General features: G+C 36.4%; 1 protein-coding gene across 1 annotated transcript; it reads left to right on the forward strand.

The window, feature by feature from the left end:
- The first annotated feature begins 19,005 nt into the window (after positions 1–19,005).
- On the forward strand, positions 19,006–46,829 carry LOC121996347 (ATP-dependent zinc metalloprotease FTSH 9, chloroplastic/mitochondrial-like). The gene is made up of 17 exons (XM_042550284.1): positions 19,006–19,839; positions 20,558–20,711; positions 23,843–23,935; positions 24,050–24,138; positions 27,654–27,777; positions 30,890–31,009; positions 34,965–35,015; positions 35,618–35,679; positions 38,611–38,668; positions 43,299–43,424; positions 43,495–43,575; positions 44,915–45,044; positions 45,240–45,388; positions 45,504–45,785; positions 45,858–45,947; positions 46,060–46,113; positions 46,363–46,829. Exons 1-17 carry the CDS (start codon positions 19,064–19,066, stop codon positions 46,498–46,500), a joined length of 2,577 nt encoding a protein of 858 aa, XP_042406218.1. The 5' UTR covers positions 19,006–19,063; the 3' UTR covers positions 46,501–46,829.
- The last annotated feature ends 25,260 nt before the right edge of the window (positions 46,830–72,089 follow it).

Consider the following 72,089-nt stretch of genomic DNA (forward strand, 5'->3'; position numbering starts at 1 on the left):
ATATCTGGCGAGAAGTCTAGCTAGGTCAACGGTCTGATCGGATAGCTGGAGTGAAATCCAGCTAGGTCAACGAGCTGATTGGATAGCTGGTGAAAAGTCAGATAGGTCGACAGGCTGATCGGATATCTGGCAGGAAGTACAGTTGGGGCTCCGGATCAGATAACTGGCAAACTGGTAAGTAAAGGTAAGTCACTGAAGGAGAGTGACTAAGTGAGAACGCATCCCGGTTAAGGGGACAGTAGACATCGGTCTAGGTTAGGACTATTTTGGATCCTTAATCTGAGACCTTGACTATCTCCTACTCTTGGAAGGACAAGAACTAATTATTACCACTTATTATAATTGTGTTAACTTTATTTTGTAGGATAGATGTTTTAGTTATTAGATTGACATATTTTGTAGGGCAAAAAGGAGCAAAAGCCTTCGAATGAACAATGTCTGAAGGCACCTTCAAGCAGTGAAGGCACCTTCCATGGCTATAGAAGGTGCCTTCCAAAGGGATAAAATTTGGCCACTTCGACAATAGGTTGCAGCAAACTTTGGGATAAAGTTTATCCCATTGGAGGCGCCTTCCGAGGCTATGGAAGGCACCCTCAATGCCCTATATAAGGCAGTCTCGAGGAAGCTTCAAAGGACAACACATATACGAGCTACTACGCATCCATTTGAGGTTCCAACTGCTCCGAGCTCCTACTACGACTCTGCTACGAAGTTGCTGTGCCTGATGACTGCTTTAAGGACTTCTGATCGCAGTCGACAGACAGACATTGACACACGAACAAGCTACTTCATTCCCTAAGTGTCGGTAGCATTTTTTGTACTTAAATTCTGCAAATGGGAAGTATAGTCTATTGCACTTCTTCGATCTTCTTTGTACTTGATTATCTCTTCTGGAGGTACCAGATGAGGCTTTTAGTGGATTATCCATCGATAGGTCCGCGGGACCTGGGTCTTGGAGTAGGAGTCGCTGAAGGCTCCAAACCAAGTAAAACCTCCTGTGTTTTCTTGTGTTTTTTTAAATTTTTGTTGCGTATACTTTGATTTCAAAATGAGAAGATGTGTTTTCAAAAACCACATGATTCACCCCCTCCCCCCCCCCCTCACATGCGTATCAATCTAACAAGTGGTATCAGAGCGGGTTTTGCTCTGAATTGGTTCAACCACCAATCAAGCCAAGGGGATTTGCTTTCTCCTTGAATTTTAGTTTTTCGTATTCAATTTGAATTGGCAATTCTTTACCTATTTAGATAATATTTTCTCGTTCGATTTTAACTCAAAGGTGGTGCAACACCACTCAAGCTCTTCGATATTTTATTATTTCTCAAACTCTGCTAATCCAAGATCAAGTCTTGGTACTCTCTTTAGTCTTGTCTTTTCAGTACTCAAATGACCCAACTTGAAGGATACAACACCGCTCGTCCTCCCCTGTTCAAAGGATACGACTTCCCCTACTGGAGGAGGCGAATGGAGGCGTATCTAAGACCGACTTTAACCAATGGTTCAACGTCACCAAAGGATACAAGGCACCCGTCGACAACTCCAGAATTCCAATAGACCCAGAAAATTAAATTTGGAAATGAAGAAGAAGGCCTAGATCGATTTCAAGGCTCTCAACATAATCTAATGCGAGCTAATGAAGGAGGAGCTGAACCGCGTCGGCCCACGCGAGAATGCAAAGGAACTATGGGAGAAGCTTATAGAACTGCACGAGGGAACCAACGACGCAAAAGTAACAAAGAGGGATTTGTTTTTAAATAAATTATTTAATGTTAAAATGTAGGAAGGTGAGATTTCTAGTTAGCTGCATGCGAGGATAAAGGATATCCTCAAAGGACTTCACACAATTGGCCACCAAATGGAGAATCAGGATCTAATAAGATATGCATTAAACTCATTTCCTCGAAATGCACTGTGGGCATCCATCATGGATGCCTATAAGATTTCGAGGAATATGTCCAAGTTAAAATTAGACGAACTTTTTTTGTGAATTGCAGCTACACAAACAGACTAACGCCAAAATCGAGAAAGGTATTTTTTTATACGTCGAAAGAAAATCTAGGACTAAGCCGAAACCTGAAGTCGAGTCTAATCCAGACTCAGATGATGAAGAATACCTGGTGAACTTGGTAAGAAAAATATTCACCAGGAGAAAGAAGAACTTCGCCAATAAGGACCTGTAGAAGATCAACTCCACCTCTAACTCTAACAACAAGAATGTGGCATACTTTGGATGCAACAAAAAGGGGCACTACAGGAACGACTACCTGAGTCTAAATAAGAAGAAAGCCCTTAAGGCGACTTGGGACGAATCGTCCGCGGAGGAATCGGATGGCGAAGAACCAAAGTACATCAACTACCTTGCACTGATGGTGTATGGACTATAATCGGAGAGTGAATCGAAATACGGGGTCCGAACCCAAGTTGAGCCATGAGTCCACACTTGTTTGCGAAGGTTCCGATGAAGTATATTTTAGTTTGAGCAAAAAGTTTTTTAAAATTATTGTATATTTAAATAAGAAATTAACTAACTTTAGAAATAATTAAATAAATAAACTAACAAAAGAAAATAAGATACTTAATGAATGATTAAAATCAAATTCAACAACTGAATTGATTCAACCTGAAATCCTGACTCAAGTTGCAAAACTTGAGGAGGATAATTCTGTAACGACCCAAATTTCCTCAATTAGAGTCCTAAAAGTAATTTAAAAATATTTAAAAATGCTATAGAAATATTCTAGGGATTTTTAGAAATTTTTAGAGTATTTTTATGTAATTTTTGGAGGTTGTTTGGTATTTTTACTAAACGAAGGAAGTTTCGACAAAAAAATATCCAAGCCGAGAATTGAACCCACGACCTTTGGCTCGGTCAAAACCCAGCTGACCAGGTGGGCAAACGAATTTTTATGTTTAGAAAAGGCAGCGAATTTATTTAAGATAGTTAACAGAATATTGGATTATAAAAGGGATAAGTTGATGTTGGATTTGTCTGTTTAGAAAAGGTAGCGAATTTATTTAAGATAGTTAACAGAATATTATAAAAGGGATAAGTTAATGTTGGATTTGTCTGTTTAGAAAAGATAGCGAATTTATTTAAGGAGTTAACAGAAATATTAAGTTATAAAAAGGGATAAGTTGATGCTCTGTTTTCCCGTGACTTAAACCATTCTCTCCTTCTCTTCTGCGTACGATGGCGGAGCTCGGGCAGAAAACGAAAGGGAGTTAGGGCATCATCTCCGGCGGCCGGCCAAGGTCCTAGAAGCCTTTTTTGTTCGGTTGTGAGTCCAAGAATCAAGATAAGTGCTTCTCACCTACAGTAGGAGTAGTTTCGAACCTTTGTTCTTTTTGAATTCGAAGCATAAGAAGCGCTTATAGTGCAGATTTTTAATTAAGCATATAATGCAGATTTTAATTAAGCTTATAATGTAGATTTTTATGTAGAGCTTATATTGCAGATTTTAATTAAGCGCTTATAGTGCAGATTTTTAATTAAGCCTATAGTGCAGATTTTAATTAAGCTTATAATGCAGATTTTTATGTAGAGCTTATATTGCAGATTTTAATTAAGCGCTTATAGTGCAGATTTTTAATTAAGCCTATAGTGCAGATTTTAATTAAACTTATAATGTAGATTTTTATGTAGAGCTTATATTGCAGATTTTAATTAAGTTTATAATGCAGATTTTATGTTTGCATAGTATGCAAAAATAGTGTAGCATAGAATGCAGAATCTTTATTAGAATAGTATGCAGAATTTTGATTAGCATAGTATGCAGATTTTTGTTTATGCATGTCAAAGTTAGAATTTGTTTAAACATTTCAGTTTTTAAAGAAGCATTCTTTTATTAGAGGTATTAACAAGTATAAGAAAGATAAAGAAAAGAAAGAAAAAGACCAAGGCCTTAAGTAGATCCCAAAGTCAAGACTTTAGGGATTTTGGCACACAAGGTACTTAAAGAAAATGCCGAGGCATTATATATTAGAAGTAATAAAAGATTACAAGTATTTTACTTTATTTAAGAGGCTAGTACCCGACTTCCGAGGTTGTCGTTAAACAAATCCAGGTGTCCAATTCCAAGGTCTTGGCCCTGGTAGACCGAGGTCTGCTCTTTTAGGATTGGTGGCTCGCTACCCCAACCTATTAGGGAACGCGGATAAGATGGTACTACGCCTGGGCCCAAGAAGAAAGTTGATTATTATTTTGAAGTATTATAAGTATAAGTTTTTGAACAAGTGAAATAAGATTCAGAAAGTGTTTAAAATTCAGCAAGATTATGCTAGCATGATTGTATAGATTTGTTTTACACGTTTAGCATTTCAGTATGTTTCTTTTGCTTGTAGATGAGCATGAGTAGTTTTCCTTTTGAGCATTCAGCTTTTAGATTTCAGTATATTCACATGCATATTCGAGTTTTGTGAGTTAGATAGCGCTTACTAAGCAATTTTGCTTATAGATGCATTTCCTCTTACTGCAGATAAAGGAAAGGAAAAGCTATAGAAAAGGAAGGCGACAAGGCGGTGCGGATGGATGTGTGATGCCTGGACTATAGAAGCCTTGGGATCTAGCATAAGAATTTATTAACAAAGAGTTGAGTAGAATGTATTAGATGAGTCATTTAGTCTTCCGCTGCTAGTTAATTGTATGTTTTGAGTTCTCCAAGAGTTTTAGGAATTACTATCAACATGTGTGCAATGTTAGTTAAGTAAAGTTAGTAGTCCAGTAGCGCTCCGCCCTCACAGTCCAGTAGTGAGGAGGGTAGGGTGTTACAAATTCCAGGTTGATAAGTGAAATATTTGAACTAAAACAATTACTAGAGAAATTTACAATAAGATCTAAGTATCTCGACATGATACTTGGATCACAAAAAGTTGTGTACACCAAGTATGGACTCAGATACAAGTCTAGCTCGACTAACAAAATCTTTATATCCTTAGTTAACTAAAGTAAAAAACCAAATTAAGACTTGGGTTCCAAAAGCGTGTCTAACCACGCAAGTAGGACTCAACCAATACTACCTACCTAAAAATAAAATACATTATCTAAAACCAAATAAACTAAATAAATCAATTAACTCAAATTCAATTACTCCCTCTAAGATAAAACCAATAAAGCCATATAAAACAAATTGAACTAAACCTAGATCAAGTAAAAACAAAATTAATCTAAACTCAAATTACAATCAAGTCTATTATAACTATAAAACAAAACGACACAAATGCAAACTTAAAATCTAAGCCCAATAATTTAGGGGGATGCTCCAAAATAGTTGGTACCTCCAAAAATAACAATTTACCCAAATGGGTAATTAGGACTAGTCTAAAATGGGACAAAAGTTAAACTTGACCTACGGTACTAGTGATGTTTTGGATGAGAGTAAGTTAGGAAAATTCTATCTATGCATGTCTAAGAAGATATGGCTTCGACCTGGTGCATTTGACTTAGTGGAACTAACTGAAACTACCCCTTATGAATCCTAACTAGTTAGACCAAGATTTTGTACTAAGTTCAGTGGATAGGACTATTTGGAAAACTCCGAAGGCATGGTTATTTTAATGATATCCAAGTGACTCACCATACCCCAGAAGTTTATTCAAAGAATACCTATTTATTGAGCTCAAAGCTAAACTTGAATCTAATACAAAGTTAAACTAAACCCTGAAATTGAACTTAATTCATCTTACAAAATCATTGGATTCCTTGATTGAAAGTATAAGATTAGGTGAGATGATTAAGGCAAAATAATTAAATTTAAATTAAATTAAATTAAATTAATTTAAATTTAAATTAAATTCATTTAAATTTAAATTTAAGTAAATAAATTAAATTAAATTAAGTTAACTTAAACAATAAGTTAAAGATTAAAATTAAATCTAAACTGTAAAATTCGAATTCAACTTAATCTATCCAATTAATAAAGAAATTCCTACCTCTTTGTAGGAAATAAAGTGGATATTGGACAGTGAGTATTTCAGACATATGATTGGAGATCATACCAAATTCACTCAACCAACATAAAAAAGCTTAGGAACAGTTACATTTGGAAACAACAGCAAACTCAAGGTAATTGGGATAGGTAATATAGAACTCAAAACTGACTTTGTTGTTAAAAGAGTGTTATTAGTTGATAACTTCAAATATAATCTACTTAACATTAGTCAACTGTGTGATTCTAAATATAAGGTTAGGTTTTTATCTTCTGAATGCTTAATCAAACACTTAGATAACCCTAAAATAAACCTAAAAGGATTTAGGAAAGACAACATCTATGTAATCAATTTAATTGTCTTTTCACTTAAGTGTCACTTGACATAAAAAGAATAAACTTGGTTATGACATAGAAGAATATCCCACACAAACTTTAGAAACTTAACAAAATTAAATGATTTAGTTAGAGGTTTACCAAAATTATCCAACTTAGAAGCAATAAACTGTAATGCTTGTCAACAAGGAAATCAAACCAAATCAACACACAAATCAACTAATCAAACTCAAACTAACTCGATACTAGAACTATTGTATTTGGACTTATTTGACTCCCATAGAATCAAATCCATAAATGGGAGTCTTTATTGTCTAGTAATAATAGATGATTACTCTAGATTCACATGGGTAAAATTCTTAAAAAATAAAGATGAAACATTTGAAGTCTTTAGTAATTTTTGCAACAAACTGAAAATGAAAAAGGCCAAAAAATTAAACGAATAAAAAGTGATAATGGAGGTGAATTTAAAAATAATAACTTTAATCTATTTTGCCTTGAAAATGATTATCATCACGAATTTTCATACCCTAGAAACCCCAATAGAATGGAATAGTGGAAAGAAAGAATAAAACTCTACTTGAAGCCTCCAGGACAATGCGAAATGAATATCAGCTTTCAAAATATTTTTGGGCATAAGCTGTTACTACAACCTACTATGTAGAAAACCGAACCATGATAAATAAAAACCATAATAAAACTTCATTTGAACATTATTATAATAAAATACCCAATATCAAATACTTTAAAGTATTCGGGTGCCAGTGTATATTTTAAACACAAGAGAACACTTAGGTAAATTTACCTCAAAAATAAAAAATGAAATTTTATAGGTTATTCATTAAATAGTAGAAGTTACCGAGTATATAGCAAAAACACTCTAAGAATATAGGAAACCATAAATGTAAAATTTGAAGAATCCAACCAAAACTTAGAACAAACCCCAATTCAAACAATTGATTTTGTTCGAGGTAATACTAGTCAATGGAGAGCAAGTGAAAACCTAAGCCATGAATATGAAGAAGAACATCAACTTCAAGAGAATGAACCTATTATAACCATAAGAGCTAACCCAAACCATTCAATTGATCAAATAATTGATGACCTAGACCTAAGAGTTCAAACTAGATCAGCTTTTAGAAATCTAAGTCAAATTACCTTAATCTCTAAAATTGAACCCAAAATGATGGAAGAATCTCTACTTGACCCAAACTGGATCATAGTTATGCAAGAAGAACTAGCCCAATTTGAAAGAAATAAAGTATGAGACTTAGTACCACTACGTGTTAATAAAAAGGTAATAGAAACAAAATGGGTATTCAGAAATAAACTAAGTGAAAATGGAGAAATTGTTAGAAACAAGGCTAGACTAATGGCTAAAGGGTTTAGTCAAGTAGAGGGACTTGACTATGATGAAACATATGTCCCAATAGCCAGACTTGAGTCCATTAGAATGATACTTAGCTATGCAACCCATAAATGATTTAAGCTTTATTAAATGGATGTTAAGTCTGCCTTTTTAAATGGGCTAATAAAAGAAGAGGTTTATGTAAGTCAACCACCCGGGTTTGAGAGTCTAGATCATCTTGATCATATCTTTAAACTTAAGAAAGTCTTGTATGGTCTTAAACAAGAACCTAGGGTCTGGTATGAGAAGTTGACCTCCTACCTAATTTCCAAAGGATTTAACCAAGGAAAAATTGATCCAACACTATTTGTAAAATTAATTAAACAAGATATCTTTATAGCCCAAGTATATGTAGATGACATAATCTTTGGTTCAACCAATTCAAAAATTTTATAAGAATTTATAAACCTAATGGAACAAGAATTTGAAATAAGCCTAGTAGGTAAACTAACTTACATTTTAGGATTACAGATTAAACAAACTAGTTAAGGAAATTATGTTTATCAACAAAAATATATCAAAGAATTACTTAAAAAAATTGAAATGGAAAATGCCAAAGAAATAAAAACACCAATGACAATTAACACAACCTTAGATAATGATCCAAATGGAAAACTCGTAGACCTAAAATATTATAGGAGTGCTATAGGCAACCTCATTTACTTAACTACAAGTCAACCTGATATTTTATTTGCAGTTAGTATGTATGCTAGATACTAAATATGTGCTAAGGAATCCCACTTAACTAATGTAAAAAAAAATTAGATATCTAAAAGGAACACCAAATGCAGGAATTTGGTGTCCAAGAACAACTAATTTTGATCTAATAGGTTACTCAGACTCAAACTATGCTGGCTGCAAAATAGATAGAAAGAGTACAAGTGGTGGATGTCAATTACTTGGACCATCACTTGTCAGCTAGTTTATTAGAAAGCAACATTGTGGTGCTTTATCTACTACTGAGGCAGAATATATAGCAATAGGAGAATATGTTGCACAATTATTATAGATGATGCACACTCTAAAAGATTTTAACTTAAACTTCAAAAATACAAAAGTACTAATTAATAATATTAGCTCAATTAACTTAACAAAAAATCCAATGTATCATTTAAGAACGAAACACATCAAAATTAGACAACACTTTATTAGGGATCATGCAGCTAAAGGCGACATTGAACTCAATTACATTGAGTCCAAGTCTAACTTAGCTGACATATTTACCAAACCTCTCTCTAAAAGTGAATTTAGCAATTTACGTCGATAACTAGGAATGTGTTCTATAGAATAGGACTATTATCTTCAAAAATAGTTTTCAAATGATTTGCAAATTCTAAGGAAAACCCCTTACCTATATCTTTCTAAAAAAAATTCCCATTTCCTTAGTTCTTTCAAAATAAATTTTAGCCTTAGTTTAGATCATATCCATAGAAAGTATGTTCCTATAGATTTAGGACTTGAGTATCTCACAAACACAATAGGTCTACCTTGATTGTGTATTCCAAACTTAGAACAACGTGAGAGGCATATGACCTTTGCCCGGACTTAAGATGTTTATATCAGTGCATCAACATAAGTCTGGGCGTAAAATACTAAACAGAACAATGATCATGCTAAGTAATACACTTTTAGTCAAACACTAACTGAATACAATCACTTAACCTGACTAACCAAGTGAACACTGCTATCCTCTGATAGTTAGTTAGTAACTAACGGTTAGACACTTAAGGATAATTTCTAGTTGATCAGATTATTTTTAAATAATATCAGGTTCAGAGGGAGAATATTTAAAAAATGACTTTCAAAATATTTTTTTTTGTGTTTACACATCCTTTGAAAAGATGTTTAAAAAAAAAACTCTTTTTCAAAATGCTTACTTTAAAAATCATTCTTAACACATTTTGAAAAATCACATGTTTTAAAAATTTTTGATACTTATCAAATCATATGTTTTGAAAAATTATTTTGAAAACTGTTTCAATTTTGTAAACTGCTTTTAAACCAACTTTAAAAGTTGTGTTTGAATAGTTTTTTCTTGCAAAACCTAGTCTTTTAACAGTTTCATTCTTGAAAGGTTTCATCCTTGAAATTTTGAAAAGTTTCATTCTTGCAAAACTTATTTTAAACTTTCCTTAAAACTTATTCATATTTTCGAGCATCTTATAAATATTTTCTAGCTCAAAATTCTTGTTCAAAGTATTTTGAAAAATTGATAGATTTTAAAAATTATTTTAAAAGTTTCTTAGCAACTATTTAAACTTTAAAGTTAGTTGTGTAAAGGTTAACTTTCAAAACCTAGTATAAATCTTCAAAAGCCTTCCTTTAAAAAAAATTTTTTGGTTAAAAAATTACAAGTGTTTTGCAAACTTCATTTTTCGATTAGTTTGAACAAGTTTTCTTTAAATTCCCCTAATAATTCTGAAAATTTTCTTGTTGTTGCCAAAATTTCACTACTTTCCCTCATTACTTAGCATTGTTTACTTTTGTTTTTTTTTATAAATGTCAAAGGAGGGTTAGAGATTAAGTTAGCAAACAAACAAAAATGATTGTTGATAAAAATCAGAATAACTTAACCCTAAAAATGATTGTCTCAAACTTTTTAGTTATCTTAAAATCATTTTTATGCTTACTTTGTATATTTTTTTTCTAAATTAACCCAGGTTGTCATTGTATCAAAAAGGAGGAGATTATTGGTGTAACGACCACCCTTCTTACTATACTACTCTCTAAGGGTGACCGTTACTTTACTATCAACTCTACTTAACCGGTATGATCGAAACCACGAAGAGTCTCTACCGAAAAATTTCGGTAGCATCTCCCCTGTACCGGTGACCATAAATTGAGATACATATATAGTATACATCAGCCACAGGTGGCTGAAACATATATCAAATACCCACGCAGTTAAATAAGTGTCAAACACCAAAATATCTACTTATTAAACAGACTCATCACAGCATGCAATCTAAAACACGAATGAACTCAAATGACATGGAGAATAAAATACAATCTCAAATGACATGAACTATAAAGTACAACTCAATTGTTTCTTATCCACTAAACACGAAAACTCAATAACTTCCCAAGTCTCTCCCATAGTCCTGGCATCACACACCATCCGCGCCACCTTGTCGCCTTCCTTTACTATATCTTTTCCTTTCTTTTATCTGCAGTAAGAGGAAATGCAAACTATAAGCAAAATTGCTTAGTAAGCGCTATCTAACTCACAAAAACTCGGATATGCATATATACAAGAAGAAACTAGAAACTGTATGCTTTTAAAAGAAAACATATATAGTTGCTCATGTTAAAAGTACTGAAACTAGGAAATAAATCTACTCATGCATATTCATTAGCAAGCACTAAAATTTGCATACTCATGATATACAAGGATAAAACTGCATGCTGGAAGATAAAGCTAATCATGCTCAATAAACTAATCAGGAAACAAATAAAACTAACACTGCATGCTTCGAATTAAAAGAAGCTAAACTTGCTGACTCTAAACATAAGTGAAGCTTGTTTCATTTGTTTCAAAACTTATACTTTAATACTTCAAAATAATAATCAACTTCTCTTGGGCCCAAGCTTAGTACTAATGCGCGCTCCCTAATAGAGACTGTGGTAGCTAGTCACAAGTCCTACGAGGGTAAAGACCTTGGTCTTACCAGGGCCAAGACCTTGGAATTGGTCATCTGGATTTGTTTAACGACAACCTTGGAAGTCGGGTACTAGCCTCTTCAAAGTAAAATATCTTAATTACTTCTTCTTTAAATGTCTTGACATTTTAACAGGCACCTTGTGTTCCAAAATCCCTAAAGTCTTGACTTTGGGATCTACTTAAGGCCTTGGCCTTTTTCTTTCTTTTCTTTATCTTTCTTATACTTGTTAATACCTCTAATAAAAGGATGTCTCATACCAAAACTGCACTAAAATGCTTATTAACATTTCACTGAAATGCTTAACAGAATTACATGGAATTACTTAATAAAACTGTACTGAAATGCTTAATAAAAATCTACTCTAAGATTTGAGTCCTGCATATAATACATATCAAAATCTGCAAGCAATACTTATAAAAATCTGCATTGCTACATTTCCTTGTGCACGCCTACTGCTACACAAGGAAACCTAGGAACTAAATGCAACTAAAAAATCTGTTCATGCTCAAATGACAGCAATAGGGAAAGCTAGAAAAATACTGCTCGTGCTCATCTACAGCAAAAGAAATTACACATACTCAACTAATAGCTAATGGGAACTACTCATGCTCACAAACAGCAAGGCAAGGAGGACTGCTCATGCTCGCATACAACAAAAAGAAAATTAATTAGCAAAGGAAATTACACATGCTCGACTAATTGCTAATGGGAACTATTCATGATCACAAGCAGCAAGGTAAGGACTACTCATGCTCGCATACAGCAAAAAGGAAATTAATCAGCAAAGGAAATTACACATGCTCAACTAATTCATGAAACCAACAGCATACACTTGATAGATAAAAATATGGAATAATAATTGCAAGTAAAAACCCACAAGAATAAAAATCTCTCCATGTTCTTCCTTTGAAAACCCACGGCAAACAAGCCCTTAACCAACAAAAACTTCACAGCATACTCGAAAAACAAGGAAACACCCAAATCAAATTCGGAACCACTCTTATCGCAGGTGAACAGCAACTTACTTCGTTCTTGGACTTACAACCGAAGAAGAAGGACTTTCTAGGGTTTCAGAAGGCTTGAGATTGTGGCCTCTTCCTCGTGCTCACGGGTTCTCCTCGACGAGAGGATCACGGTGGTGTGAAGACCTCACGGAGAAGGGTGCTCGCCAGTCGTCGGAGACGCCCTAGCTGCTTGCTGCGGTTTCGCCCGAGAGGAGCTGCGCCGTCGGGAGAGAAAAAGGAGAGGAGAGGAAATTTTAGGGCACAGGAGATTAATCTCCTTCTCCACTTAATACCTAATATTTCTGTTATTAACTATTGTTTAAGAATATTTCGCGCCTTACTCTTTCACGAAATACCTGCGAAACACTTGGTCAGCCAAATTAACTTAAGGTTCGGTTCGAGTCTGTGGTCGGGGGTTCGAATCTCGGCTTGGACATTTTTTTGTCGAAACTTCCTTCGTTTAGTAAAAATACCAAACGACCTCCAAAAATTACATAAAAATACTCTAAAAATTTCTAAAAATCCCTAGAATATTTCTATAGTATTTTTAAATATTTTTAAATTACTTTTAGGACTCTAATTGAGAAAATTTGGGTTGTTACAATTGGTGTAGTTTACACTAATAGTTTAAATCATGTTTTGATGAATGACAAATAAGTTAAGTTAGGTATAATTATGATCTAACCACTTTACCAAGTGTGCAGGAGTTAACCAAATAGGTCGACGGGCTGACCGGATATCTGGTGAGAAGTCTAGATAGGTCGACGGGCTTACCAAATATCTGGAGGGAAGTCCAGCTAGGTTAACGAGCCGACTAGATAGCTAGTGTAAAGTCCGGCTAGGTTAACGGACCGATTGGATAGCTAGTGCAAAGTCCAGATAGGTCGACGGGCCGATCGGATATCTGGCAAGAAGTTCAGTTGGGTTTGTGGACTGGACAACTGGTAAACTAGTAAGTAAAGGTAAATCACTGGAGGAGAGTGACTAAGTGAGGACATATCCCGATTAAGGGGGCAATAGGCGTCGGTCCAGGTTAGGACCATTTTGGATCCCTAATCTGAGACCTTGGATCCCTAAACTTTATTTTGCAGGGTAGATATTTTAGTTATTAGACTAACATATTTTGCAGGACAAAAATGAGCAAAAGCCTTCGAATGAATAGTGTCCGAAGGCGCCTTCGTACTGTTCATAGAAGGCGCCTTCCAATGGGATAAAACATGACCACTTTGACAATAAGCTACAACAAACTTTGGGATAAAGTTTATCCCATTTGAGGTGCCTTCCAAGACTATGGAAGGTGCCCTCAATGGCTTATATAAGGTAGTCTCGAGGAAGCTTCAAAAGATAACACATATATGAGCTCCACGCATCCATTTGAGGTTCTTACTGCTCCGAGCTCCTACTACGACTCTGCTATGAAGTTGCTATGCCTGACGACTGCTCTGAGGACTTTTGATCGTGGCTAGTAGACTGACATCGGCACACGAACAAGCTACTTCATTCCTTAAGTGTCGGTAACATTTTTTGTACTTAAATTCTGCAAATGGAAAGTGCAGTCTGTTGCACTTCTCTGATCTTCTTTGTAATTAATTCTCTCTTCCGGAGGTACCGGCAGAGGTTTATAGTAGATTACTCATTGATAGGTCTGCGGGACCTAGATCTTGGAGTAGGAGTCACCGAAGGCTCCGAACTAAGTAAAATCGCCTGTGTTTTCTTGTGTTGTTTATTTTAATTTCCGCTGCGTATACTTTGATTTGAAAACAAGAAGATGAGTTTTCAAAAATCACATGATTCACCCCTCCCCTCTCACGTGCGTATCGATCCAACAGTCTGGACTTTTGTTCAGCGTCTCAGACTTCAGGACTTCATGCTGAATGCCCGATCCACGACCTGTCCAGTTTTCTACTTGGTGTTCATGAACCCCAGGATTTTAATCTAGAGTTCTTGACTCTATGAATTCACTCAAAGTCCTTGACTCGCAAAGACTTTGCCGAATCCCCCAGACCAGGACTTCGTTGCCTAACCATAGTTAGGACTTTTCACCTATCTAGCCTTAATTAGGACTTTCCTGCACACTCAGTCATACTTGTTAGATCATAAGACAACTTAACTTTGGACCTTTTGCCATGATCAAAACTTAGGTTTGTTCATCTGGTGCTTTCTGCACCAACAGAATTGTATATTAATTCTCTCTTAACCATATCAATATATAGTACTCTTTAATGAGTTGGATTAGAAAGTCCAAATCCAACCTATTATGCCTTAACCAAAAATTAGCCTATTAACCTCTTGGTTAATTTACAACTAAATCAAGTTAGTTCATAGCTAAACCATATTGGTTCATGACTAAACCAAATAGGATCTAACTCTTTTATAAGAGATGTGGCCTATCCGCACTTTCGTTCTAACAAATATTTTCATATTTGTCTTATGTATGGTTCAATTAAACATTTATCTCTTTATCTGAGAATCCTATTTTCTAACTTATTTTACGTCTTTTAGAGACTCGTAGTATGTGTGACCCAATAGATTCTCAGTTTATCTTGACCATCTATAATTAACTATTTAATTATGGAACGATCATGAGTGACACATAGTAGTACATCATGATCTCTAATTAACTAGAAAATCATATTTGATCTTAGAACTAATTCTGAATCCTTCAACAGCTATAGTGATTCGTGCCTTGCTCCTTTCACTAGTCTTATACCTACTTAGTTCAAGACATGGTCTATGTGTCTGCTCTTACTAGGCATCACTTTACATTTAGCCCAAGTAATATTTTCTTGTTCTACAAATTTAAATTACTCGTATATGTGTACAAGAGTCCTATACTCTTAACATGTGATGCTTTGGCTAATGACTACGAGTAATAATCCTAATGAGTGGTCATAGGGTATACGTCTTCTCACAAGGAATGATGAATCCTTTGTGGGGCTATCCAAACACCTTCAGACACTTTAACTTATACCCAATTATCTCGAGTCCACATCTCCAAGAGATGTTTATTTAAGATGTCAAAGTATAAGTCTTCATGACCAAGATGACTTGTATACCTCAAGTCGAAGGAAACTTGCACTCGAGCTGCAGTAAGAACTTCACATACATATCTATATATGTAGAGAACCACATGAAGTTTTATAGCAAGTCACTCTAATGAACTAGTTACCATAACTAGTATGTGTAGGATCGAAAGAGTACGATAGGGGGGGTGAATATCGCGCTTTTAAAAATCTTTTCTTTTACTAGTTTAAATCAAAGCTATGTAGTAGAAATTAAATAACACACTTCGGTTACTTAGTTCGAAGCTTAGGTCGACTCCTACTCTAAGGCCCGTGATCCTTGATCGCACCAATGAGCAATCCACTAAAACTCTTTTCTTCGAAAACCTCGGAGAGAAGTAGATCGTACAATGAAATGAATAAGATAGTAACAACCTACTATCTTACTTTAGATTAAGTACAAAACAAGCTAAATAAATATACTGATTACTTAGATAGAAGATGCAGCTCGATCGGTACTTCTTGGATGGTACAACAACTTACTTGATGGATGCATAGAAGAGTAGTAGCACGAACATCAGCTTGCATAGAGATGAACTTTGAACAGATCAGTTTTCGTTCCCCGGCCTCGGACCTCGAACTCACTTTTATAAGAGTCATCGACGTTCAGTCTACCGATCCCCAGGTTCGGTCAACCCAACCAGCTCCCTTCTATCTTTACTGAGATCTGACGCTGATTTGATCTTCGACATTTATTGACATTAAAGTGTTTAATCAACCGATCTCATTTTTTAGTGGATCGAACAGATAATTTCTCTGTTCGTCGAGATTCGCACCTAATGCATTATTAATGAGGTGTTCGTTAGGTCAACCGATCTCCTGGTTTGGTTGACCAATCAGCTTAGTTTCCTTCTCTGCATATGACTGAACTGATTTGTGCTGAGTCATCAGAGTTTGGTCGAACGATCCTCTGGTTCAGTCGACTGATCAAGCTTTGATCACACCTTGCTTTGTTTTGGTCTGAACTGATATCTGTTCTGACGTGCTTTTGATCGACCGATCATCGAGTTCGAGTTAGCCTCGTTCAGTCGATCGATCATCGGGTTCGATTGATCGATCAAGTCGAACCTGCAAAATAGTGTTAAACAATAATCCTGCAAAAGAGATATTAGTACAGTAATAATATATCTAATGCATGAGTAATAATAATAGACAGTTCAACTGTCTTGATCTCAACTTGGAAACCTTTCCAGTTTCTTTAGTTGGATCAGTGACCTTTGGTTGTTTCTTTCAAGAACATGACCTTACTGTTGCTCCTCCAGTTACTTACCTCGACCTACCTGCCAAACGTTGATCCTCCAAATCTGTTTGGACTTTGCTTGCTTAGTGTATGATCGCCTGATCTACTAAGGCTTTTCCTACAATACTACATTAACCAATAATAATAATACAGAATACTATGGTAAACCTAAACTTAGATTTATCGAGATCCGCTGGTCCGGTCGATCAACCTTGCTTGGAGTTCACTCCTCTAAGACTTCTCGCTACATAAAGTAATTTTCCCCTAGGATTTTCACCATCTGACTTCACTCACCAGAACCTAAGGTTACCACCCCCTAGAGTTTTCTCCACCTGGTTTCACTCACCAAGACTCAGTATTCGGCTACCCAGGGATCAGGTCGTCAGACCTATCGAATCCACCTGACTTCCATGATCTACCGAGATTTTCCTTGCCTCAATATTCGGCTGCCCAGAGATCAGGTCCTCCAGGCCTATCAAATCCATCTGGCTTCCATGATCTACCGAGATTTCCCTTGCCTAGCCTGCAGCTAGGACTTTCCTTACCTAACCACAGTTAGGACTAGTCACTTGGTTGACTTCCCACCCTTGCCTAGCCACGACTAGGACTTCCCATGATCAAGCTCCATTAAATTTACTTAAGCATATTTGTCGGACATTAAAACCTTAGAAATCGATTGCACCAACAGTATCCACATTTAACTCTTGACATCCCAATGTTCTCAGCTAGTGAGAAATAACTGCTTGGTGAACTAAGTAGTATAATCCATGCTAGTCTTATCAAATTGATGATGCCTGAATACACCAATTCGACGACTAAGGAAATTCTAATACGTTCATAATTGCACAATAGAGATAATCATAAATTGTGATCCAATCATAAATTCTCTCATGCTATGAATTATATTACGAACATTTAGTAAATGAGTTTAAGACTATTCAAACATACAATATGCACTTAAATAGTAAATTTGTATTTATCAAATAAATAGTAAAATCATATGGTAATTGTCTTAGGACATCTCTCAAATTCTAACAGAAGAATCCTAGAAAAGGGTTTTCGTGGATATTTCAAAGCAACTCTCACATACATCTCTCACGCTGATTTTCTCGAGTGTTTGGAGATGTGCAGCAACATTTTCCACCACCAAGAGGCAATCCAAAGTAAGAAAAGAGCAAGCAAAGAAAGGTTCATGTTGTAAAGTCGTTTTCAATTTCTTTGTAACCTAATTTGTATATCTTATTTTTATTTCTTGTATTCGAGCTTGTACGAGATTTCTCCACCTCTGAAAAGTTTCAGAGAAGGAGTGATTTCACAGTGGATGAGATCATGAGAGATAGATCACCTTTGGATTAGTCACCTCAAGGAGGTGGAGACCAAGTAAAATCCAAATGTTAGCATTGGTGAGTTTTCGCTTTAAGATATCTATTGTAAATCATTAACACGAAGCGATCGAAGCTATTCACCCCCTCTAGCTCTCGGCGTGTCCTAACAGCTAAGGACACCTGCAATGGTGGGATTTATAGCATGAGGTTTATGCTATAAACCCTTCATTATGAACCCCACCCTCACTATATGGGTAGAGTTTATAATTTTTTCTATAAACCAATCCTAAAATCTTAGCACTAGTTTATACTTTTTTTTTTTTAAAAAAAGCTACAAAGAGGGTTTATGTTCTCTTTCTCGACGTGTGCGTGAGGGCAGCAAGCAATAAGGGTTTGTTGCCCTATTTAATATTTTTTTTATTTTTCTAAAATTTATTTATTTATATTTTTGTTAAATATTTATTTATTTGTATCAAATTATTTTTTTACATAAATAAATGTATAAAATTTAAAATACTAATATAATTATAAATATTAAATTAAAATATGAATTAATATTATATATAGTAAATGAAATTATAAATAAAGATAAATGAAAAATATAAATAAAAATAAATAAATTAACAATGAGATCATAACATAATAGTGGTTGTAAAAGTTTATGATAATAAAAAGAGATTTTAAAAAGAGTGGAGTTTCCATTTGAATTAATTGAGTCAGTTAATTTAATTTAATAGATATTTACTCATCTTAATTCGTAATTCCCTACTTTGGGCTTCTATAAAATATCTGATGGACAAGTAATTAAAATTAAAGTTTTTTTCCCAAAGGATTTTCTCTTTCTCATAGTTATGTAAAAATATAATAATGTTTGCGTCAAATGTCATAGTCGGCCTGCGAAGAGAATACAATACAAGATGATAAATTATGTATTCAACTAATTTCTGAGTGGGAGGATTATTTACCATAGTCACCGCTCAAATCGTTGCTCATTAGTTATGTGCCACAGCTACAATTTTTTTTCGCTTTCTTACAAAGAAACCACGCATTGGATCGTGTGGCGAGCAAGACATGAATCGATTCATTGCTTTGGTTGTGCTCTATGCTTCCTCCTTTTAACGTGCCCTTCTTGGCGACAAGGTTTCTTTCGCCGCCTCCTCCCTCTTATCTCCTACTCCCTTCCCTTCGTCAACTCCAAATCGTGTGGCTCTCACTCCAAACCCCCCCTCTCCCTCCGCCGCGGTGGCTCCCATCGCATCCACTTCCTCCTCCGCCGTCGTTCCTAGTTGTCGCCGTCCCCTTTCCTACCTTTCGCAGCGCTGCTATGACCACCCCGCAGGCCTCCCTTCTCTTCCGGCCCCTTCCCTCTCTCCCCCTCTCTCGCCCTCCCGAGCGGCTCCACCCCCGATCCTCCCTCCGCCGCTCCGCCGCCGTCTCGATCCGCTCTCACCGCCGCCTCGCGCATGCTCTCGCTCTCCGCGCATTGTCTCCCGAGAGTGCTGAATCGGCGCTTGAATCCACCTCCCCCTCTACAGATCGAAGCTTTGATCTTTCTCAAGAGATTGGTGGAGACAATTCGAGGAGGGAGCCAGTTGAGGCTGTTCTAGACGGAGAGGTTGAAAATGGCGCTGCTCCCGTGGAAGACCCGTCGAACGGTAAGATGAGGATCGAGAATAAATTGCCTCTTGTGGTTTTCTTGATGAGAGTCCTGGCTTCGGCCAGGAAAGGCTTCGATGCCTTGGTGATGTCGGAATGGCTGAGCTGGTGGCCCTTTTGGAGGCGGGAGCAGAGGTTGGAGCGCCTGATTGCAGATGCTGATGCGAATCCCAAGGATCCCTCCAAGCAGAGTGCCCTCCTTGCGGAGCTCAATAAGCATAGGTTCTGCTGCGGCAACCCTTTGCTACATGTCCAATCTTTTTCCCGTGAGAATTACTTTATTTGTTGTTAGGTCATCGCCCATAAAATTTTTGCTGCTAATAGAATCCTAACAGAACTTCTATGTCAAATGATGATGTTATGTTCCCAATTTGTACTTAAAAACTACCAGTCCTTTTACCCCCATAACATCACTTTGTTGTTGATCTAAATAGTTGACTGATCTGTGTAAATCAACAACATGATTTCTCCTGCTATTTTGATGTAATTCTGATTTTATGCATCGATCTTCAAACTAGACTTATTTGAGGGTGATCATATCTGCTGTCCTGATGAAATTTTCACTTGAGGAATGAATTATCTTTGCTTTGTATTCTAACATATATTACATGACACACTTCGTGATGTTATCAACACTCATCTTCTGTTATAAATATTGTGCATGGAAGGATTATGTCTATTGAGGCCCTATGTAATTTAGGACTCATTTAGCATGGTGTGCATTATTACCATTTGTACTAAGTGGCTGAGGAGACTGCTAAGTGCATATACAATCTCAGTCTTTGGATTTGTTTATTAGCTCATGCAATTTAAGGCTTCTTTAGCATCACATGCATTAGCATCATGCTATACCAAGTTGAAGAGGACAATGCAAGTACATAAACAATCCTATGATTTTCTTCTTGATCCAATGTTAAACTACCTGACATCTTTTTGGCAGTCCTGAGTCAGTCATCAAATGTTTTGAACAAAGAAGTCATGCAGTAGATAGCAGAGGAGTTGTGGAATATCTTCGAGCTCTTGTTGTAACTAATGCTCTTTTATATTATCTTCTGGATGAGAGTTCAAGGAAACCATCTAGTCTTCCTACACTGGTATGAATAACTTAACTTTTTATTTTATTTCTTAATTACATATATATACATAGTCAGAGATGAGTCTATTTGTTGCAATAAGAGTGACATTGACTAGCTAGTCAATTAGAGTTGGGTTATTTACACTAGTTGAATTAAGTAGAGCCTTATTCGTCTCGACTAATTTTATGGTTCTTAATTTCTCATTGAACTCGTTCGATCACTAAAATATCTAGATCTCTTAAATCAGTATATTTAAAACAATTAGTAAATCCTATAGTTGTAGAAGTTGAATTAATTAGAGCCTTGTTTGTCCTGGTTATTTGAAAGCAATTTTATGCTTCTTACCTTCTCATTGAACTCTATAAAGACTATATAATTAATGACAATTTACCCTATCATTCATTCAACTTTACAAAATACCTAAAAGTTGCATCCAACTTTGATATTATCAAAGGGTGCTTTGTTACACAAAATGTTCCTATGCCCTCTGCACGCCCAAGCTAAAGTGCCAAACTAATTTTTGCTTGCTTGAACAAATTGAACCATCTATGTTTTTTTTCCAAGAGACTGAACCCTTTAAGACCATCAAACACTTTTTTTGCCAATAGTTCTTGATGACCCTAAATAGCTTAGGTTTCTTCTAGATTACCATTGTCGCACTATTTGTAGTCCTCTAAATCCATCTATATTTTTTTTCTTCTTCTAGATTTGGAGCCCTTTAGAGCTATTAAACACTTTTTGATGACCCTTGGTCATCTGGTTGGCTTTAAAAGTGTCAGATTCGTATCAAATGAACACAATTATACTTCTAGTGAACCTTGAGCCCCTTTATATCTTTGTTTTTAAATTTTAATCCCTTTAATGCCATTAAATATCTTTTGGCTAAAAGTGTTTGAGGACCCTAAAGTACTCTGATTTCTTCTAAATTAACACTAAAGCACTCTTGGTAGTCCCTTAAGTTCATTTATGTTTTTTTTTAGAATTGGAGCCCTTTATGGCCATCAAACACTTTTTGTCACTTTTAAGCAAAAATAGTTGATGATTTTAAATAGCTCATATTAGTTTTAATTCTGCACCCTATCAAATACTTTTTAACAAAAGTGTTTGAGGACATTTGGTCAAAAGTGTTGGGTGTCCCTAAAGAGCTTCCAATCTGGAAAAAAATAATATGAATGAGTTCAAGAGACCACAAGGAGTGCAACAATGCAAATTTGAATTAAATTCAAACTCTTTAAGGTCATTTACACTTTTGCTTAAAAGTGGCCAAAAAGTGCTTGATGGGCTCCAAATTTAGAAAAGAAGTCAGGGGAACACTGGGAGAGCTATGATGTTAATTTGGAAGAAATTTCCTTTAGGGCCATCAAAGACTTTTAGTCAAAGGTACTTGATGACTCTAAAGAGCTCAAAGTTTGAGAACAAGAACATGAAGAGATTTAGGGGTCACTAGGACTTAACATGGTGTATTAATCTAAGATCTTTAGAGCTACCAAACACTTTTGGCCAAGGACCATTAAGCATGGCCCTAAAGGACTCTGAATCTAGAAAAAAGAATATGGATAAACTCAAAGGGCTACTGAGAGTGTTACAATACTAATTTGGAAGAAATGCAAACCCTTTAGGGCCATCAAACATGAATAGACTTAGAAGACTCAGTAGGTCACTAGGAGTGTAATTGTGCTCATTTGACATGAAGTGCTGAGACCTTTAGAACCACCAATGACTATTGGACAAGGACTATCAAATATTTTTGGCAAAAATTATTCAAAATTAAAATGAACATGGATAAAGTCAAGAGACCACTCTTTCAACAATGCAAATTTGATGAAGATCAAACCTTTTTAGGACCATCAAACACTTTTGGCTCTAAAGAGCTCAAAATTTGAAAACAAGAATATGATGAGACTAAGGGGATCACTAGTAGTATAATCGTGTTCATTTGATACAAATTTGATACTTTTATGACAACCAAACACTTTTGTCCACTTTTAGCAAAAAGTACTTGATGGTCCTAAAAGATTCTAAATCTAGAAAAAAGAATATGGCTGGACTCAAGAGATCACCACGGAGTGTTGGAGTTCTAATTTGAAAGAAATTTGAGCTCTTTTCGGCCATCAAGCACTTTTGGCCAATAGTGCTTGATGGCCCTAAAGGGTTTGAAATTTGGAAATAAGTTATAGTTGATAAGTAAAAAAAAAAACAGTTTGGTGCATGAAGCTCCCACATTGCGGGGTCTATTGTACGCAGCCTTATTTTGAATAGTCGATAAATAATAAACACATGATAATAATGAAACATTTCACACATTACATGTTAACCAAAATAAAATGATGATAAATTTTACAATGAATGAGAAAAAGAGATAAGAGAAGAGGGATAAAAACACACACAATGAATGAGAAAAAAAAGAGAAAAGAGGGCAAAAAACACACCTATGGAAAAGAAGGAAGAAAAGATACTTAAAAAAATGATAAAAATCGGTGCAGACTGCCATAGTGCCAATGTTAGTTGAAAAAAGAGTGGTAGAAGTCAGATGAGTTGGGGATGACCGGCATTACTTTCTAGGTGGAGGGCCGTATAACAAGGACTGCCTAGCAAGGTGAAATGGTTACTTACTGAAACTGCCTAGGTGTCCACTTTTTAAAACAATGCTCCTAATTTCTCTTGAATAACAATGTTTCGATTTTATCTTTTTTAGTAATTCTACACATCCATCTTGGCTTTCTCTTCTTATTACATTTTGGTTATTTATTTGATATTACCTACTTGCATAATTCTTTGAACATTAACAGGTAATTTATCTGTGTTTTAAGGTAACTGTATTTTTCTATTTTAAAATTATTAATAGAAAGCTAGAAATTCCTTAAGTGTAGTGATAACCTCTAGCAACAGTGTCTTGTCACATCCTTTTACTAAGTTCATGTAATGCCTAAGGTCTACTATGTGTTCCACACGTCTCATGATGTTCTAATGGGAATTCAGCATTGGTGGTGACTGCTTCATCATATTTTAATTGTTTGGAAATTATTAATGTATGTGATAAGGCAATGGGAGTATTCAGAGATTGCATTTTACCTATTGCTTCTAATGCAATGATCTTTGTTTCTGTATGCTATAACGGGTATCTCTGATTATAACAATTTTGTTAGTAGTTGCAAGAGTTGAAGCAACGTGCATCAGGAAATGAGGATGAGCCATTTTTGAATCCTGGAGTATCAGAGAAGCAACCGCTACATGTGGTTATGGTAAATATCCTTACAACTTATTGTTATCATTAAAACTTTATTCTTTTATCCAACGGTTTGCTAAATATCCTATACAGTGAATTTCATCTTCATGTTTGATGTTTTACTTCACAGGTTGACCCTAAAGCATCTCACAGATCATCGCGGTTTGCCCAAGAACTCCTCTCAACTATCTTATTTACCATTGCTATTGGCTTCATGTGGTGTGTATTTCATCTATTTCCCCTTTAACTTGTTCTTGATTATCTTAATCCTTAAGTTGCGTCATATTCATCTCACCTTGACCTTGTCAAAATTTCATTGCGGCTTTAGACTCGAATAACTAGTCATACAAATACATGAAGTTATTTCTTAATTTTTTTTATCGAAGTCCATAAAAGATATGTAACTTATAAATTTTTATAATCTTAAACTATTCATAATATGCTAAAAATAAGAAAATAATATAAGTTTCATGTATTAGATAAAGGTTTAATCTAATTTATAAGAACAACAATATTGTTAGTTGAGCTCAATAAAATGCTCGAGCTCTATCAATTTTTTAATAAGAAGCTTGAATAGGCTCGATAAGTAAATAAACAAACTTGAACACAACTAAGCTCGACTCAGATAAGTTTGTGTACACCTCTATATGCACATATGTGGATTAATAATGAATAATAGTTGGAAATGGCATTCACTAACTTCTAAAATCATGTAGAAATAAGATTTTTCAATAAACTTTTAAGCTCTATATATTAGCGACTCAAATTTTGTTCATTTTTTTGCACACTTGTAATAGTTCATTGAAAAGGGTGTCCTGTTTGGAGGGCCAAAATGGAGGGGAGGAGAAATGAAAGAATAAGAAAGCTATCTACTTGGATGAAACCAGAAAGAGAAGAGGACTAACAAGGGATTAATTGGCCTATCTTTTTCATCAGAATTAATACATTCAAATATGGATAGATTGGAAGGAGGAAAAAAGAAACGATGAAAGACTAATTTCTTTATCACTAAACACCAACCACCATTAGACCTTGGACCATTGACATACCATTTAATGCGGTGATAAAAGGAGGCCCCACCATTGGGTCAAAGTAGAAGACAAGTAGCGGATGTGGAAGTCAAAGTCAGAGTAGGCAAAGGCCTCGGCTCGGGAAGCAAATCGATTGAGCCGAGTGGCATGGCATTCAGTCGGCCGGGCGTGACCACCCGGTCGATCCAAATCATGTCCGAGCGGCCTCTCAGGAAAGTCCGTGGTTAAGGCCCATAGCCGAGCAACAACTCTATCGGACCGATACCCTCGAAAGGGAGGTGTGGCCGGTCGAAGAAAGAGCAGACCTCCGACAATAACAGCTGAACGGAAAGCGAGACAATAGTTTAGTGCAGTACGCCCGGACGGGGATTGTCCGCCCGAGTAGCTACCGGTCGGCCGTGTGCAGACTCGCTGACTATCTTATCACATCTTTTTGGGAGTTTGTGCCACTGATAGTAGAGCATGTCTAGCAAACAAATTGTACTTTAGAAGTTTCCAAGCTGTCACATCAGAGAGTTGCCTGACTACTCAAGGAATGGTGTCAGAGATTTTTTGACTTGTCTTTTCTTAGGACACCTAGGAAAACATGTGTATGCCTTGATATGCATGAACACCACAGTGACACTATAAAAGGGGGGTTCCTACCCACAGGAGGGGGTATGCACAACTTCGCTATTTTATATACTTGTGCTACAGTTTTATGCTATTTTACACATCGCCAAAAACTAACTTGAGCGTCGGAAGGGCAACGCCGGGAACCCTTTCCTGGCCTGGCACTAACGTTCCTTGTTTTGCAGATTGCGAAAAGTCTTCATCGAGTGAAAGAGAGCGCCACATTCCCAGCCCACCGTCTTCTTAGATTTTGGACAGAATCATATTGGTGGCGTCTGTGCGAACTTCACCTGCATCTAAAACGTGAAGATGGAAAACGCTGGACGGCTTGTCACCGTAACGCTAACACAAGAGGAGTTGGAAATGCTAATAAATGGCTGAGCTGCAAAGATGGTGCAGCAGCAGCTGGAGGCTGCGACCGACTACCAGTGCTGAACCTCGCTATGTCGACGATAGCTCAGCAAGTCGACCAAGGGGCCCGAGTCGAAGCCCTGGTTGATCGGCGGCTGACTCATCGCGCTGCGGGCGCTCCCAGGAAGCCCCGAATGCCCTGCTCCCATATCATCGGGCGTTATTCCGCACGCCCTTAGAGGAGCACGGTCGAGGGGAGAAAATGCTAGGGTTGTCTTCAGAGAATGCACCCGCTTGGGATAAGCGCAAAGGCAAGGCGCCCCGAACGGACGAGTCACCTGAGTGGATCAATGGACAGTTCTTCTAGGAGATTCTAGACGATCAACTTCTGGCCTATTTTCGTCCGTTGGCGATTGGAGAATACAATGGGTCGACCGACTCCGAAGACGACTTTGTCAAATTCGACAATATGTCTACACTCCACCTGATGGAGTTAAGTGCCGAGTCTTCCTCACCACCTAATGGAGTAAAAATAGTATGATTCTTCTTTTTTTCCTGTTTCTTCCATTCTTCTTTTTCAGTTTCTTCTTCCTTGTGGTAGAGATCACAGAAGAGGAACCACTCGCTTAAGTGCAGAGATGAGGAGTGATACAAAGAAAGGAAATGAAGAAAACAAAAAAGAAAAATTTAAACATTATCGAGACAGAACATAAGAGATATATGTAATCTGACTAGGATTTCCTGCCCAGCATCCATGTCCGCACAAGGTTTTGTTATATTATAGCATTCAAAGTGATGCAGTTCAGGACTCAAAGTTTAAACCTTTACCATATATGTATTTGTGATCTACTCTTGATCCATTTTTTATTTGTATTTTTAACATTGAACTGGTCATTATTTTTTGTAAAAACTTATAAAGGTGTCTCAGATGGTATTGTTTAAACATGTTATGAGTTGTGAATTAAATAATTCTTATTCCGCTATATTCTTCAACTTTTCTCCCACCTATTCTCCCTCCTTTCTCCTCATGCCTACTATTTCTATTCTCTTTTTTATCTAATGTTATCATCTTTCTACCTCTAATCCTCTATGTATCCTGCATCAGTTTATCTTACATCAGTTTGATATGAGAGTTTGTTCTGCATTATTTGGTATTAGATCCCAATTGATATCCATTCTGTCTTCCTTGATTTTTCATCATTACGATATCAAGTCTGCTTGCACCATTCATTCAGATCTATCGACACACTGCACGTCTCATCTTTTCTATGACACTGCCATCTCCTACACAGTAGTTTGTTCTAGACATTGCTGTTAAAAAGCTTCCTTGATTGGTGAAGGTTGCTGTCGACCACTTCTGCTCCATCATCACGGCTGCAGTTACACTTCATCTCTCACAGCCAATGCTTTCCTAGTGTGAACAAATTTCTTTAGAGTCAAGGGTCTTGGTGTTGCATCTTCTGCAATGCTCCACGATACCACTGACTTTGATTTAGAAGATCTATCTTTTCTAGTTTTTCCTGGATTAGCTTGTCGGTGATAAAGTAGTTCACGCTTCAGAAAATGATTTTTTCCTACTTGGTCCTGCTCTATGATTCTATTCTCAGAGAGAATCTTTTTCCTGTTGTTTCTTTAATTTTTCTATTTTTCTTAGATTCCCATTAGTCTGCGATATATTTTTGGATCTGTCTAGGTTATTTCTTCCATTAATTGATCTATCATTTTATTTTTAATTGTAAGGGTACTGGGTGCGGCCGCATTGCAAAAATATGTTGGGAGCTTAGGTGGTATTGGGGCATCTGGTGTTGGTTCAAGTGCCACATATGCCCCTAAAGACTTGAACAAAGAAATCATGCCAGAGAAGGTAATTCTTAGTCTTCTTCTTACTCCTTGTAAGTGCTTTCAATTTAGTGTTATTCTGTATTAATAGGTTCCAGATAACTTAAATAGTTCATGTGCCTTGTTGTTGACTTGGTCTATCATTCTTAAAACTCAAGAAAACAGTAGATGATTTCCTTTCTTGTTCTTCTTAAATAATGGTAAATAGCTGTTTTTCCTCAACTGGAGAAATCAATCCTAAATGGTTAATGTAGAATTCTATCATATTGAAGAACATGTTGAGACCTGCACATTGAACCTATCATATTTTGTTCAATTGCGAGGCAATGAAATGGCTTATGAACACTTGTTGAGTAGAAGTCATTTTTAAATTCTCTAAAAGGTTGACTTTTCAGTTTGACATATATGCCTTTCGGAGGTTTCATTATTCTTCAAAGGGCATATTTTGAATAATCTTTACTTCAAACAATTAGGTCAATCCCACATCAAATAGTTTTTAAATTGTCTTAGGCAAGGGTGAGCATTCGGTTAATTCGGTTCATAAATTAACTGAATTAACCGAAAACTAATTTAATATTGACTAATCAAATCGAATCAGTTTTACTAAAACCGAATTAACCAAGTCTAATTAAAAATTGGTTATTTCGGTTAACATCGAGTTAACCGAATTTGTTTAAAAAATAATAAAAATAATTTATACAAAATTAATATCAAATTAACTGAATTAACAGAATTAACTGAATGCTCACCTCTCTTAGCACCATTCAACCATGGTTGTCGAGATTGACCTATTCTGATACAAATCATCCAAGTTAGGATTGACATCCACAAAGGCCAATCCAATCACAAGAAATTAGTTCTCACAAAGATCATTGACAAGTTACTAAAAAAAGGTCAAAATTTGAAGAAATTACCTAGAAATGAGTTAAGTTCCATTAGAAAAGTTATATGGAGAAGATTGAAATTTGGCCAAATCGAGATAAATAAATGGATAAGTTTGATTGAGATTTCTATGAAATTAGGTTGATTCCAAAATTTTGGACTTAACAAATGTTTTGCCCAGTTCAAGCTTGAATCCTAACAAACACACGAAAGGGAGAGAGAGTCTTCTTTTATGTTTTGAATTTGAGCTTAAATTTCTCATCCTCACCATCACCTAAGTTTGTCACGAGACAAAGCTTTAGCCCTATGTAAGTAAACAACTGCAATATAAATAGAAAGTAAACAACTGCTAGCTAGACCATACCTTTCATCCGATGAGTCTCTCTTAGTCCACCGAGAGATATTACTATGATTGAGAGAAATCTTATAGATTCATTTGAGATGTGATTTAAGGTTCCAATTAAGCTCAATAATGATAATTTTTTAATTTTTTTATAATATTTATTGATAACATGCATAGGATGACACTTGTTGGAGCTAGTGACGCAGAGGACTCTTATGCGGCTCATAAGCGATTTGGGGTAACAATGAGATTGAGTGTTGTGATTCCAATGCTTCGTATAAGAGGCAAGATTCCTATGCCTATGTGACCTCACTTCTCATGGGAAAGTTTTGGTGGGACAATGAAATTTAAATTAAATATATATGATTGATAGTCTATAAAATATATGTATTGTATACTTTCATATAAGCTAGGGTTGAGCATAATTTTTTTTTCACCATCCTTGCCTTGCCTTGCATCGGTGTTATTTTTCTTTTATATCATCCATATTCCATTTACATTATGGGGCCGAGGCAGTCTCCATCAAAATGGACATAGTGAGTCTTGATTGAAGCGGGTGTAATAATAATCTCTATGAGTGGGCTTAGAATTCACATGCAGGTGCATGTGCATTTAATGTTGCTAGTCCTTGGGATGATGTTGTAGTTAATGATCTTAGTGACTTTCAAAAGAAGCGGCCATATAGAAGTGGCAAGATTTGTTCTTCAAGGACCCTACTGCTAATTGGGATGGGGAAATGAATACATACATTGAATGTAGACTCTTGTCCGTAGGTGATTCCAGATGACATACTGTAGGTGGTGTGACTGAATTGCACTTGCAGATGAAGTCAAATGGATACTAAGGTGCTGCCGATGGGATGACACTCATTGGCAAGAACACAGCATGGAAAATATCATTATTGCTTAGGGAAGTAAGAGAGTGAAGAACATGTGGATGAAAGGGGAGGCCACCCGCCTCCCCTTGGGGATAAATTCTTTTTAGAAAAAACCTAACCATAAAAGAGTGGCTCTAATACTATATAAAAATTTGGAGAAAGAGAATAGCATATTGTTTTTTTAATGAGATATACATTACATAGATATATCTGGACTCATGATAACACTCTAACTCTAGTTTGTACTAATTTTTACTAAACCTGCTACACATGAACTCACTACCTTTAACACACTATTCTCTATGTTCATTTTAGTCTAATTTCACTTTCTCCACCTTGTCTTAATCAACCTGATCCTCTGCACCTCTGATTTAGCCCATTTAACCTAACCACTCAAATATCTCAATTAGGCAGAACTTAGGGTGGTTTCTAGGACAAGTGGTCAGCCATACCTTATTCCGATCCCATTCACCTCACCTGTGCTCGGTGCACTTTGGCAGACTTTACCAACCAACCAACTACTCAACCCACTTAGGTTCTCCTTCAGGTAACTTATCTAATTGATATAGGGCAATACCACGATAGTGAGTAGACTTATTTGTTTGTTGTAATTTAACCATGAAAGGTGGATTGGTCTTTAACTGGGATGCATTTCATATCAGAATAACTGTCTGGTGATTGAGATAGTAAGATTTGGGAATTCTATTTATGCAAATTGTGATTCTGATTATGTCCAAAACTATCCTTTTAACTGTCTGGTGATTGAGATAGTAAGATTTGGGAATTCTATTTATGCAAATTGTGATTCTGATTATGTCCAAAACTATCCTTTGGTCAATGAATTTTGAGGTAGTTTAATCCAGTCCTTCGACACATTCCTTTTTAGTTTGCTACTTATGAATTTTAGTATTTAAATCTTGTTTATGCTAATTGACATATGATCAACTCTATTATCCTTCCTTGCATCTCCACTATAGTTCCTAGTATAAGTAGGTAATGAACAAATGGTTATATATTCCTTTTATTCTTGTGCAGAATGTGAAAACTTTTAAGGATGTTAAAGGTTGTGATGATGCCAAGCAGGAGCTCGAGGAAGTAGTAGAGTATCTTAAGAACCCAACAAAATTCACTCGTCTTGGGGGGAAATTACCAAAGGTAGGTGCAAAATCTTTTTTTTTGGTACTAGTGCAGATCTTGTTCATATGTTCTTTCAATATATGCTTTTAAACACAATATTGCAGCAACTTCATTCTGTTGTTCATCTGCATCTTAAAAATTTGTTTTTAAACATATCTAAGTTTTAGGTAGAATGCTATCTTAATTCCTTTTGTCTCTTCTGCAACTTTTTTTTTTGTATAATTATAAATACCATTGCATTTACTAAACCTAAATGCTATGCTGTAGAGAATGCACAGGAATGACATTTTATTGGCTTGTTTTAGTATTTGGTTGTCAAGATCTAATGGTTTATATTCCTGAAATGAAGACCGTCACCATTTGTGTAATTTAAAATCCTGAATAATTCCATACAAGGTTTTAAATCTTGATTAGGTACTAGTTTTGGTTCTAGCCTTCTTATAAGGCACACGACATGGGTCAACACATTCTCACCATACTGACTTAATTTTCTTGGTATTAATTTATAGTTTATGTATTCTTATCAACATAATATCGTTACTCTAATCAATCACTCTATCAATCCCCTTAAAAATTAAATTCTATAATTTGTTTAAATAAGGTTAGCATATTGGACTCTATAGATCCTATTCTTAGTTATCCTATCAAATTGCTTCAATCTTCCAGCAACATCATCTTATGATAACTTATGGCTATTAACTTCTCTTGACTTTTCATAAGAAATTGCATATCTTGGCATTCAAATTAATCTTACCTTCTATAATTACAAATATAAGGAAATGCTATAACTCATTTTTTTATTAGTTGTTGCAACGATTAGGACTAAAAATCTTATCTACTGCATTAGAAAGATTGGTGAAATTAGAAATATTGAGAAAAATCACAAAAATAAAATATAAAGATTTAATATAAAAGATGATCTAAACGATATTTAATCATAATAAGGATTTAAAGCCTGTCAAATCACTGAATGCTCGATTTTCTATTGATTACTTGTATAACATTTTAGAAAACTATGAATTTAGATGGATGGGGTTCTTGGTCTAGTGGTAACTCACATGCAACAACATGATTATTTTGTTGATCTCATAACAAGTCTTAGGCAGTGAGGAGCTGAATGATTAAGCTAGCATTCATGAAAGCAACAGGGATTGTTTCCTTTCCCTGTGTGGATTTACTAGTATTCTATCTAGGTTGGTAATAAGTTGGTAGATTATTTGAGTTTAACAACATCAATTTAATTTCTTCATCATATTTCATCTTTTTTCATTCATGATTTGACAGGCTTTCAATCAATTTAATCTTATTTTATAGGTGTGTTAATTTATTTTTAAGTAATTTATTCTAATCCCTATTTTTTTTTTAAAACTAGACCATTGGTTTATATGAATTGATTGATTTCTCAGGAAATATCTGTTTTTCCTTTGCCAATACTAATCCAACTCAAGCGATCTATATTGGTAACATCTGATTTGACAACTATATTCATGTTCTTAATGGCAGATTTTTGATATGAACACCTTTGTTGGATACTACTATAATTGGAAGCAAATTACCAGCTTGGAATAAATCTGTTACTACCTAATTAGCTAGTGGAATAAATCTGCTATTACCTAAATTGCCAGTTTGGAATAAATCTGTTACTACCTAATTAACTGCTGAAATAAATCTTCTATTGGCAAAATTTGCTACTGCTATAAGTAGAAATAAATAAAGGGTTTTTCTATTTTTGATTCCTTGTTTCCTTTAGTTTTTTTTTTTTCGATTGATCTTTTCCTTTTTTCCTTGAATAGTCCATGTAATTGACTTCTTATATAAGGAGTGTTATTATCAATGAAGAGAGGAAGAAAAATTGAGTAATTTGGACTCTGTATAGGATGAGTCTTTCCCCCTCCCTTCCCCATTACATGTTGCATAACCAAGTATGGATCCGGATCTCGACCTGTGACTCGATCCCGCACTCGGGACCACAATAACTTGGTATCCGAGCTGATCATGGGTGACACGGATCCAATCACATCCAAACTCGATACCTTCACGGAAAGATTGATCTTACAACAACAAGTTTTCATGGAGCAGATCATCTTATGCCAACGAGGACTAGAGGAGCAGATGACTGAGTTATCCCATACTGTTCAAGAGATAAGACAACAACCGATGCCTATTGCAAACATCCCTACTAGCATGTAGTGTGGCCCTTCCAAAGCCTCGGAGGTTAGACTTGAACCACCAATTAGTGGCACCCTGGTTCCACGGTACTTGAAGATGGAGTTCCCCACCTATTCTGGAGAAGGGGATCCATTGTGCAGATTAAAAGGTATGAAAAATTCTTTGCCAACCAAAGGACCACAAAAACCGACAAGGTTGGCCTTGCTGTCTTCCACTTGGTAGGGGAAGCCTAACTTTGATTTGATTAGATGGAACAGGAAGAACCTGATATGACTTGGAAGCAATTCAAAAACAATTGTCATATCTGCTTTGGGCCGCCTATGAGCAACAACCCATTGGGAGAGCTAGCAAATCTAAAGCAGACAAGCTCGGTAGAAGACTACTAGTGGCAGTTCCAATCCCACCTCGCCTGAACCTCGGATCTCGGACCTCCGACCACAACGACAGGTTGACTTGTTTACTGCAGGGCTAGTCAAAGATCTCCGTATTGACATTGCACTGCAGAAACCTGAAAACCTAGGCATTGCAATGAATATGGCTAGGGAATTAGAACGAAAGCAGTACTTCCATCAAGATGGGGGGCTGCTGTTCACGAATTGGGGCGGGACCACAACCAAGCTTAACACCAGCAGTGGAGGCCCTCCTTTGGTGAAGACCAAGACAACGGGGACATCAACAAGGATACTCCACCTGCTTCATTCTTCAAGTGTCTGACCCGCGCTGAAATGGAGGAACGGAGAGCCAAGGGCCACTGTTTTAATTGTGATGAGTCCTACTCCACGGGTCACAAGTGTAAATGCCTATTTTGAATTGAAGTGTCTGATGATGACAAGGAAAGTGAGGAAGAGGTGGAAGTGGATTCGGAAACTTCCCTTCATGCTATTAGTGGCATTATACCCCACTTTCGAACTTGAGGACAATCTTAGCATTGAGGAGGGGAGTGATGATATGGACGCCATTGTTGGATGCCACTATAATTGGAAGCAAATTACCAGGTTGGAATAAATCTGCTACCACTTAATTAGCTAGTGGAATAAATCTGCAACTACTTAAATTGCCAGTTTGGAATAAATCTGTTACTACCTAATTAGCTGCTGGAATAAATCTGCTACTGTCAAAATTTGCTATTGCTATAAATAGAAATAAATAAAGAGTCTTTCTATTTTTGTTTCCTTGTTTCCTTTAGCGATTGGTCTTTTCCTTTTTTCCTTGAATAGTCCATGTAATTGACTTATTATTTAAGGAGTGTTATTATCAATGAAGAGAGGAAGAAAAATTTAGTAATTTGGACACTGTCTAGGATGAGTCTTTCCCCTGAGTAATTTGGACTCTGTCTAAGACGAGTCTTTCCCCCTCCCTTCCCCATTACATGTTGCATGACCAAGTACGGATCCGGATCTCGACCTGTGACTCGATCATGACCATAACATTTTTCTAATTAATAGCATGCAAGTTATACATGCAACAAAATTTTAGGTGATCAAATAAATCTCTTTCTACAAATAATCTGTTTACTACTGAATATTATATTTTACCTTTCGCTATCTGGCCACTTGGACTAAGTTTAGTATCAAGTCAAATATAGCTTGTATCTTTCTGTGCTGGGTGGCACAAAACGAATGTTTGTATTGCCATGTACCGGCTTAGATTATTTTGTTGGAGCGACGCATGCCACTCATATTGCCAAATAAGGCATGAGCTTTAAATCTATTATACCATATATTCCCTTTGGATTTAGAATATTTTGAAGATTTCATTTATTTGTATTTTACAATATTATAAACTGTAACATGTTCTTTTGTAGGGAATTCTCTTGACTGGAGCTCCTGGCACTGGAAAGACTCTACTTGCAAAGGTGAGAATACATCTCTTGTTATTAGATTAGTTCATGTGCACTTTAGACTTTAGCTGACTAATCATATAAATATATATAGTATTTTGTTGCTCAAAGGAAAGGGGATGAAATATGAAATTCTAATAGAAAGAGTTAAGTGGCTGATTTTTAGCACATAGTTATATATATATTTCTTTAGCATTAACATTATATATTAACTTTGTTGTATAACAACTATTGCCAATCTCTTCATTTATACTCATTATAGTTAACAATTTCATTAATGTAATGGATCAAATGCTGTTATTGAGTGGGCATATTCAATCTTGTTTTGTGGATGAAAGAAGCTTATGCAGTATATGTTGACTGAAAATATCTAATGCCAAGAGTTACGAAAATGTCCTGACAACATTATCTTGAATAGGCCTGTTCAACTCGATATGCATTTGTATTTAAAATTAGTATGAAATATGCACCATATATTGACATTCCAGTTGGTTTTTTAATGTGCCAATATGTTGATATTTTATAAACTCCTGTATGTTTAAATTAACTTTCTGAACTAAAGCTTACAGATGTGCATTCTATTCCTCCGTCGTCACAGCTAAATCTGGTTTCTGCAGGCTATCGCTGGAGAAGCTGATGTGCCATTCTTCTATAAAGCAGGTTCTGAGTTTGAGGAAATGTAAGAGAAACTACATACAAAATATTTTTCCAGTCAAAGAAATAACTTTGATTTCCTTGAAAATTAGTAGGCATTAGATTATGCAGATTTACAAATGTCCAGAGCCAGACCCGACCGAATTACAGTTCAATTAATAACCTGAATTCTGGCATGATGTCTTATTCTGGATCATGTTCAGTTATGATTAGTATTTTTGACCAATGTTTTTAGTGTATTTCTTGAAATCCTAGCAGTTGTCACTAAAATTGCGAGCTTTTCACTTTTTTCTTCTGCCTAGTGGTAGTGGTAGGTGAAAGACTTGGGGAATAATAGTGAGTCAATAAATTCCACATTAGTTGTGCTTTACCCAGGTTGAAGGTGTAAAATGTAGTTCATCTTCTAAGTTCCAATAGATGTTGGAACAATATCATTTTGGTGTTGATTGATGCATTGCTTGGTACGAGATGGTGTAGGCATTTATTAGGAAGAGGGGGAGGAGGATGATGAAGAATATGAAGAGAAAGAGGAGGAAGAAGAGACAACAGGAGATTGCTTTATTTAGGCGACCCTCTTTTTCCCTAATATTTTGCTTACTTGATAAGACAAATTTAAGAATTGAGGAAAGTTTTCTATGCAGAATTATTTTTTAATGTTTATTTCATGAAAAGGATAGATTGCGTATTCTTTATGCTATTTACTTATTATGATATAATGAATGGATGGATTTATGAATCCATTCGCGAATTATTTTTGGACATTGTTTTTATCTGTCCATACCGGACGGAAAACGACTTTTCTTCCTTGTCATATCATTGCTCTCAATCACACGAGCCACAAGCGGCCGTGGATTGGTGACACTGCACGGCGGCCTTGCAATGGTGGCATTGTGCTACGACCCAACGCGACCACAAGCACCAAGTCCGCCTCACGAGCCTTGGGCAGCACAATGTGGCCGCTGGCGGCCTTGCTCAGGCGACATTACGCAAGGCGGTACCATGCGACCACCTCGCGATCCACGGGCAGCCCGCGGGCGACACTACGCGGCCTACCCAAGATAGAGGTAGCTGTGGACGACAATTTGTGGTCGACCCATTGCAGCAGCTTCGAGCGGCTGTGTCTCGTGCAGGGCGGCACTACGACCTCACGAGCCGCAAGCCACACGTGACCTCACTTGGGTCGTAGTGACTTTTGCCATTTTTTATCTTTCCATCGTTTTTCTTCCTTTCCCTTTTCCTTTCCGCATGATTCTTCTCTCCCCTTCTCTCTTTTCTTTTCTCTTCCTCTTCCTCTACTTGAAGGTTTTTTTTCCACTATAATTTCTTTCCTTAATCCACACCTCGGAGTAAACAGAGCCTAAAGAACTCTGATTACCCCTTGCTTTCTTGCCGTAGAACTTGCAGCCAAGTCTTCATTGACTCTCCTCCGTCTCTATCCCCGTCTATGGTTGCACGCTAATGAGCATTCAACCATGTCTTGAGCTGGAGCATATTTTTGATGTTACTATTTGGTGTCACTTGACATGTGAATAGATAAGTCTCTTTTCTTGATTGAAACCTAATGAGATTCTAATCTATGCTTATGGTAAAAGGCTTCAATATAGGTAGTCTATAGACTAAACAATCTTGTTATTGAAGATAGTGGATGGCTATAACTTGATATTTCACCCAAGCTAGAAATATTGTGTTTCTCATTTAGCAGGTAATTCTGGTATACTGATAGATGCGGAGTTTATGTTCGCTATTTCCTTTCTGTAATTTTATGCTTTGATCCAATAGCCATCTATATTCCTATTCCATTCTTAAGAATCTTGATTGTTGTCAAACTCTTCTTTAGTCCATTTCAAGCTTGTTTACTTGCTACCATGATTTGGAAGGTGGATTAAGATTCTATTCTATGCTGCATAGTACACGTGAGTATGTGACATAACTATTCCACCAAAGAACTGAGACGTGAGACGCGAAACAACATTGATTTCCCTTCCTCTTGTGGTACTCCATCTCAGAAATCTCAGACAATTTTTCCACTTCTCTATTTCAAGACACTTCATCTTCATCTTGTGCTCCTCTTGAGCGCGAATAGGTTTCCTCTAGCTTCTCTAGGTAAGTCGTCATTGGCTCCTCTATTACTTCATCTTTTTGATCCCTACCTCTTCTTCTTCTTGTTAATTTTTTCCTTCTACTCAGGGCTACCTATACTTATCTTGGCATGGTGCCATGGCATTAAGATTATATCATTTCGGCTTGGGACCACTACCCTAAGTGAGAACGAATTTTAAACCTTGGTTTGAAATATTATTTTATGCCAATGTACATGATCAAAACAAATTGTTCATTGGTATAGGCATGCGGATTGGCTAGCAACACGAGACCTCAGACAAATCTTCTTCCTTCACACAAAATGTCTTCAATGTGCTAGCTTCGTTAAAATTTTGACTGTGAGGCAGAATAGCTCTTCCGACTCTATCAGAAGACGATTTCATCTCTAAGATATGTTTTGTTATCCCCCAGGTTCTAGGTATCAACTCCACGTGTTTGCATGTAGCAAGACACTGACACCATCTCGTTCTGACTGGGCATTTAAACCTTGCTTGTTACCAAGCTCTAATTGTTAAGTTTTTTTAAAAGTTTATTACACGTGTGCACTCTAATCTTGTGCTTTGTGACCAGCAAAAAGACTTGTTCTGATTGATGTGTTTTTTTTTAACCAAAGTATTTTAATTTTAATTTTAATTTCTTGTAACTTCTTCTCTTGGCTACTTTTAAATATATATTATTGGTATAACCTTTTTCTATTCTCGATAGTTTTTTGGTGCAATTACAAGGAAACATGCCATTGACATTATCAAGGATTTTTATTATCCCCACAAATTATCATAAGTTAGTTTGGTTTACAAGAAGGCCATATTATGAATATCCAACTAAAAATTCTTTTGTGGCTTGCTTTTCATACCAGGTTTGTTGGAGTTGGAGCACGTCGTGTAAGGTCATTATTTCAGGCAGCTAAGAAAAAGGTGCTATTTGATAATCTGCTATTTGTTTAATATTTGTATTTATTAGTTACCTATACTTTAAACATGCTGAATAATTTATTATTTTCTATGGTTTATGATTGTGATATTTAGATTGTTTCCTTTTCTTTATTTATTTGTTTTTTTAAAAGATAAAATAAAAATACATGTCAATATCCATATTTTAAAACTCCACATATTTCTTCTATTCAGGAGCAATTAGGTGTACATATATTTCCCTGATATATGACTGATATAAATTTAAATGGTATGCTATTGATCAATAAATCAATAGACAGATTGATTCTATTAGAGTTTGAAGCCTGGAGGTGCAAGGGGAGCATGAGAGGACAAAGAAAACTCTAATAAATGTTATTAAAAGTAATTTAGATTGGAACATTACCGGTAATTTATATGCATAGAATTCAATATGACAATACCATCTATATAAAATGATCGTAATAATTGGGATAATATGGGTTAATGATCACAGGGCCACACAACCATATACAGGAAGCTCTACATATATAACTGATCCCTAATTGGGATAAAATGATTTAATGATGATGATATACTTCTTTTATTATATAAAACCATCTTGAATTAATAAGTATATTCATAAATAGAATAGAGCCACTTAGAAATATGCAGGAAAACTAATACCACACAGAGCCGACCTTGGGGTGCTCAAGGTGGGGCCGGCGCACAGTGCCCCACCTCTTGCGGGACCCAATTTTTTTTAGTAATTGTTTTATATTTTTTTAATGTAAAGGCTAACAAAATAATCCCTGTGTTCATTGATAAAAAAATTAAATTAAAAAACACTTAATTATAAATTCTAAAACATTATGGACTTTTTTTTGTAAAAGTGTTCATAAAAAGAAAAAAAGCACGCATGGAGCATACCTTATCTTTCTCCTTTAGAACTTTTCCTATTTCTATCTCCCTAAACCCTAACCTTCTAGAATCCACTTTTGATCACCACGCGCTTCCTACATTGTGATTTCCAGTGCCGTTGTCGTTGCATTGTCGTGTTGCCACATCATTACTTTTCCTATTTCATAGCATCAATTTTATTATTTTTTATATGAATATAAAAGGTCTTTTTTTTTATTTTTTTGCATTGGACCCTTCAAAGTCTACGACCGTCCTTGATATCACAAGACCTAGACTAGATGACATGATTGACTTCTTGGTAGGAGCTCATGATCCTATAAGATTGACTCATGTAATGGGTCTCACCAAATTATGGTTAGGGTTTATGATGAATAGAAGAGTGCCTTTAAGACAAAATGAGTTGTACAAATGGTTTGTCATGTCCGAACTTTTGTACACCCTAAGTTAATTCATGAGGGAGATGAACCTTTATAGGAAAGTTCTTGGTAGCCCATTTCAATGACATCTTAATATATGGCACACCCACTTCGAACATATTCAATAGTTATTGAAATCTTTTTGAATTGAGGAGTTGTATGCTTATTTGAAAAAATGCTAATTTTTAACACCTTAAGTTTTCTTCCTTGGGTTTATCGTTTTTGCACAAGGCATATCCATAAATGAAAAAGTTAGGGTAATTGATGATTGGCTAGAGCCCACTACCATCCTAAACTTTTATGACTTTTATTCATTCAAAACTTTAGTACCATTATGGCTCCCATCATAATTATCTCAAGAAAGAAGAAAGGGGAGTTCCATTGGACTAAGTTTGCCTCTATAACCTTTAGGGTGCGTTTGGTTCAAGTTATCATGTATAACCTTGGTTATGTGATTACCAGGTAATCACATAACCAAAGTTATGGGGAATAAAACATAACCAAATGTTGTTTGGTTCAACCTAGGTAATGTAACAAAAACTTGTTTGTTTGAAGGTTTTAATGAATACCCTAATTTAATATTTTACCGTATTACCCTCAGTTATAAAACCAACTATACATAATATTATTATTATTATTATTTATTTTTTAATGTTTTTTTATTTTTCTTTTTCCGGTATATTTTTTTACTTTTTTATGTGTTTTTTTTATTTTTTAATGTTTTTATATTTTTTATATTTATATTTTTTATTTTTTTACATTTTTAAAATTTTAATTTTTATTTATTTTATTTTTAAAATTTTTAAATTGTTAAATTTTTTAATTTTTATAAATATTTAATTTTTAATTTTTTAAAAAATTTATATATTTTTTAATTTTTTTAATTAATTTATTTTTTTTAAAAAATAAATTTTTAAATTTAAAATTTTTTTAAACATTTTTTTACATTTTTTAATATTTTTTTACAATTTTTCTCTTTTTTTCATGTTTTTTCTTATCAGAGGGTATTTTTGGTAAAAAAAATTCGTTAACCCCGGAATCAAGAAAAACCTTAGTTTTCTAAGGTTTTCCGATTCAGGGTTGCATGGCCCTTTTGCTGACGTGTCGAGCATGGAACATTACTCAGGAATCATCGAATACCTAAATCAAACAAGGTTTTTGTTGATAACCTTGGATGGATAACCAAGGTTATCAAGAATAACCCCGAACCAAACGCACTCAAAAGAAATTAAGGAAAAAAGGTTCATGTTGTCAAACATCTTGACTTTTTCAAACAGTTTGAGATAGCTTGTGATGGGTGCATCCTATTGTTTTCAAATCAAGAATGGCATGTTATTGCTTTCATTTCTCTTCAACCATAAATTTAAGTCAGTATATGTCCTACAGTAATTGGACTAAATGGATTTCCCTGACATGCACAATTTGAGGTTGTTAGAGTTCCCTTGAGTGAGTCTCTGGACTTGAGAAATAGTTCTAAGTTTCCCCTGTAGAGTTTAGAACACAAATTGTGGAGATAGCATTTCGCTTATTGATCAATGCAATTAAATTAAACCCAAAGCTGAAATTGTGGAGAGAAAGTTTAGTAACCAAAGGTTTTACATCAAGTAGAACCAAATAGGATAGATAAAATCAAATCCACAAAACTAATAGATGTTACAGAATTGTTAAGATGGATCGATAGAATTGTTAAGATGGGTTGATGTTGAATTATTGACTTGAATAGACATGACTCTATCCTCATTGAGTTTTACAAAATGCATGATTGAAATAGAGAAAGGTTTTTAGAGTTTTGTGTGATCCTTTTGTGCCCCTTATGGTAAAAGGAAAGTTTCATAAGATTATAGTACGATTAATTCTTTTTCATAATATTAGCTCTGTTATAACTTTGCGTTAATGGAAAAATAAGATTCATTTAGCCATCCCCAAATATTTGAGACAAGAATGAGTTGATGATGTTATTGATGATGAGATATTTAAACAACAGATAAATTCTATAGTTAGACGAGTTGATTGATTAGAGTTGAAGGCAGTAGAGAGATCAATCATAACTCTTAACTCTGATAAGGTCGACAAACATGACTTTAAAATTGATTGGCTAATCACTTATCCAAAAAGCTTGAGATATAATGAAATGGACCAATTTATATATTATTACCTTGTTACTTCCATTTATGTGTGGTGGGTATACTTCACTTGATGGACCCACCTAAACCCAATGTATGAATTGATAAGTTTTAAATTTTTAAAATTTAAAATTTAAAATTTTAATTTTATCTCTTTTACATAGGTAGCATTTAAACCTGGACAGCTGGACCTCTTGCTTTGATATCATGTTAAAGTTGATTGGGTAACTGCTTATCCCAAAAGTTTGAGCTGTTAAAGAAGGGGATCAATTTATATCTTTAGTAATTATTAATGTTAAATTTGGGATAGAGTTCAATGGAGACAGAAAATCCATGTAGGAGCTTCATATAGTTGGGATTACCACAACTTAATGATGATGATGCATAAAACACTGGACAAAATAGAAACATGGATCTTTTGAAGGTAAATTTTTTTTTTCTCTCAATTATTGTAGAAAGTTGGATCCCTACTTGTGGAAAACATAAACTATTCTGTTTCTTTGGGGTATATCATAATACAATATTCTAATTTAAACAACATTAAATATATAAGTTCTAGTTAACTGATTGAGTTCTAAATGAAATTTATCTATGCTGGAATTATGTAGATGACCAATTCCAATAACACAGTTTTGAATACTGGTCAGACTAGTGCTTACAGGATGGTACAAGAATCAGAATGTTACATGCATACCTGTCAAACCAAGGATCAGTTGGACAACAGTATTGGCTACCAGCCAATATTAAGTACTGTAATGTTTTTCTTGGTTATACTTGGCAACATGAGTTGGTATGCAACCTGTTATTTGCTAGTGTAGCAGTTAATAAGCTAACTGATACTGGGATCTGCATCAATTAAAGTACTGGATAATGTATCTGCAACTTTTACATCTTCCAAGTTCTGCAATTTCTTAATTTCCAATTGTCTTCTTTTACTCAATCATTGGTTATTATGCTCTCATTGATTGTGTTTTTTCATGTGACTCAAACTGAAAACTTGAAGATTTATTTAAAATCTCCAAAATCACTTAATTCTTTAGGTTTGCCCATGTCATTCAGACTAAGAAAATAGTCTTCTATCTTCCCAGTATTTGATTGCAACTTCATACTTCTCATAATTTACCTCCATTGATTTGTTCTATTATATGATTTGCTTTCGCTAAATGTCTCATATTTATCAATTTTCATCTTCAATAGGCACCTTGCATCATTTTCATTGATGAAATAGATGCTGTCGGTTCCACTAGAAAGCAGTGGGAGGGACATACTAAAAAAACATTACATCAGCTGCTTGTGGAAATGGATGGTTTTGAGCAGAATGAGGTAAATCAGATCAATGAAATTGCTGTTGTTTTTAAGTGATAATTATGCTACTCAACCTTGTCCTTGTCAGGGAATAATACTGATGGCTGCTACAAATTTGCCAGATATACTTGATCCAGCATTGATTAGACCTGGTAGATTTGATAGGCATGTAAGTTTTCCCATTCCTTCTGCACAGTTCATCGATGTGGTGCTATAGTCCCATTTAATATTTTTTTTAAAACTAAGAATCAACTAACAGATTAGTACTGGAATTTGGAAATGTGTTGCCCAATTCAAGTGATTCATTTCTATCTTGCTGATTATTTTTCTTATTGCTCACACGTTGATAAGATTGAAAATTTGTGAGGGATATTCAAGAAAAGGTTTACTTTACCTAATTTCTCAGGAAAGATGCATTTTTGTAAACTGGGAACATCATATGTCGGCATCAGCATACTGTGTACCCATAAATGTCTCCATTCTCTTTAACTTTAATGTTTGGTTCAGTCCAAGCATTCGCCTATGTCAACTCAAATTACCTAATGCCCATTGGAACAAGCTAGGGGGAGTGTATTTGGGAATTGATTGGTCTATGATTGAATTCTGTAAAATTTGAGTATATGGTGGAGTTTGGTAGGTTGTTTGTAATAACAGTTGTTTTAAAGGTGTTGAGACAGTTACTTCTTGCTACCCTTCAAATGGTACTATCATTTTGTAAGATTTACTATTGCAAAGCATGACTTGATATCATTGCTATCCAAAGGTTCCTGATAGCTTTCTCTAAGTGCCCAAGGCCATCAACACGAGGTGAGTGCCTAATTTTCCTTAACATCTTTTGCCTGAAGCCACTTAGTTCTTCAATCAGTCTAGGACATTGGAAGTAGTTACTTTCTTGACTTGATAGAAGCTACTGTGTTTAGTAGCTTAAGTCCACAGGCATGATGCAGCTGTTATGCACTAAATGCCCTTTCCGTGACTGGGATCCACCAGTTCTATGTCAGGACAATTCCATCGGCACGCCCCTCATGGTGGTCAAAGCATTATTCCTCCAAGATGCAAGAGAACACAAATTACGCATCTGGTTCATCATTCACAAGATATGGGTGCACACACACACACAGATAATTTATCTTAAAGGAATTGGCAAGCACTGTATGATCCAAGTAGTCAGTCTTTTAAACAATAAGGTGGACTGCTCAATCATGAAAATAAGAAAATAATGTAAGAAAGGATAACATGAAACAATGTAGTATAATATCTGTAGTATCTATTAGTTTCTACAACACTAAATTTATCTACTGCTTTTGAGATGTAATGCTTATAGTTCATATTACTTGTTGAGCAATTATGTATTTGAATATCATGTGTTCAATCATCAAAGAAAAGAAACTATTGCCTCGTGCACAAAGGTTAGGTGTATATTTTTTTTTCATACTTCATAATTCCTTCATGCCTCTAGATTCATTGCTGGGTTTGATTCTTGACAATTTTTTAATGCCCTTTTCTAGATTGTTGTTCCAAGTCCTGATGTACGGGGTCGGCAGGAGATTCTGGAGCTTTATTTGCAGGATAAGCCATTAGCTGATGATGTTAATGTAAATGCACTTGCACGTGGTACTCCTGGATTTAATGGTGCAGGTTTGTTCTAGTTATGGTTCTTACTGTGTGAAGTCTATTATGTAGTTCAAGGAATCTCCAAAAGCTTGAATTCACATATAGTTGAATTGCAATCAGTTGAACAGCAAAAATTGAGTATTTCTGTAATGCCGGTACTGATGCATCCATGTGAAACTTTTCTAAAAGAAAATTATATGCTTCTTGAATAATTTGTAGATCTTGCGAACTTGGTAAATATTGCTGCTATTAAGGCTGCAGTAGAAGGTGCTGAAAAAATAAATGCAGTACAATTGGAATTTGCTAAGGACAGGATAATCATGGGTACAGAGAGGAAAACTATGTTTATTTCTGAAGAATCAAAGAAGGTATTGACATTTTAGAGAAATATATCTTGTACAAGATATCTGATATTCTTGATAAATTCTTTTTTTGCTGTGTATCTATACAATAGTGGTTAACTGGGCTGGTATCCCCTTTCAGCTCACTGCTTACCATGAGAGTGGTCATGCAATTGTTGCACTTAATACTGGTGGCGCTCATCCCATACACAAAGCAACCATTATTCCTCGAGGTTCTGCACTTGGGATGGTGACTCAGCTCCCTTCTCAAGATGAAACATCCATTAGCAAGAAGCAACTATTAGCGCGCCTTGATGTTTGCATGGGAGGAAGGGTAGCTGAAGAACTCATCTTTGGTGAAGAGAGTATTACAACTGGTGCTAGTAATGATCTGCACACTGCTACAGAACTTGCCCATTACATGGTACTGGATCATGATATTTCAACACGTTACTAATTATAAATACCATATATTTGACAATTAGCTGCTTAGCAGGTGTCAACCTGTGGAATGAGTGATGCAATTGGCCCAGTGCACGTCAAGGAACGGCCAGGTTCCGAGATGCAATCACGAATAGACGCAGAAGTACGTTTTTAGTATTTAAAAGTGTATCTTAGTTGTTGAATGCTTGAATTTTTCTCATGATACTTTGTTTCTGTTGTTGAATACTTGATTTTTTTTTTCATAAAAAATTTAGGTTGTCAAACTCTTGCGAGAGGCTTATGAGCGTGTTAAACGGCTACTAAAAAAGGTACGTTGATCTATGGCTTGCGTTGAATCTATCATGATCCTTATTAATCTTGATGACAATGCCATGCAAATCACATAGATGCTATGATCCTACCTATCCTCAAGTCCCCAAAGTAAGAAAGTAGTGTCTGAACTCAATTAATACTTTGCTATATGAAAGCTTGGTAGTTCATATCCATTTTATATTTGATATATTCTTTAGTTTTCATCGGGATTATGTTTCTCACTTGATTTTAACAATCACTTGCAGCATGAAAATGCACTCCATGCACTAGCAAATGCACTTCTCGAATATGAAACCCTCAGTGCAGACGAGATTAAACGAGTCCTCAATCCATATCAGGAAGTTCAAATCTCTGAACAACCACAGGACTTTGCTTTGACTTGAAGGATATCAAGAGTATCATATTATTTTCTCTTTTTTATCTTTTGTCTTATTGTAGAGTATGTACAGTAATGCAAACCTAGGTCCATTCTTAGACGTGTCATCTACCATATTTATTATGATCTGCTCACAGGATATCGCCCACCTGGTCCTGTTACATGACGCATTAAATGAGTAAATAGAGGAAAAGATGGCATCATTTTTTTAGGGATAGAATCTGCAGGAGTTGTATTTCTTTCTATGTTCGCGTTGGTATTTTTTTTTTCATTTCTAAAAATCTGTATAAACCATGAGAACCTAAATAAATAACTCAGGGCTCAAGTTCTTATGCATTCTCTACGTGTCTAGACATTGCTCAGGGCACAGTTAAGACATGTTTGTGCTACCTTGCCTTTCACTCTAAAATAGTGTGTTACTCGATTTAAATCAAAAGGTTAAATTAAACAAATGAATATTCACTTTGGTTTAGTTTTTCTCCGAATCCATTTACTTCGATCTGGCTTCACTGAGAATAACGTTTTGATTCGATTTTCATTTATTTTATTGCAAATTAATTTATTTTTTGACACATGATAATGTGTATTTATTTTACTAAAAAAGGATGTTCAAAATTAATAATTATATGAACAAACTGAGGTTAATTGGTTTCGTTTCAAATTCTTATTAAGTGTCCATGTTATCAATTTTTTTCCCAATAGATTAGTGTATAATTAATGATTTTTTTTCTGGGGATAAAGTAGCAAATTTCATTGGATAATTATATTAATTAGTGTTCTTTGTTATGCTATGGCCTATAGAGAACCTACCTATCTGTAGAGATGCTGAAGCCAAGCTATAGAAGTGGAAAGCTTCCAAGTCTTAATCAAGATTAGTGAACATCTGTGTGTTTAGGATTATATATATGAACGATCTCTTCCCTTTTAATCTAAATCATTGTGTTTGGTTTAGAGAATAGACAAGGGAAAAATGATTATGCATAGGGATAGAGTAACAATAGAATATGTATTATTTTGCTTGATTAATAAGAAGGAAATTGAGAAGATATGTATTCTTATGCTTGGCTAGTAGGATTAGGGAAATTGAGAACATGTGTGCGTTTAGGATTAGGGAAGAAATAGATTTAAAAAGAATAAAGTACTTGTATAATTAAACTATTATATAATCGCACATCAATACTTAATTATTGAAATTTAATCCGAATTGAAGTTAGTTGGACATTCAAGATCACCATAAGTATGCATCTAAATTACTAAGCCATTATTTTGTCAAAAAACATTATATACATATTCAAAGAAAATTTAATATAATATTTTCCTAATGGTATATAAATAATATCAAAATATGTGCAAACAAAACTATACTATTGGACTTAGTATTCTAAGTTGCCCTAGGACTATGGTGTAACAGTAAAGGTTAAATTTTGTTATGGTGTATTTGTAGAGTTTTTTTTTCAAATGAGATTTGTAATTAAGGGATGTTGGACTTTTAGACCGCTTGTCGTAAGTACTTCCCGATTAACCCTGATAATCGATGGGAAACTTTTATGGGGTCAAATTGATCATCCCAGACTCGATTTTATCTCGCCTAATTAAGTTTTTTTTATTTAACTTCAAGTTTAAAGATGAATTTTATACATTATATCTTGTTATATATAGGTCATTCTTTTATTCTAGTTGGAGATTTCTTCTTATGAATGCTTTGATAGAGAGAGCGCAGTTTGAATGTTGGAGGCTTTAACTGAAACAAACTGGATGCAGGAAATTAGTGCATTCTTAACCAGCAATTGGCAAGGTTACAAACATTTTTACATCAAATAGGCTCTTTGAGGAAACTTGTAAATCGATTTAATGGCATGTGATCCTATCTGAAAGCTGGAGAGATGGTGGGTTGGTGCCGATGACCAAATAGTTGACTAGAACAAGACTTTTCCCTTCTTGGAGAGGTTTCCTTGCGATCCTGCATACACGCCGACGATTCGACAGAGGGTTAGTGACCAAAAATTAGGGAAGGTGGTCCCTGGGAAGAGCCTCCGACACTCAACTTAGTACGACCCTGGAGGAATGAAGAATTGCAAAGAAAAGTGTTCGCGTGAGAATAAGGTTCAGATGATGTAAATTGCGTATGCCGCCAATGGAGAGGACCCCCCTTTATGTATCACCTCTCATAACCTTCGTCTCCGTGATTATGAGGTGGCATTGTGTGTAGGAATTTGTTAGTTTATTGTGTAACGAGTATCTAAAGAATCTTTTATCTACTCACATATGTACCTCTTTTGTCGTTTATGATTTAGGCCTTTGATGAAGCCGTTGAAGGAATATGCTGTCATAAATGGCTGACTGATGAGAAATAAGATAACCTCTGAAGGAGGTCCCAAAGGAATATTCCCTGACAATTCTGACAGGTTGTTAAAATGTTGTCTGTTGTTTGTCTCCTAAATATATCTCGACTAGCTAACAAGGCTGATCTCTCTTATGTTTGTCCTTGCATTAAGCTTCTTTGGTATGTATTGAATGCTATCATAAACTTGGTCAAAGATTCATATGATACACTGAGCATGCTAGAAATCCATTTAAGCAACCCTCTGATAAACTCTGTGTACTAAAGATCCATTTGGAAGTAAGTATGCAACTAAGTTTTTTTTTTAATTTTGGCCGGCTTTATGGCCGGTCGTGCATGAAGAGCTTTATAAAGTTAACTACCTTGAACCTGCCCGGTCTTTCATCTGATAAGACATATACAGAAAGATTTATAAGGCTACAGGTTTTGAGCCCGACCGACCTGTCTTTTGGTCGGGCGTACACGGATAAATTTATGAGGTTAAGTGCTTTAGGCCTGGTTGGTCTTTCATCCTGCCAGGCATACATAGAGATTTATGAAGTTAAGTACTTTAAACTCTACCAGTCTTTCATCCGGCCGAGCGCACATAGAGATTTATGAGGCTAAGTGCTTTAGGTCCGACCGACATTTCATCTAGCCAGGCGCACATAGAGATTTATGAGGCTAAGTGCTTTAGGCCCGACTGGTAGGTATTTCATTTAGTCGGGCGCATATAGAGATTTATGAGGCTTAGTGCCTTATACCTGGTCGATCTTTCATCCGGCCGGACGCACATAGAGATTTATGAGGCTAAATGCTTTAGGCCTGACTGGTCTTTCATCCGGCCAAGCGCACATAGAGATTTATGAGGCTAAGTGCTTTAGACTAGGCCGATCTTTCATCCGGTCGGGTGTTTATAGAGCTTTATGAGGCTAAGTGCTTTAGGCCCTGTCGGTCTTTCATCCAGTCAGATGCATATAGAGATTTATGAGGCTAAGTGCTTTAGGCTCGATCGGTCTTTCATCCGGCTGGGCACACAGAGATTTATGAGGCTAAGTACTTTAGACCCGATCAGTCTTTCATCCGACCAGATGCATATAGAGATTTATAAGGCTAAGTGTTTTAGACTCGACCGATTTTTCATCCGGCTGGGCACACATAGAACTTTATGAGGCTAAGTGCTTTAGGCCTGGCTGACCTTTATTCTAGCCGATCGGCCCTCTCCCGCATGACTTGTAATTTGATCGAGCTAGACCTAAGACCATTGATACCGAGTAAACCACGAAGCTAGTTGGGAAGTACTCCTATCCTGACTTTGACTGCCATATCATCTTGACTTTGACTGCTATGTCACCTTGACTTTGATTGCCAAGACATTTCCCGGGTTATCTTATCACTATATATATCACTAACCTCTCATTCAAGTCTAGTTGAAGGAGGCGTAATCGACTGATTGAACCTAAGTCCTATTTTCACCCACTTGCCTGTTTTATTAGGGTCATCTGACTATTCGTGCTCTTCTTAGCAACCTAAGCACTTTGCGGTTTTTTCAAAAATTACGTGTTGGTAGTTGACCATTCAGAAGGAAAAAGTACCAAGGGCGAGCTAAGAGGCACTCTAGTAGCAAAATGATTTGATTGTCATGTCCATCATAAATGTCTATTTATGGGTGGCTTCCACGTGACATCATTCCTTGTTTCTCGAAGCGGCTTCTAACGCACGCTACTTCGTATGACTCAACGACACCCCTTTCCCTGTAAATCAATGACACTTCAAACACATGCCATTTTGATCAAACGACCACCCCCCCACCCCAACTATTCTTTATAAAAACCCTAAGTAGTCAATTTTCTTAGTACTTCACACTTCATCTTCTTCGATTTCTTTTCCGATGAACCTTCTTCCCCAATCTTTTCTTCTCTAACACCTTATAGTAAGTCATTCATTCTTTATATATCTTATACTTTCTTATGGCTCAAGAATCCTTTGCCTTCTGGTATACCCTCACCAGTTTGAGTTTTAATGATTCTGATAAAGATTTCCTCTATTCTAGATATGTCATTCCCAATAGTTATCATATCATCCTTCCTTCTTCGGACAATCATCCTCATCACCCTCCACCTAACCACATCATTTTCTTTTTTGACTAGTTAACAACTAGTTTACACTTTCCTATCCATCCCTTTTTGTCAGAGGTAAGTCAACACTTCCATATCCCTTTACAACAGTTTGTCTTGAACACCTTTAGGTATATGTGTGGGATGTTCATGTTGTTCTGTCTATTTGGCATCCCTCCTACTCCTTACAATCTCTATCTCTTTTCGTAAGAAATCAGAACCTACATCTTTTCTTTTCCAATCTCAACCAAAGACGGTATTCTTTGAGGACACGCCATCCTTGAACAAAGGCTTAAAATCTCATTTCTTCTTCATGAAAATACCTGAACTTGCTACCGGTCCACCGAGTGGTAATTTTTATTTCTTCCTCTCCCTGACCCTAGAAAGTTTACGCAAGATCCAATCTATGTTTTTTACCTTCCTAAGTTGATCAACCAACATTTTTGAATCCATAAGTGGTTGCATGAAAGCTTTCTATATCTGTTTGGTTTAAGCCCCATCCAAAAGAAGCTATCCTGTTCCTTTGATAATTTTCTGTAACTTAATCCTTAAGTTATTGCTAACTGAGATATTTTCTATTTTGTGTAGTGTATACTGTTTTAAAATCCCTGGCTGATGAAGAAATTGACCTATCTACATAAGAGCTTTGCAGCAAGGAGCAAGAACTGTTGGCTGAAGGAGGTCTGCCCTAGTCGTCCCTTCCGGTGGGGCCTTTGAAAGTCATGCAGCTGAATTCAGCGCAGCTGCTACTTCTGGAGAAGTGCCTTCCGATTCGGTACCAATACCCGAGGGCTCTCCTTTGGAATAGGAAGCCTCTCCAAAGCATAAACACAAAGGGTGGAAGCTTATCCTTGCCCCCTCTCTTAAGAGGCATGCATCTTCCGTGGACTCTCCCTCCATTCTTGTACCTTCCATCCCAGAAGAGTCCATTCGAGAGGAGTCTCCGTCCTCCGAATGAACTTTATCTGTTTACCCTTCCAACAGTCCCCTCTAAGGAGGTAGTTCAGCACAAGAGGTCCTCTCCTAGCTAGGCGGCTTCTCATAGCCAGCCTTTTTTGTGCCTCCTCGTGCGAAAACCATTGCTACTACACTGAATTGGATTTATCAATCATTGCTCACCTTCGCTTTACCGTCCGCCTAGGACGCGGTCTCTTCAACATTGACCCCTTCATCCACTGTTCAAATACTACTAGAGGGTTGCTTAACAAATGCCTGGGAGGATGCAGGAAATCAACTCAGCAAGCTTACTCCTATGGATCTAGTAGACGAATATTCCTATGAACAAACCAAGGTAATGTGATTTAATTTATTGTTCTGCCCCTATATTGGGATGTTTATACTGATGTTTATCTTTCAACGCTATGTAATGAGCATGAGCATGTCTCAACAATTGTACGCCCTAACCTGAGATAACGAGTCGCTAAAATAGTAAGTTTCTGAGATAGCTTTCACGTACATTGCCAAGCGACTCAATGAATTAGAGCTTCACCTCCAAGAGGCTTGAGGGCTTGCAAAAGCCGAACTTGAACAAGCGGGCAAACTAAAAACTACTCTAGAAAACTCTGAAGCCCTAATCCAATCATAAACAACTCTCCGAGTGGAAATAAAAATGGAGCTGGACGAGCAAGCTGTAAAGATTTCGCAATTGTCCACTCAACTGTAGGAATTACAAGTTAACGCATAGGGCCAAGCTAGCTACTGAAGAGTCCGAGCTGACAACTCAAAAGGCCAAGCAGGATTCTTTGCGCTTGGATTTAGTAGACACCCGACTTGAAGTAACAACTGGTCGAGAAGAATTAGCTACCTATTAGGCAGGGGAGAACGAAAGGTTCGAGACATGAAAATAGTCCTTTTTTTGACACAAGAGTTTAACACACCTATCGCCTGCTCTCTTGTTAAAGCACTCCTATTCGAAGAGAAGGGTGCTATGGAGCAACTAAAAGAAGGTGACTATTTGACTTCTAATCCCCCTGCCACTTTTTTGGATCACAAAAGGATAACTCAGAGTGATCCTCCTAGCCTAATTCCAAATTTATTGTAATTTACCTTATTTTCCCTTTGTTATTTCTAGTTAATGAACCAGCTGTGAATATTCACCATAATATAGCTTGACTTTCATTTAGCTATCTTTACTATGAAATTTAGTAGTCCAGTGATTCATGTTTTTCCTTCCTTAACCTATGTATATTAAAGATAACGTAAGTTCGACCGGGCAAAAACTCGGACGGGACAAAATAAAAATTTAAGCAGGTGAAAACCAACCTTCTCAGATTCCCTTTGGAGTAGAATTCATCTGAACCTTAAGGCTGAACGAATTATAAGGTATAAAGTGTCTGATTAAGTACAACAACCCTTGTAGCCGACTGGCCTTAAGTTCGCTTGAGTTTACTTCCACTCAGGTTTAGACTTTAAGACAAGACAGACCACAACAAATATTACTTATTTAGGTGGAGTTGTTTAGAACTGATCAAAATGAGGTCTGATCGGTATTAACTCTGTCTGGAGTCTCGAATTAATCCAATACAATTCTGGCCAAGTTACTTTACTTATTGTCATCCCGACTGAGTCATAAAAACTCACGAGAGCTTAGGGCTAATAGTGCTTTTAAAAAAGGTTGCACACAAATCTAAGTTTGCTTCGATAAAAGTATCGATGCTTCGAGATGACTACTTGTCAAATTAGTTACAATTGCATGTTTTTGATTGGTGCCACACATGCATTTGTTATTATAAGTATACACATTTCCCCATACCCAATGTTTTATCTTCTTCATCTAACGGTTGAAAATGCAATCTGCCTTTTTACTATTACAATTCAATGACTCTGCTAGATAGGTGATTTTGACAACTCCCTATAAACTGTAACACCCACGAAATTATAAGATAGGTATATGAATATTATTTTTCCTTAGAGCATAGAAATGAAAAGAATAAGAGAAAAGGGAAAATAAAAACAAAAATATAGAATAACAAGAGGTGAGATCAAGGATTGAACCTTGAACCTCCCACAAATGATGGAGATAAATTGATGCATGATAACCACTAGGATAAGGAGTAATAGTTGGATGGAAAGGAATGAAAAATTTAATTAAAGGTGAGAAGGAAATAAAAGAAAACTAAACAAAAGAGCAAGAGAAAACCAAGTGGCTTACCTTCTTTTCCTCTTGGTTAAGAAAAGGAGCAAGCAAAAGAGGAACTCCCTCTCTCAATTTTCGTGGGAATTAAAGGAATGATGGAGAAGAAGAGTTGAGGGAATGAATGAAGACATGTTTCATTGAACAAAGGAATAAATAGATTTGGGAGAAGAAAAACAAGAGAGTAAGTCCTTTTCTCTCTTCCTCCTTCTTCCTTCTTCATTCCTCACCGAACCAAGAACCTTTCCCTCTCCTCATTCTAATAGCTAAGTTAAGTTCTTCTCCAAGAAAACTAATTTCCATGAAGAAGCCCTCAAGTCCTAGCCCTTCCAAGCAAAGGAAACAAAAGGAGGTACAAGAAGAAAAAGCTTTCCCCTTCCTTGGCACTTAGGATACTTTTCTCCTTACGAAAAAAATCACAAGCGAAAGGATGTAAGTTTCCCTCACCTGTGGTACAATAGCTTTTGTGTGTTCTATGAAGATTCGGTTACATAAAAATCTAAGAAAACCTCATGAAGAATTTCGGCCAAGATAAGACCAAAGGAAGGACCTAGGGAATGTAAAGATCTAAATTTCGACATGCTCGATATGTTTTTTGTAACATGTATTTTATGGTAGGGATTTATTTCATGTTTCTATGCTAGAATATTAGTTAGAACTTAGATTCATGATCCTAGACTTTCGGCCAAACATGAACAAAGGGATTAGGTAAGCTTAAGCCTCAAACTAAAACATGCTCCTTTGTTCTTATGATAGGTGCCCTATGATAATGGTATTGTTAACATTTTCTCCTACTTGTTATGTTGTTTGGAACTTTATTTTCAGGCTCATGAATATTCGGCCATGGTAGAACTAAGGGCCTAGGAGAGCTTTAATTTAAAACTAAGCATGCCATGATTTCCCTAAGATAAGATATGAAGCTATTATGATATGCCCATGATTGTATGTTGAGTTGAACTTTATTTCATGTCTATGAAGGTTCGGCCATGTTTAGATTTGAGGTCTAGGAGAGTTTAAAACAAGTCTAAGATGCTCATGACCTTCTTGATGAAATGATATGAAACTAACTTAATGTTCTTATGTTTGTTTGTTGCATGAAAATTTGGTTACATGCTCTATAACTTTCAGCCACACAAGGTTTCAAGACCTAGGAAACTTAGAACCTAACTCAACTATGCTCATGTTGTTCCTTGAAATATTTGCTATGAAAGTTGTTTAAGGTTCTCATGCTTTTAGGACACTTGAACCCTAGCTTTAAGTCCTACAAGTTTCGGCCATATCATGTTTAAGGGCCTAGGAAACTTAGAACCTAACTCAACTATGCTCATATTGTTCCTTGAAATATTTGCTATGAAAGTTGTTTAAGGTTCTCATGCTTTTAGGACACTTGAACCCTAGCTTTAAGTCCTACAAGTTTCGGCCATATCATGTTTAAGGGCCTAGGAAACTTAGAACCTAACTCAACTATGCTCATGTTGTTCCTTGAAATATTTGCTATGAAAGTTGTTTAAGGTTCTCATGCTTTTATGACACTTGAACCCTAGCTTTAAGCCCTACAAGTTTCGGCCATATCATGTTTAAGGGCCTAGGAAACTTAGAACCTAACTCAACTATGCTCATGTTGTTCCTTGAAACAATTGCTATGAAGTTGTTTAGGGTTCACAAGCTTGAATGATAATTTTTAACCCAATGTATGTTTGATAAGTTTCGGCCATGATAAGTTGTAAGTTTAAGAAACCTAGAACTCTACCTAAACTTGCTCATGGTGTTTTCTTATGGTATAGGAAATGATACTTATTTAGAGTTCACATGTTGGTATGGAGTTTTTACCTAAAACCCAATCTATATGTTTCGGCCACTATAAGACATTAGGGTTAGAAATCTAATTATGTTTCCCATGTATCTTATATGCCATGTTTATGAGATTGCTATGCTTCTATGTTTAATTATGCACACTTATGATCTATACATGATGGAAACCCTTATGCTATGCTGTGTGTTATTTATGATGAGCTGTGTGCCCAATTTACGCATGATATATGTGATGAGCTGTGTGCCCAAGTTTACATGCTATTTATGATGATCTGTGTGCCCAAACTATCATGTATTTATGATGTGCTGTGTGCCCAAATTTTACATACCATTATGATGAGCTGTGTGCCCAAAATTCTATATGGTATGACATGATAAGAAATACGATGTGCAAGAAATGATAAGAACCATGATATGTATGACATGCTACTTTACTTTATATGGCTTGTACCAAGGGTGGGCTCCATAAGTGCCCCGGGGTCGATGGACTAAGAAACGGGTCTCGTTAGGGATGAGCTCCTAAGTGCCCCTAGGTCGATGGACTAAGAAACGGGCCTAGTATGTATGCCTTGTAGGGTTCAAGACTTGCTACCTTGGACCTACATGGGACGCGCGCATTTATGTATGTGGTACAAGCTGGGGCCCTAACCATGTTATGATTATGTTTAAGTATGTAAGTAAAAAGTCTTTCAAAGGACATGCTGCATATATTATTGCATGAATCATGTTTTTGAAAGTCATCTCGCATAACACATTATGATTATGTTACGATATACCATGATGCCTATGATTATGTTATGTTATGTTAGGATGAACCTTATGATTATGTTATGATATGTTATGATCATGATTATGTTATGCTAGAATGCCTTTATGACTTTATTAGGATATGCCATGATACCATATGATTATGTTATGATATGATGCTTCTATACATGATATGATGAGTTGTCTTTATACTTTATGCCTTGAAGCTTTATTTATGCTATACGGTTTTCGTGAGTAGGAAAGGATCTTACTGAGCCTTGAGTGCTCACAGCTTACTTTCCTTGTACCACAGATAAGGGCAAAGAATGGATGTACTAAGGGAGTAGCAGGAGGGGGCAAGGAGGACGTGTGTAGTAGTGACTTGGCTAAAGAGAAAGACCTGCTTCTAGTTAATAAGAATTATGTTCATGTTGTTTCTTTTATGACTCTATGATACTTCATCATGCTCTTTAGTATTATGGGTTAAATTTATGTTAAGCATGTTATGTGACTCATATGATAGGTAGTTAGCGATGATGATTTGAAAAGTAAAAGAAAAGTTTAAAAAGAAAAAAATATATACTATAGATAAGACTTCCACTGTTTTTAAGAAGAGAAGATAAGTAACCCCCGTCAGCTTAAGCAGGAAGGGGCGGGGCGTTACATAAACATTGTTTGAAAAACCCTAAGATTTTACTTCTTTTCCTTCTCCCCTATGTTCACCTTCTTCATTCTTCTCGTCTTCTTCCTCACCATGGCTGAAGATAATGCATGGTACACATAATGCTCTTCTAATTTCACCCTCATGGATGTATATGACTTTACCATTAACTTTGGCCTTCCTTCTTACATGGTTATCCCTTTAGGCCAAGACCATCCCCCACCTTCCCCGATAGAGAGCATTGTTGTCTTTAGAGAGGAGGTGATAGCCAGACTCCGTGTTTCCCCTCATCCTTTCTTTGTCACCATCAACCAATATTTTGGCATCCTGCTTCATCAACTCCTTCCTCAATCCATTCGCATCCTAAGTTGGGCTACTATTATTTTTCGCTTGTTTAATGTTCCTTTATCTCCTCACCTATTCCACCATTACTTCCTCCCTAGACAAGTGGTGGATGGTCTATTTTGTTTTCAAGCTCGCCCTAAGGTGATTCTGTTTAATAGGATTCTAGCCCAAGATGAATGGAGAGATAAATATTTCTTCATATCTTCCAAACTCTCTACCTTGTCCTACAACATGGCAACAAAATCTTCCCAACCTCTCTAATTTAGGTAACATCCACATAGATCGGGCTTTGCACAATGCTCTGGAAAAGCTGAAAGGCTTGAAATTTAGCTTGCCTGAGCCGACCATAGAACACCTACTGTACATTTTTAGGTTCACCCCGATTGACCTTGGGCTAAGCACCCTTTGGTAAGAAGAAATTTATATCTTTTCCTTAGATATTTATTATTTCTTAGCTATTTACTATAAAAGTTTTTGATCATTCATTTATTTTCTCAGCAGAAATTATCACCCCGGCTTTCCTTTCCAGGAACATGCGAATGACTAAAGAGGTTTTGAACTAGATTGGTGAGAACTTGAGGAAGGAGCGTCAGCTCGAGCAAGTCTCTGCCTCTGTTGGTCCCTATCGTCTGGTAGAACCTTCCTCTAATTCCTTATCAAGTTCTTTAGATGTGGGTGCCCCTCTCGTAATTAAGTGCAAGAGACCTCAATCTTCGACCTTGGAGCTACCAGAGCATACTCGGACTAATCAAGTTCCCCTTAATTTGACTGAGGATCCTTCTGTCCAAGGAAAAGGGTCTGGATCCTCGATATGTCATCGATACCGAACCTACTCCAAGATTTCTATGATGCGACCAGGCAGACTTATCTCTATATCTTGTAGGGCAACGCAATCTTTGGAGCCAATTGAGTGGGCCTTAGAGCTGATTTGACTGTTGTCAAAATCGGTCAATACCATTTTTGGGTCTTTTCCCTTAGCGGCCTTGGATTTAAATTTGCCTGAACCTCCCTTTTCTGAGCCAACAAAGCATCCCCGATCCTGCTCTAGATCAACTGGACTATGGCCGACCAGTATTTCACTTGCTCCTGGTGATATTGGGGCGGTCCTCTGAGCTAATTGAGATGATTCCTGAGTGTTTTCGTGCTCTTCCTTCAAGGCCAACTTCTCTAACCGTTCCCCAATACCTTTTCAAGCAATCTTATAGGCTACCATCCCAACAAGGGCTGGATACCGATGTCTACCTATCTTATGGAGTACTGAAGCTAAAGGGATTATTAGCTGAATCTTGGGTACAAACACATGGATAGTCAAAAGTGACCATAGTATCGGTGTGCGTTGAGACACACGCTTGAAATGCTACTGCGGTAAGGTCGTAACTAAGTCTTTCTTGTGAATTACCTTCATGAGTTATGCCCTTATCATTGTTTTTTTAGTTCTATGCCTTTGGGCTGCACTTAGGCTAATTGGTCATGGACCTAGAGTATGCTAATAAGGTTTTAACAGCATGAGTAAAAGAAGTAGAGGCATCCATCTCCATTCCTAATACTAAACTGATCAACTTACAAAAAGAAGCTGAAGTTCAAGCCGGGCTCCTCTTAGAATTAGGACAAACCTTGAAGGTGTCCCAATAGTTGGTGGATGCTCAACAGATGGATAAGAAAAAAAATTAGAATTCGTATTGCAATACAGCGAGTCTAAGCTTCGAGTAGAGAGTGCACTGAGAGCCAAGGCCCTTTCCAACCTGGCTCACAAAGCTACTTTACTAGAAGAACTAACCCTCTCATGTGTGCCCCAATCCCCTGAACTGGTCCAAGAATTAGTCTCAAAAAACTTATTGATACTAGAGCAACAAAGGGAATTAGGTGCATGAGAAACCCAAATATGATCACTACAAGTTGAGCTAAACTTTGTGAAAATTGAACTGGCCAACTGCTAGGTAGATGAACTGATCCAAGAGTTATCCTCAAAGAACTTATTGATATTAGAGCAACAAGGGGAGATGGGAGTGCAAGAAACCTAAATAGGGTCCCTACTAGCTGAGCTAAACTCTACACATACCGAGATGGCCAACTACAAGGTAGGGGAAAATGAACACCTTGAGGTTGGAAAAAGAGCATATCTTGATTCTGTCGAATTTAAAAGGAAATTAGCCAAGTGACTTTCAAGAATGCTCAGCCATGCAGTTGGAGGAGTTGTTCAACAATTACGGAAGGACGGTTATCTATCGATGGACCCCCCCCCCCCCTCCCCGACAATCTATAGACCATCATCGGCTTCTCAACGAGCTCCTAGTAGATCTTTTAAGAAAACTCGATTGATGTTATTCATGTTATTTTCTCTAGTATGTAACCATATGTAACCATTGAAAATAACTAAAATTAACTGCTAAGATATACTAAAACATACTTTTAAGATGTGCTAAGATATGCCTTAAATAAAGTTAGATAGCACCTACTTATATTGCGTATATTCAGAACCACCAGTACTTCTTATAGAATAAACTCCCGCGTGTGTTCCGCATGTGACATATATTAGTCTCCATAATAAGACAGGCCAGGCAATGACACCGAGTGGAATGACCAGGCCAAGCAATTAATATCCTTCAATATATTTATGATGCAACCCCAAGGATAATTTTTCATAATTGATTGTCGGACTGAAGAGTAAACTGAATGAGGTAATACCACCGTATGGAACAACTAGGTCGGGCAAATGCATTTCCTTATCGAAGCCTATAAGATGCCCCTGGGCTGAGTGATAGGCTGGCCAGGATACTAATGTCGAGTGAAATAACCACACTCGATAATATATCGTGTTATAAAGGAACCCCCATCCAAATAAGAGGCTAGTGAAATATTAACATCGAACAAAAGAAATCCAGCCAAACAGTTATCATTCCGTGATATATTTATGATCTAACTTCAGGAGCAATTTTTCATAATGCCCTTTTGAGCTGGATAATATACTAGATGACTGACTTACGTAGAGCAGAATAACCAGGCCAGATAATGTAATGAGATAAAATCTTCCTTGAATGCACACTTGTTTATAACCCAACCAGAGGTTCGCGTACTCAAAATTTGTAGGCACAAAAAATATGCTTACTTAGGAACCAATCTGTCTCTTGGGGGCTTAGAATTTATGGGCGCAAGAGCATCCTCACTTATAACCTGATTTGATAGCTCAGGAGTTTGGCACATGCCCAGTCTGAAACCCGGTGGCTAGATAAATTTAAAAGCGTGAGTGCACACTCTCTTATAACCCGACAAGATGGCTTAGGAGTTTGGGGCAGGCCTGATTTGAAACTTGGGGGCTAGATAAATTTAAAGGTGTGAGTGTATGCTTGCTTATAACTTGACTGAATAGCTCGGGAGTCTGTGATAGACTCGGTCTGAAAGCTGGAGGCTAGATAAGTTTAAAGTTGTGAGTGCACACTCGCTTATAACCCGGCCGGATGACTTGGGAGTTTGGGATAGGTCTGGTCTGAAACCTGAGGGCTAGATAAATTTAAAGGTGCAAGTGCATGCTCGCTTATAAATTGATCGACGGCTCAAGAGTCTAGGACAAGCCTGGTTTGAAACCTAGGGACTAGATAAATTTAAAGGCGTGAGTACATGCTCACTTATAACCTGGCCGGATGGCTCGGGACACTGTGATAGGTCTAGTCTAAAATTCGGGGGCTAGATAAATTTAAAGGCGTGAGTAAATGCTTTCTTATAACCCAGCTAGATGACTTAGGAGTTTAGGACAAGCCCGGTTTGAGACCCGGGGGCTAGATAAATTTAAAGGCACGAGTGCATGCACGCTTATAACCCAGTCTGATGACTCGAGAGTCTGGGATTGACCTGGTCTGAAACCTAGGGGCTAAACAGATTTAAAGGTGTGAGTACATGCTCACTTATAACTCGGCCTGACATCTCGGGAGTCTGGGACAGGCGCGGTCTGAAACTCAAGGGCTAGATAAATTTAAAGGCGCTAGTGCATGCTCACTTATAACCAGTTGGATGACTCGGGAGTATGGGATAGGCCCAGTCTGAAACCCGAGATCTAGATAAATTTAAAGGCGTGAGTACATGCTCATTTATAACCTGGTCGGATGGCTTGGGAGTCTGGCATAGGCCCTGTCTAAAACCCTGGGGCTAGGTAAATTTAAAGGCGCGAGTGCATGTTTGCTTATAACCCAGCCGGATGGCTCAGAAGTCTAGGACATGCCCGACCTAAATGTGAGATATCGGAAAATTTAAATAAATAGGGTTATTTGAGAAATAGCCTTATTTGACATCGCCGGATCTTTGGTAGATTCAAGGGTTTCGCTAGGTTAGGGTTCTTCTGGCCTTACTCTTCTTGTGCTGGTTTTTCCTCCTGAGCAGATCTTGCACCTCCAATTCTTGTGACAGATTGGGGGATTCAGTTGATGATGATGAGGTGTTCTTGAGCTACCGGGAAGAGGCTAGAAGGATGGTTGATTGATCGTTGATCTTCCTGTTAATTCCTATTGTCGATCACTGCTTAATTCCTTCTTGATCCGGTTGATTCCAGTAGGTTGTTCTATTCTATTTTTTAGGGTGTTCCTGTTTCGGCAGCAACCCCATTCCAGCAGCTTAATTGAGGTATGTGTAGGGATTTTGATACATGATGTAATTAGGTTTATGTGTTGAATTAGGTATAATTTGGATTACATCATTAGTATGATTGGAACATGTGGTAGATCATGTTTTAGATTTAAGGTTGTAATTAGTTGTTGATTGTGTGTAGATTTATTTAGTTTAGAATTAATCTAATGGGATGATTAGGGTTAGGGTAACTAACCCTAATTAACTGTTAGGTTTCATTTAGGTAGGATAATAGTTATGCCGATTAGGGTTTTGCCCTAATTTAGTTTTAGGGATTTTATTTAGCTATTCATTTGGATTTAGCTAAATAAAATATATATATTGTTTGACGTAGGATTTTGATTCGAGACGGGCGCCTCGACATCGACTTTGGATTACTTGATTGTACCTTTTATTTAAGGCGGGTACCCTTTGACTTATCCTTTTGATATGGTCTTATGATATGTGTAGTATATATATAACTAGTGGTAATTGGTAGATTTATCACTTCCCTGGTTATAGTTTATTTGATACCTGATACATGCTGCTTCTGTTATCTGCTTTACATTAGTCTGGTATGTGTTTTGTCTTGCCATGCGTATCTGTGTTCATAGAGATAGATGTATTTATAGTGTTTCTTTATACTGGATTAGTTGCTAGACATTCTTGTTATGTGTTCTTGGATTTATGTTGCTTATATTGTTGTTATATATGTGGATATCTTTCTAGCATATATATCTTGGCGAGGATATGTTCAGGTACGACATACTGTAGCATTATGCACCAACCCGCATGATTGCATACCGGGCGATTGACGACTCCATTATTGTTGAGCTCGTCGGTCGGCTATATGGGCCTACACACAACGTGACCATTACATGGGTAGTGGCACAACACCTAGGGTGTGTATGGCAGTAGCTCTGTAGGGCTCCGCTGGTCCGCTCATGGGCAGTGTGATGCAGCGTGGTAGCAGGACAGGGATCCCTCCCCGCCATCACGTATAGGGAGATGAGAGCATTGCGCTCCCTCACTATATTTGAGGTAGGAGGATAGGTGTACTCCGATAGAATCCCGTCCACTTTGTCACTCTTCAGGAGTAGTGATGGCAGAGTGCACGGTTGTCACAGCCCTATCCACTCGGTCTCACCATTATGTGTGAGATGGCTGACTGACGTCAGGGGTGACCAAGACATGCCATTTACATCATTTGCACAGATTGCATTTATTGTGATTGTTGCATATTGGATGATGCATTTTGGTGACTGCATATGATTGACATGCATACAGGATACATGCTTATTTGCTCTGACTATTTTTATCTGTGTATGTTCACAGTCATATGGTCAAGCCTCGCAGGTAAGTATAATTTATTTCAGTTATGAATTTCTTATTATTCTTGTTGTAGACTGTATTACATGTTTATTGTTAGTTAATACAGTTTATTCAGCTATGCATACCTGTTATACTGTTAGGAGACTGTACTATAGGTTATTGCTGGTAGTTATATGTTACTGTACATATCTATTGGTTACTTGCTGAGTTCTTTGAACTCACACCATTATATTACTACTTTTTAGGTTGAGGCCATCGGGAGATTCCAGTCGCTAGCCCCCTTGTCGCGAGGACTTTCAGTTGTCGAGTTTTGTTTTCGTTACGATGTCTTTATACACTTGTGATGTGGGTTCTTATACTTCGGACTTTGCGTTGAGCATTCGGGTTTCTACTCTTATTTTCCGCTGCGGATATTTCATTACTTCTTGGATTTCATTTCTTCATTGTAGTAGAGTAGGATTTACATATATCTACGATGATTCCTTTATCATCTTGTCTTTTATTAATTTCTGTTGTCAGCCGAAGGCTGTATATTAAACTGCGTGGATTGTCTAAATAAACTACGTGGATTGGTTATATAATTGCGTGGATTGTTTGTTATTTGTATTATATTGTTCCGGCCGTGTGGGCCGAGGTATGGATATATGTATATCAAGATTTATATTGTCACCCGTATAGGGGAGATGCTGTCGAAATTTCATCGGTAGAGACTACCTGGGCGTGACAATATTTTTGGTATCAGAGTAGGTATACGATACTTGCTATGTGTTTTGGATTTTTGAGATTTATCTGATACCAATATTTTTGGTATCAGAGTGGTTTTCTGATACTTGTTTTTACGAGTTTTGCGAGTTTATCTGGATATTTTCGGATTATATGGATTTTCGTCGATTTTTCGATTCAGAATTCCGAGGTATATTTGACGAGGTTTTATTTGGGGGACTAAGCAGCAACAGGACATCTCCAGATGACAAATAGTTAAATTAGGTAATTTTATAGCTCTCATACCTGTAGTGATATCTGGGTAACATTTTGTTTAACAGATATGACACATACACGTGTTCCAGTATCGAGACATGGCCGACCATGTAAGAGGGCGATAGATTCTCCAGACAGAGTTGTAAGACCGTTAGATTCGATAGAGGGGGGGGTGAATATCGATTCAAAAATCTCGAGTTAAGACGCAGCGGAAAAGTAAAGAAGTAAAGAGATGAACACTGTTGATTTTACTTCGTTCGGAGCCTGTGACGACTCCTACTCGAAGGCCCGTACTCCTTGAGTACTTTCGTTGGGCAATTCACTAGCAATTCGGATAATTATAATTTACGTACAAATATTGCTAATGAAAAGAAAGAAAACAAAGCTAACCGACAAACAATGAATTAAAAGGAGAGCCGGAGTGAGTCGTCGGAGCTTTGTGAACGTCGTTGGAGCGCAGAGCAGCAGAGTGATTGGACGCAGAGTTCTCAGAAGACTGATATCTAGAAGCTCCTGCCTGGGGCTTCTTTTATATGCTGCTCCGGGCGCCTGGATCCCTTCCGGGCGCCTGGAGTGTGACGTAACACTCCCAACCAGCATGCTCCAAGTGTCAACGTCGTCCTCGGGATAAAATTTGTCTCCGGGCGCCTGGATCCCTTCCAGGCGCCTTCAGCGCCCGGACCCTCACTGTTCCCTACCGCAAAACAGTGTTAGTCCGAGGCAAATAAACCAACACAGTTTGTTAGCACATTTTTACAGATACGCTAAGTAATAAAAATTAGCATCAAGAGTATGACTTAGATTCCGTCTTTCCGAGACCGGAATCTAGTCACGATCTCGACTTAGATATCCGAAATGGATCTAAGCCGGATCGACGCCTAATGTTCCCTTCCCGGGAACGCGTCCTCGCAGTCACTCCCCTCCAGTGACTTACCTTACTTACCTGCCAGACGTCCGGTCAGCCCGTCGACCCGTCTGGACTTCTTGCCAAGCGTCCGGTCAGCCCGTCGACCCGCTTGGACTTCTCGCCAGCTATTCGGTCAGCCCGTCGACCTAGCTGGACTTCTCGCCAAGCGTCCGGTCAGCCCGTCGACCCGCTTGGACTTCTCGCCAGCTATCCGGTTAGCCTGTCGACCTAGCTGGATTTCGTGCCAGACATCCGGTCAGCCCGTCGACCTGTCTGGACTTTTCCTGCACACTTAATCAAAGTGTCAGACAACAACACAACTAACTTAACCTATTTTTCATTCATCAAAACCTGGGTTAGACCGTTAGTGCTACCCGCACCAACAATCTCCCCCTTTTTGATGGAATGACAACCTGGTTAAGTTAGTGAAAGCATATGCACAAAACAACATGTATTTGTGTTAGTTTGTGTTTTCAAAATTTGGTTTAGCTAACTTAACCACCTAACCCTCCTCCCCCTTTGGCATTCATCATAAAAAACAAGGGTAAACAATCATAGTGTAGAGTTACTGAAAACAATAACACCTAATCTTGAAAAATAACTGAGTTTGGTTCAGGATTCAAGGACAAACGTACAATTTTTAAATCAAGTTGACTGGGGGGAGTATAAAGATTTGAAAACTTTTAAGTTTAATTTTCAAACATAAGTGTATAAGGTCTAAATTTCAAGATTAAATTTCAAAATAAGTTTCAACTTTGAAACGCTTTTCAAACATAAGTTTTCAACATCAAATTTCCAAAACTAATTTTGAGAAAATATAATTTTCAAAACTGATTTATTTTTCAACACTAAGTTTGTAAAGGATTCAATTTTCAAAATCAAGGAAAATGATTTTGAGAGATTTAGTTTATGAATTAATTTTTTTTGTAAAATTTAACCTTCAAATCAAATTGTAAGAATCAAATTTTTAGGACTAGATTCAGAACAATTTTTCAAAGTAAAGTTAAATTAATTTAAGTCTTTACTTTTAGTTTTCAAAGGAGTTTGATAAAAGTAAGATCATATTTGTAGAATGTTTTTGTAAAATTTATTTTCCAAAACCAAATTTACAAAGTTTAAAAGTACTAGTTTCAAAACCATGGTTTAAAATACTTGAAAAGTTGAGTTTTCAAAAGTTGATTTTGAACTTTGGTTTTCAAAATTAAGGAAAAAGATTTTGAGAAGCTTAGTTTGTAAACTTAAGTTTTGAAAAATCTAATTTCCACAATTTTCAAAACTAAGTTAAATCAAATTTTCAAAATTAATTTTCAATAAGATGTAAAACCCAATTCTTAAAAACAACTTAGTTTTATAAGAGTTAGTTTTCAAAAAAAATTTTTTAAGAAAACATTTTTCAAACAAAATTTAAAATATTTTATATAAAGAAATTTTTTTTTTAATTAATTCCTCCCCCTGAACCTGACATAACGTTAACCAGCTGTCTAACCAATTAGGTACTAACTAACTATCAAAAGATAATAGCTTTCACTTGGTTAGTCAGATTAAGTTACTTATAATCAATCAGTGTTTGACTTGACTGATGAACTTTAATCTGATTAATATCTGAATTGTATTTAACGTCCAGACTTATGCTGATGCACTGAAATAAGCATCTTAAATCCAGACAGTTGGCCTATGCATCTCACCCCTTTCTATGTTTATCAAACACAAGCAAGGGAAACCTAAGGTGTCGGTGAGATGCTCAAAGACTAGTCCTATGGGTACATGCTTTCTAAGGATGTAAAACTAGTCTAAGGCCAAAACTGTTTTTGAAAAATCTAAAAAATGGAAAGTTGTTGAAAACAAACAAGTTTAACCTATAATTTGATAAAACCATTTTTGAAAGTATTTTTGAAATTTCCTAGTCTATTGAGCACATCCCTAATTGTCGTCGTAAGTTGCTAAATTCACTCTCAGGGAGTGGTTTTGTAAAAATATCAGCTAAATTTGATTTAGACTCAATGTACTTGAGTTCAATATCACCTTTAGTAACATGATCCCTGATGAAGTGATGCTTAACTTCAATATGTTTGGTTCTTGAATGATGCACAGGATTCTTGGTTAAGTTAATCGAACTTATATTATCAATTAATACTTTTACATTTGTGATATTTAAGTTGAAATCTTTTAGAGTATGCATCATCCATAATATTTGTGCAACACACTCGCCTATAGCTATGTATTCTGACTCAGTTGTAGATAGTGCAACACAGTGTTGCTTTCTACTAAACCAGCTGACAAGTGATGGACCAAGTAGTTGGCATCCACCACTTGTGCTTTTGCGGTCTAATTTGCATCCGGCATAGTCTGAGTCAGAATATCCTATTAATTCGAAGTTGTTGGTCCTAGGATACCAAATTCCTACATTTGTGGTTCCCTTGAGGTATCTAAAGATTCTTTTGACTTGAGTCAAATGAGATTCTTTAGCACAGGTTTGGTATCGAGCACACATACTAACTGCAAATAAAATGTCAGGTCGGCTTGCAGTTAGGTAAAGTAGACTACCTATTGCGCTCCGATAATGTTTTAGGTCTACTGATTTTCCAGTAGGATCATCATCTAGGATTGTGTTTACGGCCATAGGTGTTTCTATTTCTTTAGTATTTTCCATTCCAAATTTTCTAAGTAATTCCTTAGTATATTTTTGTTGATAAATATAATTTCCTTCATTTGTTTGTTTGACTTGCAACCCTAGAAAATAAGTTAATTTTCCTACCAGACTCATTTCGAATTCGTGTTCCATTAGGTTTGTAAATTCGTTTAAAAACTCTGAGTTTGTTGAACCAAAGATGATATCATCTACATAAATTTGAGCTATAAAAATATCTTCTTTTATTGATTTCACAAATAGTGTTGGGTCAATTTGACCTTGGTTGAACTCTTTAGAGGTTAAGTAAGAGGTTAGTCTTTCATACCATGCCCTAGGTGCCTGTTTAAGTCCATATAATGCCTTTTTTAATTTGTAGACATAATCAGGGTGTTCTAGGCTTTCAAAACCTGGTGGCTGACCTACATAAACTTCTTCTTTTATCAATCCATTAAGAAAGGCAGACTTGACATCCATTTGGTATAGTTTGAATCCTTTATGGGCTGCATAGCTTAGTAACATTCTAATGGACTCTAGTCTAGCTACCGGGGCATAAGTTTCATCGTAGTCAAGTCCTTCAACTTGACTGAATCCTTTGGCAACTAACCTGGCCTTGTTTCTAGTAATTTCTCCAGTTTCACTTAACTTGTTTCTAAATACCCATTTGGTTTCTATTATTTTCTTATCGTTAGGTGGAGGTACTAGGTCCCAAACTTCATTGCGCTCAAATTGAGCTAATTCTTCTTACATAGCTATGACCCAGTCTAGGTCAAGTAGAGATTCAGCTACAGTTTTGGGTTCAATATTTGAGATTAACGAGATTTGACTTAGGTTTCTGAAAGATGACCTAGTTTGGACCCTCAGGTCTGGGTCACCAATTATTTGATTAGTAGGATGGTTTGGGTTGACTCTTATGGTTCTAGGAGGTTGACTTTCTTGTAGCTGTTCTTCTTCTTCATGATTTTGGGTTTGGTTTGTTTCCTCAGAATTGATATGTTCGTGAACAGAGTCAACTGGTTGAGGTTGGGCTTTTTCTAGGTTTTGATTGGATTCTTTGAATTTTACATTGGTGGTTTCCTCAATTCTTAAAGTGACTTTATTATAAATTCTGTAGCCTCTGCTATTCAGAGAGTAACCTAGAAAAATTCCATTTTCTATTTTGGAAGTGAATTTGCCTAAGTGTTCTCTAGTATTTAGGATAAAGGCTGGGCAACCAAATACCTTAAAGTATTTTATATTAGGTTGTTTGTTGTAAAATATTTCAAAAAATGTTTTATTGTGTTTTTTGTTTAGTGTTGTTCGGTTTTGTACATAGCAGGCTGTACTAACAGCTTCTGCCCAAAAATATTTAGGTAAGTTGTATTCATTTAGCATAGTTCTAGATGCTTCAAGTAAGGTTCTATTTTTCCTTTCTACAATTCCATTTTGTTGGGGAGTTTTAGGGCAGGAAAATTCATGATGGTAGCCATTTTCAAGGCAAAATTTATCAAAATTATGATTTTTAAATTCTCCTCCATTATCACTTCTGATTCTTTTAATTTTTATGCCTTTTTCATTTTCAATTTGTTTGCAGAAATTTGTAAAAATTTCAAAGGTTTCATCTTTATTTTTTAAGAATTTGACCCAAGTGAACCTAGAATAGTCATCTATTATAACTAAACAGTATAGACTTCCATTTATTGATTTGACCCCATGGGAGTCAAATAAATCTAAGTGTAAAAGTTCTAAGACTGAGTTGGTTTGGGATTCATTAATTGGTTTGTGGGTAGATTTTGTTTGTTTGCCTTGTTGACAGGCATTACATATTGTTGAATCTAAGCTAGGTAATTTTGGTAAGCCTCTAACTAGACCATTTAGTTTACTTATGTTTCTGAAATGTGTGTGTGACATTCTTCTGTGCCATAACCAGGTTTCTTCTTTTTGCGTTAAATAACACTTGACTGAAGAGGTGGTTAAGTTGATGGCATAGATATTGTCTTTTCTAAAGCCTTTTAGGCTTATAGTTGGATTATCTACATGTTTGATCAAACATTCTGAGGATAGAAATTTTACCTTATACCTAGTGTCACACAATTGACTTATACTCAGAAGATTGTATTTAAAATTTTCAACAAGTAGAACATTTGAAATTATGAAATCTATTTTTAATTCAATATTACCTATACCAATTACCTTGAGTTTACCGTTGTTTCCAAAGGCAACTGTTCCTAGGCTTTTGTAGGTTAATTGAGTGAACTTGGTGTGATCTCCAGTCATATGTTTGGAGCAACCACTGTCCAAAATCCACTTGGTTTCCTACAACAAGTAGGATTTTTATGTTAGTCTTAGTTTATCAATTTTTAATCAATCATTAAATTTTTTTTATTTTTTATTTTTAATTTTGAAATTGATTTTTAAGTTTAAAGTTAAAATTTTGAAAATAATTTTTAAGTTTAAAATTAAAATTTTGAAAATAAGTTTTAAAATTAAAGTTTTGAAATTAAGTTTTAAAATTTTGAAATTAATTTTTTTTTTAAGTTAAAATTTTGAAAATAATTTTTAAGTTAAAATTAAAATTTTGAAATTAATTTTTAAGCCTTATTCATCTCACCCGATCTATATTATCAATCAGGGAATCCAATGGTTTTGTGAGATGACATTGATTTGATTGTAGAGTTTTAGTTTAACTAGTGTTAGATTCAGACTTAGCTTTGGTTTCCACAAATAGGCATTCTTCGGATAAACTTCTAAGCTTGGTGAGTCACAAGGACATCATTAGAAGTAACCAACCTTTCGAAGTTTTCCGAATAGTCCTATCCACGGAACTTAGTACTAAATCTTGGTCTAACTGGTTAGGATTCGTTTAAGGGTAGCTTCGGTTAGTTCCACTTGGCCAAATGCACCAGATCGAAACCATGTCTTTCTAGACATGCGATGCCCAAGTTTCCCCAACGTACTATCATCCAAAAATTTCACCAATACCATGTTTTAAGTTAAACTTGGTCTCATAATAACTAATCCTAATTACCCTGTCGGGTTGCTAAATTTTGGGTTACCCTATCGGGTAAGTTAGTTTTGGAGGTGCCAGCTATTCTGGAGCCTCCCCTGAATTGTTGGCCATTAATTTTAAGTTTTGATTTTAGGCTTGTGTCGACTCTTTTTATAGTTATAGTTAACTTGGTGATAATCTAAATTTTGTTGAGTTTTGAATTTTGATTTTAATTTAGATTTATATTTTAGTTTTTGATCTGATTTATTCAAGTTTATATAATGTATTTTATCTTTAGGTATATAGAATTGATTAAGTCCTACTTGCGTGGTTAAGCACGCTTTCGGGTCCCAAGCTTGTTTAGTTGCTTTGTGTTGGGTTAATAATGATTTAAAGGTTTTGTTTGAGTTTGATTTATATCCAAGTCCGGTTTTATTATAGCATGCCTTTTGGTTATTTAGAATTAAATCTAAATTTTTAGATCTTGTTGTGAATTTTTCCAACAATTCTTTTAACTTATTAATTTCATTTTTTAATGATAAATTCTCCTCCTCAAGTGTTCGATCTTGAGTTGGATTCGAATTTTTTAATTGTTCCTTGAGGTTTTGATTTTCCTCAAGAAGCGATTTATTTTTATTTTCCAATTTAACTAATTTTTTATTTAAACACGAGATAATTCTAAAGAATTTACGATTTAAGTTTAGGTATACCTCTTCGGAACCTTCGGAAACGAGTGCGGACTCGTGGCTCGATTCGGGTTCGGACCCATCTTCCGATTCCTCTGATTCGTCTTCCGTTTCAGCTTCGCGAGCCATCAGCGCGAGGTGACTTTGGTGCTTTTGCCTTTCTCCCTCCGATTCGTCTGAGGAGGAATCGTCCCATGTTGCTTTGAGGGCTTTCTTCTTTGTTGACTTTGGTTTGTCAAGTTTCAATCTTGGGCATTCGTTCTTGTAGTGCGCCTTTTTGTTACATTCGAAACATGTGACATTTCTTGAGTCGGCTGGCGAACTGATCTTCTGAAGATCCTGTTTGCTGAAGCTTCTCTTTTTCCTGGTGA

The sequence above is a fragment of the Zingiber officinale genome, chromosome 6A (genome assembly GCF_018446385.1).
Source record: "Zingiber officinale cultivar Zhangliang chromosome 6A, Zo_v1.1, whole genome shotgun sequence".
NCBI classification, from domain to species: Eukaryota; Viridiplantae; Streptophyta; class Magnoliopsida; order Zingiberales; family Zingiberaceae; genus Zingiber; species Zingiber officinale.

Coding starts and splice junctions, on each gene's coding strand:
- LOC121996347 (XM_042550284.1), top strand. CDS start 19,064: ATGCTTCCTCCTTTTAACGTGCCCTTCTTGGCGACAAGGTTTCTTTCG. Junction 43,425..43,494: donor ATGGTTTTGAGCAGAATGAG/GTAAATCAGATC, acceptor TGTCCTTGTCAG/GGAATAATACTGATGGCTGC. Junction 45,948..46,059: donor AATCACGAATAGACGCAGAA/GTACGTTTTTAG, acceptor TAAAAAATTTAG/GTTGTCAAACTCTTGCGAGA.